Source organism: Cervus canadensis, chromosome 1 (assembly GCF_019320065.1).
Source record: "Cervus canadensis isolate Bull #8, Minnesota chromosome 1, ASM1932006v1, whole genome shotgun sequence".
Classification (NCBI taxonomy): Eukaryota; Metazoa; Chordata; class Mammalia; order Artiodactyla; family Cervidae; genus Cervus; species Cervus canadensis.
In genome coordinates this window covers 107854075-107905957 of record NC_057386.1, presented here as the reverse complement: position 1 = coordinate 107905957, position 51883 = coordinate 107854075, and the positions used below count along the sequence as shown (strand labels likewise).

General features: G+C 58.7%; 5 protein-coding genes across 10 annotated transcripts in view; 3 read left to right on the top strand and 2 right to left on the bottom strand.

The window, feature by feature from the left end:
- The window catches only part of P2RX6 (purinergic receptor P2X 6), an 11128-nt gene extending 7741 nt beyond the window's left edge, over positions 1 to 3387 (top strand). For both annotated transcript variants that reach the window (XM_043489993.1, XM_043489984.1), the window contains exons 9-12: positions 972 to 1065; positions 1285 to 1350; positions 1480 to 1557; positions 1638 to 3387. In XM_043489993.1, coding sequence (XP_043345928.1) covers positions 972 to 1065; positions 1285 to 1350; positions 1480 to 1557; positions 1638 to 1721 — 322 coding nt within the window. In that variant the 3' untranslated portion in view covers positions 1722 to 3387. The remainder of the gene's footprint in view (positions 1 to 971; positions 1066 to 1284; positions 1351 to 1479; positions 1558 to 1637) is intronic.
- A 115-nt stretch (positions 3388 to 3502) lies between these two features.
- SLC7A4 (solute carrier family 7 member 4) lies at positions 3503 to 7288 on the bottom strand. Of its 2 annotated transcripts, none has more exons than XM_043489953.1 (5): positions 7187 to 7288; positions 5366 to 6394; positions 4313 to 4947; positions 4010 to 4118; positions 3503 to 3895 (listed from the first exon to the last, which is right to left on the bottom strand). In XM_043489953.1, exons 2-5 carry the CDS (start codon positions 6345 to 6347, stop codon positions 3732 to 3734), a joined length of 1890 nt encoding a protein of 629 aa, XP_043345888.1. In that variant the 5' UTR covers positions 6348 to 6394; positions 7187 to 7288; the 3' UTR covers positions 3503 to 3731. The 2 variants fall into 2 exon arrangements, with proteins under 2 accessions (XP_043345888.1, XP_043345896.1); XM_043489961.1 differs by lacking the exon at positions 7187 to 7288 and adding an exon at positions 6920 to 6959.
- A 10360-nt stretch (positions 7289 to 17648) lies between these two features.
- Positions 17649 to 28274, top strand: LOC122455068 (tubulin alpha-3 chain). Of its 2 annotated transcripts, XM_043489919.1 has the most exons (5): positions 17650 to 17797; positions 24487 to 24709; positions 25163 to 25311; positions 25402 to 26082; positions 27895 to 28274. In XM_043489919.1, exons 1-5 carry the CDS (start codon positions 17795 to 17797, stop codon positions 28189 to 28191), a joined length of 1353 nt encoding a protein of 450 aa, XP_043345854.1. In that variant the 5' UTR covers positions 17650 to 17794; the 3' UTR covers positions 28192 to 28274. The 2 variants fall into 2 exon arrangements, with proteins under 2 accessions (XP_043345849.1, XP_043345854.1); XM_043489914.1 differs by lacking the exon at positions 27895 to 28274 and having other exon boundaries at positions 17649 to 17797; positions 25402 to 26532.
- A 466-nt stretch (positions 28275 to 28740) lies between these two features.
- MZT2B (mitotic spindle organizing protein 2B) lies at positions 28741 to 32762 on the bottom strand. Of its 2 annotated transcripts, XM_043489901.1 has the most exons (4): positions 32495 to 32762; positions 32264 to 32412; positions 31266 to 31445; positions 28741 to 28956 (listed from the first exon to the last, which is right to left on the bottom strand). In XM_043489901.1, the coding sequence occupies exons 1-4, from the start codon at positions 32662 to 32664 to the stop codon at positions 28799 to 28801; spliced, it is 657 nt and encodes a 218-aa protein (XP_043345836.1). In that variant the 5' UTR covers positions 32665 to 32762; the 3' UTR covers positions 28741 to 28798. The 2 variants fall into 2 exon arrangements, with proteins under 2 accessions (XP_043345836.1, XP_043345827.1); XM_043489892.1 differs by lacking the exon at positions 31266 to 31445.
- Positions 32763 to 33061: 299 nt separating this feature from the next.
- On the top strand, positions 33062 to 48806 carry SMPD4 (sphingomyelin phosphodiesterase 4). Of its 2 annotated transcripts, XM_043489867.1 has the most exons (20): positions 33062 to 33206; positions 36039 to 36122; positions 36825 to 36911; positions 37321 to 37463; positions 37556 to 37631; positions 38090 to 38198; positions 38281 to 38333; positions 38643 to 38794; positions 40083 to 40215; positions 42081 to 42152; positions 43640 to 43726; positions 45067 to 45212; positions 45442 to 45532; positions 45696 to 45796; positions 46055 to 46218; positions 46314 to 46519; positions 46678 to 46911; positions 47026 to 47157; positions 47324 to 47452; positions 47570 to 48806. In XM_043489867.1, the coding sequence occupies exons 1-20, from the start codon at positions 33132 to 33134 to the stop codon at positions 47897 to 47899; spliced, it is 2604 nt and encodes an 867-aa protein (XP_043345802.1). In that variant the 5' UTR covers positions 33062 to 33131; the 3' UTR covers positions 47900 to 48806. The 2 variants fall into 2 exon arrangements, with proteins under 2 accessions (XP_043345802.1, XP_043345813.1); XM_043489878.1 differs by lacking the exon at positions 43640 to 43726.
- The last annotated feature ends 3077 nt before the right edge of the window (positions 48807 to 51883 follow it).

The following is a 51883-nucleotide window of genomic DNA, read 5'->3' as shown; positions in this document are numbered from 1 at the left end:
GCTCGCACACAGATCACATGCGCACACGTATGAGCACACACGTGCACATGCGTGCACACACGAGCACATGCTCACACGCATGAGCGCACACAGGCACACACATGTGCATGCTCGCACACAGAGCACGTGCACACACATATGAGCACACACGTGCACATGCGTGCACACACGAGCACATGCTCACACGCATGAGCGCACACAGGCACACACATGTGCATGCTCGCACACAGAGCACGTGCACACACATATGAGCACACACGGACACGTGCTAACATGCGAGCACACACGAGCACATGCTCACACGCATGAGCGCACACAGGCACGCACACATGTACATGCTCGCACACAGATCACATGCACACACGTATGAGCACACACAGACACGTGCTAACATGCGAGCACACACGAGCACATGCTCACACGCATGAGCGCACACAGGCACACACACATGTACATGCTCGCACACAGAGCACGTGCACACACACATGAGCACACACGTGCACATGCGTGCACACACGTGCACATGCTCACAGGCTCACACAGGCTCACACAGCCCCCAGGTCTGGAGGCGACAGCCTTGACTGCTACCCGGGCCTCACCTGGCCTGGCTGCCCTGAACCCCCAAGCCTATGCTTTTTGTAGAACTGCTTCTCAGCCTCTGGAAAACCAACCCGAGAGCCCCTGTAGAAAGCCTTTTCTGGTTCCCAGGGGAGAGTGAGGTCCCCCTCTGGACCCCAGAGCCCTGGGCCTGCGCCCAGCTCCCCCACTGGTGTCTGTTTAGGGACCCTTCTGCCCCATCCCCTGGGCAGGCAGGGAGCTCCTGAGAGATGGATCCCAGCTTGCATTGCCCCCGTGTCCTCGGCAGCCTCTCGGGATGCTGAGCAGGGATGGGGGTTTGTGGGGTCAGCGGGTGAGTGGGATGGAGGCTGGGGGCGGGCCGAACAGGCCACCAGCCTCTCTTCTGCCCCCAGGACAGCCACTCATTGGCGGGAGAGCTCGGGTGTGGAGGCCCGCAGCCTGCTCAAGCTCTACGGGATCCGTTTCGACATCCTGGTCACAGGGCGGGTAGGTGGGCAGGGCAGGGCGAGGGTGGGGGTGATGGTCACATCACTGGGTGGGTAGGTGGGCAGGGCTGGGGGCAAGTGATGCTCATGTCACGGGGCAGGTACCTGGGCAGGGTGGGGGTGGGGGGTGACGGTCACGTCACTGGGCGGGTGGTGGGTGGGCTGGTGGGGGGCCGGGGGGTGGGGACAGTCATGGCTCAGGGCTCACCCCGTCTCTCAGGCAGGGAAGTTCGGGCTCATCCCCACGCTTATCTCTCTGGGCACAGGAGCAGCCTGGCTGGGCGTGGTGAGTGCGGCGAGGGTGGGCAAGCACGCGCCTGGCCCACCCGACGGCTTTGCGGGCCCCCGATGTCAGGTCTGGTTGGGGGAGGCCTGGGGGGTGGGCCCGGGGCACAGCTCAGCCCTGTGCCCCCAGATCACCTTCCTGTGTGACCTGCTGCTTCTGTACGTGGATGGAGAAGCGCACTTCTACTGGAGGACCAAGTATGAGGAGGTATGCTGTGCACGCCGGGGCCTGGGCACTGCCTGTCTGGGGCCTCAGCCCGAGCCCCGACCCTCTGCCATCGTCCTCAGGCAAAGGCTCCAAAGAGGACCGCCCGCCCCGAGCAGACGGAGCTGGCACCCGCACCCCCACGCCCGGCTGTCCAGGGGCCTTAGAGGGGGTCCAGCGCCTGTCCTGACGGCCACGGCTGCTTCCGGGAGCTGGACACCGAGGCTGTGGCCCCACTGGATGGCCCGTTCCTGAGGCCTGCTCCTGCTGGTGGGGGCTGGGGCTGGGAAGGCGGGGCCTCGCCTTGGGACCCTCGTGGGTGGAGTCCGCAGGACTAGGACAGGGTGGAAGGACAACTCCTCCCGGGGCGGGGAGCGGTCCAGAGCCGCCTACGCAGAGACCTGCGGCAGGGTGCCGTCCTGGGGCTCCAGCTGCGTCTGTGCGGAAAACCCTCTCCCAGCTCTTCACCAGGATGCCCAGCGCGGCCCCCGCACTAGTGGTCCACACAGCCCCTCCTCTGGCTGTACAGACCCCAGCCCTCCCCTTGGTCAGCACCCCCATTTTGAGCCCCCATCTCAGAGCCCCAGGGTCTGAGGCAGAGTGTCTCTGCTGCTGGGATCCGCTGCTGGGATCCTCTCCTGGAATTCAGACTGGGCCGGGCAGACGGCCCAGCCCTTCCCCGTGGCAGCCCTCAGGCTCTGGGGGGCTGGGACTGACAGAAGACCAAGGACAAGCTGCTCCGGTGATGGGCTAAGCCCCCTGGAGACACCCAGCCCACCCCCTGGAACTGTGCGGGTGGGGAGGAGTGGTGGGAGAGGAATTCTCCACTGCCCAGGGTCACCCCCGGGGCCAGCCTGCAGCAGCAGCTCTCTGGAGGCCCTGTCCTCCGGGAGCGGAGCCCCAAAGCTAGAAGGAATGTCCCAGACAAGCCCCAGAGGCCACGGCAGTCTGGCCAGGGTCTGGTGTACAGTCCTCATGGGGTCTGGGTCTGGGTCCCGCCTGCTGGACTCCTGGCAGAGGTTCGGGGGTGCCCGCGTGGGAGGCCTGGGGCTCTTTCTCACGGGGCCCGGCGACCAGGCGTGCTGCCCGCGGCCGGGGCACTGATGCGGGCCGGCTGTGGAGGGCCAGCTCTGGGCTCAGGCTGGGCGCGAGCTGCCTCTTGATCCCCAGAGCAGTGTCCCAGGGGGCAGGGGGTGGGGGACGCCCTCAGGGCCAGGGCAAGGGGTGTGAGTCCGTGCATGGGCCCAGACAATGCTGATGGACGGCTGCAAGGTAGGGGAGTAAAGCCTGCTGAAGCCACAGCTTCCCGCGTGCTCCTTACAGGCAGGGTCGGGGCAGGTGGTGTCTGCGGGGGCACAGCATCGCCCAGGAGACCGGCGGGCCATGCGGGCTGGGCCTGGGCCCTTCCCAAGGACCAGAGGTGGGGGGAGAGCCGGAGGGCACTTGGGGCGGATTCTGGCACTCGGGCACCTAGCCTGGGGAGGCACCAGGGTCTGAGCCTGGAGGCCTGGGGCCTCAGTCTGCACATGCCGCGCCCATGGGTACGTGTCCGGAGGTGCGTGTGCTCATGCGGGCATGCCTCTGCCTCCCTGGGGCGACCTCAGGCACACGCCACGCTCTCGGGGAGCCAGGGAGACAAGGACACCCCGGAACTCCTCTGCCCTTCTAGGCGGCCTCCCCGGGGCCCGGGCACCTGTGTCGGGCCCGTCCCCCAGGGGAGGGAAGCCTGACTCTGCCCCTCTGTGCTGGCGTGGCGGGGTGCTGTGGCATCCTCAGAGGGGCAGAGGGCACTGGCCTGAGTGTGCTCAGCCCAGGGCTGTCCGGAGCCGGCACCTCCCCCGTGCGGAACCCCAGCACCCCTGCTCCACCCTGACAATCGAGCGAGCCCTTCCCGGGAGCCGGTGAGGACCCGGTGCCTCAAGATCCACGGACATGACACGGCCACACGGCTGGTTGAATGGTTCCTATTGTGGGTCCCCGAGACAGGGCGTCCTCCCCACTCGCCCAGTAGCTGGAAGGGGTCGCAGAGTCCACCGCCCCAGAGCTGGCCATGCCCACTCCAACAGCGATGTGCAGCAACGACCCCTAAACTAGAGTCTGCAGGTCCCAGGGGCCCCCCCTCAAGATGGCAGGCCCACAAGCCTGCCGAGCTGCCCTGAATGGAGGGTGGGCAGCTCTCACGGACTGCCAGGGCCCTGGGCCAGCGCCCGGCCTGGGTCCTGCGCCGTCTCCTCCAGCCTGCCGTCGGGGAAAGCCACGTAGTGGGCAGTGACCAGCCCCGGCGGCTCCCGCCAGTTCTCCTTGCTGTGCCAGATGCCATAGCCAAAATACACCAAGAGTCCTGCCGGGGCGGTGCGAGCGTGAGCAACAGGCCCCGGCCCTGCTCACCCTCCGGACCACTGCCCCCCGCCCCCGGAAGCAGGCCCCCGGTGCCCCAGCCCAGCCCCCGACTCACCCATCAGCAGCCAGATGGTGAAGCGCACCCAGGTCAGGTAGCTCAGTTTCAGCATCAGGCAGAAGTTGAGGACGATGCTCAGGGCTGGAATCAGGGGGACCAGGGGCATCTGGGGGGGCAAGGGCAGGGCTGGGCTGGCTGCAGGGGCCCACCGGCCCAGGGCCCGCTTCTGCAGGCCTCTGAGCCTGTTTCTGCCTCTGGAGACTGTGGAGCTTGGGGCCCACCCGCAGACACGGGGACATGCCCGACGGAGGACGCTGGGTGGTGGGCTGACGGCGGGTACGGGGGGCGGCTGGGGGTTACCTGGAAGGTGTCCTTCAGGCGTTGCTGCTGGTGGGCCCCCAGAACGAGGAGACTGAGCAGAAACGCGACACCACTGCACAGCAGCAGCAGGAGGTAGGCCCAGAGCGGGAGGCGCAGGACCGAGTTCCCCAGCATCAGCCCGCAGCTCAGGGCTATCGCGGAGACCACCAGCCCGCAGATGGCCCAGCGCGCGGCCGCGCCGGGGCTGGCCCTGTCTAGGAAGCCCAGGTAGGGCCTCAGGGCTGGCCGCAGCCGCCCTGGCTGGGGGCCCTGCCCCGTGCGCACCAGCTCCAAGTGGTCAGAGAAGGAGTTGTACTCCATGGCCTTCGGGCCGGAGCCGGCCAGGCTGGGCGAGCTGGACTGAGAGGCCGTCTGGAATCGCAACACGAGCACGCTGATGGCCACAAAGGTGTAGGCCAGCAGGGTGCCGATGGACAGGAACTGCACCAGGGCTTCGAGGTCCAGCAGCAGCGTCACCAGAGCCGTGAGGGCCCCGAATACCAGGATGCCCAGCAGAGGCACCTGCGTCCGGGGGTGCACGTAGGCAAACGCCTTGAAGAAGAGCCCATCGACGGCCATGGCATAGACGATGCGTGGCAGGCAGAAGAGGCAGTTGATCTGGACGGTGGTCATGGCTGCGGCAGAGGGTGAGGGCTGGTCAGCGCGGCCAGCATGCAGGCACCCCAGAGGCTGTGGCAGGGGCCCCTGGGAGCCTGTGCCTGAGTTTATCTGGGTTCTCGGAGTGAGGCTGAGTGCCTGCAAGGTGCAGGGCGGTCACCCCTCCTCCAGCCCAGGAATGGGACACCTCAGTCTAGGTTGCGGGCCGGGGGCGGGGGCGGCAATCTGGTGAGGGCTGAGTCCCTGTGAAGAGGAAGCACGTGCCCAGGCCAACATCCCCATTATAAGGGGGCCAGCGGGTCCCTGCCCACAAGCCTGGGTGGAGTCTTAATAGTCAGCACCTCCCTGGGTTACAGCTGGTAAAACTGAAGCCCAGACAGAGATGTGTGTCCCCCCTCAACCTGCCCCAGGAGACCAGGGCAGGACCCCACTCACCACAGATGGAGCCAGTCGCCACGAGGTAGCCGGCCCAGCCGTAGCCCCGCTGGTAGAAGGCGTCAGCGAGTGCAGAGTTAGGGTTCAAACTGTGCCAGGGGGTCATGAGGGTGAGCACGGTGGAGACCAGGATGTAGGCAGTGGCCGCCAGCCCAAGCGACAGGGCAATGGCCAGGGGTACGGCACGCTTCGGGTCCCGGGCCTCCTCGTTGGAGGCGGCAATGACATCGAAGCCCGCAAAGGCGTAGAAGCAGGTCGCCGTGCCAGACATGATGCCGGAGAAGCCAAAGGGTGCAAAGCCGCCCTCCCCCTCACCCCAGTTGCTGGACCGGGCGAGGATGAAGCCCAGGACGACAATGAAGAGGATGACGACCATGCTGACGGTCGATAGGGTGTGGTTGAGCCAGGAAGAGACGCGGGCCCCGCAGGAGACGAAGGCGGAGGCCAGAAGGATGATGCCGGCAGCCAGCCAGTCTGGACTTCTGGCCAGAAAGGGCACCTGCCAGACACCCAGGTGGGCCTCGGTGAAGTTCTGGATACGGTGGTCGAACATGGCGTCCAGGTAGCCGCTCCAGGCGCGGGCCACAGCAGCACCAGCGATGAGGTACTCGAGCACAAGGTTCCAGCCGATGAGGAAGGCCCACAGCTCGCCCACGGACACGTAGGTGAACAGGTAGGCAGAGCCCGTGCGGGGCACACGGGCCCCGAACTCCGCGTAGCACAGGGCTGCCATCAGGGAGGCCGCGGCGGCCACGGCGAAGGACACGATCACGGCAGGGCCGGTGATCTCCTTGGCCACGGTGCCCGTGAGCACGTAGAGGCCGGAGCCCACTATGGAGCCCACCCCCAGCAGGGTCAAGTCCAGCGTGGACAGGCAGCGCTGCAGCGACGTCTCCATGGTGCTCTCCTCCAGCGGCTTCTGTCGCTTCAGCTTCTGGCAGAAGCGCACCAGGCCAGCAGCGCAGGGCCGTCCCGGGGCCATGGTGGGCAGAGAGGAGCAGAGCAGAGCCCTGAGCCAGCTGCAGGCACCTACCAGGGCCAGAGGGGAGTGACAGGCTGCCCCGCCTGCCGTGTGATCACACCCTGGGTCCCAAGTGCCCTTAACAGTGGGCTGCCAGAGGGCTGGGCTAGGCTGCGGGTGGGCGGGAGAGCCTTCTGCCTCCAGGGCAGGGCAGGGAACCTAGTGGAGCTGAACCCAGGCGTGTTGTGGGAGGGGGAAGGGTGGACTCGAGGGCGCAGAGAGGCAGCCCCAGGGAGCCAGACTGGGAGCCCAGAGCCAGGTGGAAACCCGAGACTTCCTGGGAGCTGGGCCAGGCCTCCAGCACCCGGAACAGGCGCTGGGCGTCACCTGGGTCCCCCTCCCCCGCCCCTCAGGCCGGAGGAGCCACGCAGCGGCCCGAAGGAAGGAACGGGGATCCCAGGCTCCTGGCTGCGCCCCTGCCCCCGACTTGCCGCCGCCACCCCTGGCGACATCCCTGCCGCCTCACTGCCCCATCCTCAGGTACTCCAGCCTTCGCCTCCTCCCAGCCCGAACCCGTCCCCTCTGCCACCCACCTGCTGCCGCCGCCGCAGCGCCACTCTGGCGCCCCGCCCGCGGTGCCGTCCTTCCGCGCGCAGAGCCCGCCCCCACCCCTGGGCGCCTGAGCCAGCGCGGCTGCACCTCAGTGACACACAGCCGGGCAGCCCTCCCCTTCCTCACCCTGGCTCCAGGGACGCCCCATCCCTGGGCCTGGTTCACAGACGAGGAAGCCCAGGCCAAGGCGAGCGGGGTGCCCCTGAGCGGGTGCAGTTCTGGTGGCAGGGAGCGGGTCTGGAGCCCACCTGCATCCCGCTGGAGCAGACTCCCTCCTCGATCCCGCCACCCCCAGTGCTGGGGCTCTGGGACCTCAGGAGTCAGGCTGGCCCCGGTGAGCTGAGGCTGCAGGGCTGGCTGAGTGGCCGGCTGGGGCGGCGGGCAGCCACTACATACACAGCCGAGAGGGCCTGTGAGTTGACAGGAGGCCCTGCTGGCTGTTCTGAGCCTCTGGTTGCAGAGAGAGTCCCAAAGGAGCAAGCAGTCTGCCAGGCGCCACCTGCAGCCCACCGGCACCCAGCGCCCCCAGGCCCCTCAGATGCCACCGGCCGCCGCTCCTAGCCGAGGGGCACCTGTGTCAGGCCAGGGGGACCCTGGGGGACCCCAGGGCAGCCCCCACTGGTGATGTCAGTGAGAGGCGCAACATCCTGAGTGCCCACACCATGGCCAGTCCCACGTCCCATCACGTGACAGGCGTGTTTGTTTCTGGGTTGGAGGGGGGTCTTTGTCCTGCCCCTCCCATTTCTTTGAAAGTGAAAACATCGGTGTGACAGTGTTCACTCCTTCGTGGAAGAATGGTGACGATCCATCCGAGCAAAGCCAAGCCAAAACAGTAGCCACTTCCTCCAGTTCTCGTTTTCAGGCTCCTATGTGGCTTGTGGAATCAGGGTCTCAGGGGCCCTGCAGTCTGTCTGGCTCAGTGGGCTCCTGACGGGATGGTGGGCTCCGGGCAACCTGATACCACTTGGGACGTTGCCTTAGCCAGCCCCCTTGCTCCCTTCTGTTTTTTGGCTGATTTTTTTTTTTTTAATGATAATGGTAGCAATTGTTATTTTTATTTACTTTTGGCTGTGCCTTGTAGCGTGGAGATCTTAGTTCCCAACCACAGATCAAACACCCGGGCCCCCTGCATTGGGAGCGTAGAGTCTTAACCACTGGACCACCAGGGAAGTCCCGGGCTGATAATGTCTTAAGGAGCTTCTCAGATGGGCTCCCACTTCCTGCAGGAAAGACGTCCGCCTTAATTTGCTCCCGTGTGGCCAGAACTGAGCGGGTATTTTTTGTTCTGAAGTGCCTCCACAGAAACGCAGAAAAATGCATTTCAAACCCAGAGGGCTGGGCAGTTTTATAACAGGAGGTCCCGAGAGGCTTTACTGATGCCCCTGAGAGAGCTGGTACACGTGCCTCAGGGCACTGACTTCTGTGCCCAGAGAAGTGCTCTTACCATAGGCACTAGCGTTCAGTGGAGTCAAGGCCACGCATGATTGATACAGTAGACTAGCCTGCCAAGGGCATGGCAGGGACCCGTGTGAACAGACGCACACCATGAAGATGCAGCAAGAATACAGCACCAACAAAGGACTACCCTGAGACCAAGCCCAACAAAGACACCACAAGAGAAGTACAGATCAACATCCCTTAGGAATGTAGACGGGACTTCTTCAGTGATCTGGTGGTTAGGACTCTGAGCTTCCACTGCAGGGGCACAGGTTCAATCCCTGATCGGGGAACTAAGGTCTTGTGGCAAAAAAAAAAAAAGAAAATATAGACACAAAATTGATCAACAAAATACTAGCAAATCAAATCCAGGAATGTATAAAAAAGGAGCAAGTGAGGTTTATCTCAGGAATGCAAGATTGATTTAATATATGAAAATCAATCGGTGTAGTACACTATACTAATAACGGACAACAACCACATGATCATCTCAACAAACAAAAGAACGTTCAAGGAACTAGGAATCGAAGGACTGGCCTCAACCTGATGAAGACCATCTGTGAAAATCCCTGGGCTCCTGTGTTCGGCGGTGAAAGACTGCAAGCCTCCCCTTCCTGGTAGGAGCATAAAGATGTCCACTCCTGCCTCTTGTTTTCAGCATCTTACTGGAGGATCTAATCACGGCAGTTCGGTGAGAAAATGATATAAAAGGAATCCAGATAGGAAGGAGGAAAACTGTGTGTAGTCACAGATGACATGACTCTATGTACTAGAAAATCCCTAAGAATACCCACACACGTAAATATTAGAACTAATAAGCAGGTTCAGCAAAGGCACAGAAGATGTATGTTAAAAAAAATCAATTGCGTTACTACACACTAGCAATGAGCTATCCAGAAATGAAATTGAGAAAACAATTCTCCTTACATAGCACCAGAAAGAATAAATGTATTTATAAACATGCTCAGAGTAAATTTAACAGAAGAAATGCAAGACTTATACATGGAAATCTACCAAATGTGATTGAAACGAGGAAGACCTAAATAAGTGGAAGGACAGCCCATGTTCCTGGATTGAAGACTTAACGCGTTCAAGATGCCAGCACTCTCCAGAGCGGCCTGCAGACGCAGTGTGATCCCTATTCAGAGCCCAGTTGCCTGTTGTGCAGAAAGCATCAGTCTGATCCTAAAATTCATATGGAGATGCAGGGGCCTAGAATAGCCAACACAGGGCTGAAAAAGAACAGAACTTGAGGGCTTATACTTCCTTTATTTCTAAACTGAATATAAAGCTACGTCATCAGGACTGTGCTACTGAAATCAGGATAGACATGTTTTTTAGGTTAACCACTGATATTTTTACTAGTTCCACATGACCTTTTCCCAAACGTCATGTAGTTGGAATCATACAGTATGTAACCTTTTCAGATTGGCTTGTTTCGCTTAGCAATATGTGTTTAAAGATCTTATGTCTTTTTTTGGGGGGTGCCTAATGTCTTTTCATGGCTTGATAGCCCATTTCTTTTAGTGCTGCATTGTATTTCTTGTCTGGATGTACAACAGGGTATCCATTCACCTACTGAAGAACATTTTGGTTGCTTCCAAGCTTTGGTAAGTATGAATAAAGCTGCTATAAACATCCATGGGCAGCTTTTTCTGCGGACGTAAGTTTTCAGCTCTTTTGGGTAAATATCAAGGAGTGTGACTGATTGCTCAGTCACGTGGTAAGAGTAAGTTTAGTTTTATGAGGAACCACCAGACTGTGTTTCAGAGTGGCCATACTCTCTGCGGCCCCGGCAGCACAGAACAGGAGCCCCTGGGCTCCACGCGTCTCCAGCACTTGGTGTTATCAGCGCATCGGATTTTGGCTGTTGTAGTAAGTGCGTCATGGTTCAGATGATAAAGAATCTGCCCACAAGGCAGGAGATGCGGGTTCATCCTGGGTCAGGAAGGTTCCCTGGAGAAGGGAATGGCTGCCCACTCCAGTATTCTTGCCTGAAGAATTCCATGGACAGAGGAGCCTGGCGGGCTACAGTCCATGGGGTCGCAGAGAGGCGGACACGCCTGAGTGATTAAGCCCATACACACAGTAAGTGTTAGTGGCATCTCCCTGTTGTTTTAATTTGCACTTCCTTCGTGACATATGATGTAGGGCATCTCGATTTTCTTATTTGCCACCTGTGTATCTTCTTTGGTGAGGTGTCTGTTCAGATCTTCTGCCCATTTTAAATTGGGTTGTTGGTGTTCTTATTGTTGAGTTTTAAGGGTTCTTTGTACATTTTGGGCAGCAGTCCTTTACGTCTTTTGCAGATTCTTCCTCCTAATCTGTGGCTTGTCTTCTCATTCTCCTGATGGCCAGTCGACTTTTGACAAGGGTGCCAAAACGACTCAGTGGGGCAAAGAATAGCCTGGAACAACTGGATATCCTCACGTAGATAAATGAAGTTGAACCCCTACCTCACACAGGATACAAAACTTAACTCAAAATGGACCAAAGACCTAAATGTAAGAGATGAAATGCGAAACACACTTTGTTAAATTTTTCTGAAGTGGAGCACTGAAGGTGCTGGGTAACGAATCTGCGATCAACAAGATACCATGAAGGAATGGAGAAAGAAGTTTGGTCCTCACGGGTCCTGGAGGAGGTACCCAGCACGCTGCCAGGCCGCACCAGGCAGCTGAGGCACAGTGCGGGCAGAGAGCGTGGCAGGACCCGAGGGATGCTTTCACTGGGGTCTGCAGGTGGAGGGTGGTGCTAGTGGTTAAAAAAAAAAAAGACAGAAAAAACCTGCTTGCCATGCAAGAGGCATAAGAGACAGGGGTTTGATCCCTAAGTCGGAAAGATCCCCTGGAAGAGGGCCTGGCAATCCATTCGCGTATTCTTGCCTGGAGAATCCCATGGACAGAGGAACCTGGCGGGCTACAGTCCATGGGGTCGCACGAGGTTGGACACGACTTAAGTAAGTTAGCACACGGGTGGAGGGCTTTGGGCTTTCCGGACTGGGTCTAGATTGATCAGTCCAAAGCAGAAAGACTGCGGCTTTGGCAAGCTTATCTGAGGATCACACGGGGTGGAGGGTCTGTTTCTGGGAGGTGGGAGAGAATGCTTATTCTCTCAGGAATTCAGATTACTTAGCTATGAGTCTGTTATCTGGGGCATGCCCTCCTGGGAGGGGCTGATACCTGTCCAAGATCCCTGCAGGCTTCATGACCATACAAATTGAAGACACGAGACAACAGTGTCGTAAACTCTCAACAAACTTTTATAGGAAAACATAGTAGTAACTCTTCATGAATGTGGGTTAGGCAATGATTTTGTACAGATAGGTCCCTGAAGGAGGTATAGGAAGCCCCTGAAGGAAGAGAACCCAATATAATTTCTTAACATAACCAGATTAACTGGAACCTAAGGAATGATGGTCTTCACACTGTTGACCCTCGTGATCGAATCAACCAGGGTTAGGCTTTGTCAGCATTCTATGCTGAATTCCCTGCTCAAGCCCGTTTGTAAATACTCACATACCCTTACCTTACGTCTGCCTCGATTTTGCTGATGGGAGAGACACCGCTCTGGGAGATAACCTTGGAGCTGTCCTCACTTGCTGCAAGTAACATGCCTTCCTTCCCTAGCTCTTTGACTCAGTTATATCTTTTGGTTAGACACCCACCAAGGGGCCACCTGATGTGAACAGCTGACTCATTGGAAAAGACCCTGATGCTGGGAAAGATTGAAGGCGGGAGGAGAAGAGGGTGACAGGGAATGAGCTGGTTGGATGGCATCACCGATTCAGTGGACATGAACTTGGGCAAACTCTAGGACCTGGTAAGGGGCAGGGAGGCCCGGCACGCTGCAGTCCGTGGGGTCAGACACAACTTGGTGACTGAACAACAATAACAAGGGGCCAGTGAAGTTTCCAGGGATGTGAATGAATGAACATGAATGAATGAAGTTTCCCAAATGTGACACCAGAAATTCAAGCGACCCAAGAAAAATGTAGATGAGCTGAAATTCATCAGAGTTGAAAACTTTTGTGTTGACAGGATATCATCAAAAAGAAAGGAAAAAAAAAGGTTAAAAGATAAATAAATAAACAAATGCTATCATCAAGAAAGTGGAGAGGGAATTCCTTGGCAGCCGGGTCATTAGGACCTGGTGCTTTCACTGGGTGGTGGGGGCTCACTCCCTGCAAGTTGGCAGCACGGCCCCCCCAAAAAGTGAAAAAGATAGAAATCCACAAAATGCGAAAGACTTTTGCAAATCCTATATCCGATGAGGAGATTGTATCCAGAATATGTAAAGAACTTTCACAACTCAATTTAAAAACATGCAAAGAATCTAAATAGATATTTCCTTCTTTTTTTATTTCAAATTTTTTGGCTGCTCTGGGTCTTTGTTGTGACCCAAGGGATTTGCGCTGCGGCTTGCAGGATCTTTACTTGGGGGCATGTGAACTCTTAGTTGCAGCCTGTGGGATCTAGTTCCCTGATCAGGGGTCCAACCTGGGCCCCCTGCATCAGGAGCACTGAATCTTAACCACTGGGCCACCCAGGAAAGTCCCAAAACATTTCTTCAAAGAAGATACACAGATGTCCAACAAGCACATGGAAACACTCTTAACATCATTCATTATTAGGGAAAGGCACACCACAGTGCGTGGCACCCCTAGGATGGCTGTCATCAAAAGTCAGATAATAGTGTTGAAGATCATGTGGGGTCACTGGGACCCGCGTGCGCTGCTGGTGGGAATGGTAAGTTGGGGCAAATGCTTTGGAAAAACCACTGGGCAATTCCTTAAAATGCTAAACATGATGTTACTGTGTTGTAGCCACGCGTTCCAGGAAACAGACTCACTCAGAAAGACAATGCAGATAGTGGAGTGCAGTTTATTATATTACACCGGTGGTCCCAAGGCAGAGTCTCCTCTTAGCCAAGGACCCTGACCAGTTTTTGTGAAAACCTTATATACCCTAAGTGTATGTGCCCAAACCCACCTCCCCAAATTCCCTGAAACTAGTCTGAACAAAGGAAAAGATACAATCAAACTTAACCCGTGATTCATATGCCTTAAGCCTAAGTAGTTAACAGTGGACAATTATCAATAGGCCTGTGGTCATACCCCAATAAACAGAATTTATGATTCTATTCGGTTACACAGATAATTAGGGTATTCTTTTAGGTGGAGAGTCTAGGTACGAGCCCTGGGGCTCTTCCACCCAGGGGGCCTGGTTTTCCAGTTGGTATGCCGTTTCCACAGATACTGGGCGTATAGCTCAAAGCCCACAGTCTGGCCCAAGATGGAGTCCTGCTTTCAGGATGGAGCCTGTTCCGTTTCCTCCTCCTTCAGTTGTATCATCCAGACAAGCTCAGTTGGTAAAGAATCCGCCTGCAATGCGTGCAACCCCCATTTGATTCCTGGGTTGGGAAGATCTGCTGGAGAAGGGATAGGCTACCCACTCCAGTATTCTTGGGCTTCCTTTGTGGCTCAGCCGGTAACGAATCCACCAGCAATGCAGGACACCTGGGCTTGATCCCTGGGTTGGGAAGGTCCCCTGGAGAAGCGAAAGGTTACCCACTCCAGTATCCTGGCCTGGAGAATTATACGGACTGTATAGTCCATGGGGTCACAAAGAGTGGGACACGACTGAGCGACTTTCACTGTCACTTAGATATCCTGCTCCTACGTGTATACCCAAGAAATGAAAACATGCATCCATGCAAAGACTTGGAGGTAAGTTTTCACAGCAGCATTACTCAGAAGTGCCGAAAAGCAGAAGCAGTACAAACATCCAACTGACGACAGATCAGTAAAATATGAAATATCCATATAATGGAATATGACTTGTCTATGAGGATCAAGTAAGTGGTGGGACTCCTGCAGTGGTCCAGTGGCTAAGACTCCATGCTCCCAGTGCAGGCGGTGTGGGTTCAATCCCTGGCTGGGAAACGAGAATTAGGTGTGCTGTGACGTGTGGCCAAAAAAAGAAGAAGTGGTGATACCACATAGATAAATCTTAAAAGCATTATGCTAAGTGAAAAAAACCAGTTACAAAAGACCACATAGTGTATCATTTTATTTATGTGACTAGGCAATCCATAGAGATGGAGAGTAGATTAACGGTTTCCATGGGGGTTTGGGGGTAGGGGGTGGGAAGTGACTGCTATCAGGTACAGCGTTTCTTTCTGGGGTGATTGAAATGTTCTGAAATTAGATAGTGGCGATGGTTGCACAGTTCCATGGATATAAAAAAATGGAACTGTACATTTTAAGCTGGGGAGTATTATTTGTTCATTCACTAAGTTGTGTCCGACTCTTTGTGACCCCATGGACTGCAGCACAACAGGCTTCCCTGTCGTTCACCAAGTCCCGGAGTTTACTCAAACTCATCTCCATTGATTTGGTGATGCCATCCAAACATCTCATCCTCTGTTGCTCCCTTCTCCTCCTGCTTTCAATCTTTCCCAGCATAAGGGTCTTTTCCAGTGAGTTGGCTCTTCACATCAGGTGGCCAAAATATTGGAGCTTCAGCTATCAGCATCAGTCCTTCCAGTGATTATTCTGGGTTGATTTCCTTTAGGACTGACTGGTTTGATCTCCTTGCAGTCCAAGGGACTCTCAAGGGTCTTCAGTTCTTTGGTGCTCCACCTTCTTTATGGTCCAATTCTCGAATCTGTACGTGACTACTGGAAAAACCATAGCTTTGACTAAATGGACTTTTGTCGACAAAGTGATGTGCCTGCATTTTAATACACTGTCTAGGTTTGTCATAGCTCTTCTTCCAAGGGGCAAGTGTCTTTTAATTTCATGGCTGCAGTCAGCTTTAAGCCAGCTTTTTCACTCTCATCAAGTGGCTCTTTAGTTCCTCTTTGCTTTCTGCCATTAGAGTGGTATTATCTGCATATCTGAGGTTGTTGATATTTCTCTTGGCAGTCTCAATTTCAGCTTGTGATTTATCCATCCCGGCATTTTGAATGATGGAGTGTGCATATATTATGGTATGTGAATAAAGTTGTTATAAAAAAAAATAAAGTATCAGTTTTGTTTTTTTTTTTACTTTTTTGTCCCCCCCCCCCCACCAGGTTGTTTGTAAGAAAGAACACCAGGGACAGGAAGGGCTGAGTGGCCAGAGAACCAGATGAAGCCTCTAGTTGCTCAACAGAGATGTTCCTCTGGTAAACAGCGGGACAAAGGAGTTGGGGCCAAAGAAATCTTACATTTTCCCATGTCATTGCTATCTTTTTCTCCACTTTTGTCTGTCTGCTGCAGCTTCTGTCCTCTTTTTTCTAATGCTGGACACCCTGAGTCTGCTATTCTCCCCTGGGCCACATTTAGCCCAGAGTCCACCATTCAAAGCCCATCAACGTGTTGTGTCATGTTCTCTCTCCAAACTGACCCTCATGACTCCTCCCCATGAACTGGTTTCCCAGCTCTTCCTTCTTCCTTTTTGTTTTTCCTTTTGGAATAAGCCTCGAGGCTTGCACAATCTTAGTTTCCCATCAGGGAAGTCCCTCTTTCTTGTTTTTGTCCCCTGCTGTTGGCACCGGCACCTGTTCCAGCCCTTACCAGGGCTGAACACTCTCCCTCATTTCCGGTCAGCCCCTCTGCCCACAGCTGGCCCAAGTTCCTGGCACCAATCCTGTTGGACCTCCCTGAGAAGAGGAGGGCTTCTGGTTTTCTCTGGCTAGCTGCCCCACCCTTCTAACCCCCAGGCCACAGTCTCTGAAATCTTTCAAAGTAAGGGAGAAATGGCTGAAATTAGTCACACTGAATCCATGGTGGTGATGAATGTGGCTCAAACCCAGATCATTTGATCTGCCACTGTGAACATTACTCCAGCCTCTATTGACCTAGCAGTAGTAGGCAGGGTAAGAAATCTGCATTTTTCCCCTACTTTAAAAAAATTTTGGCCACCAGGTCTTCGTTGTAGCACGCTGGCTCTTTGCTGTAGCACGCTGGCGCTTCAGTTGTGGCCAGAGGGCTCAGTAGTTGCCCTGCAGCCTATGGGATCTTAATTCCCTGACCAGGGATCTAACTTGGATCCCCTGCATTGGAAGGTGGATTCTTAACCACTGGACCATCAAGGAAGTCCTTCATCTATGCTTTTAACCTTGTTTTCTTTTTGTGTGGTCAGTCACTCAGTCGTGTCTGACTCTTTGCTACCCTTTGGATTGTAGACCACAGAGCTCCTCTGTCCATGGGATTCCCCAGGCAAGAATACTGGAATGGGTCGTCATTTCCTTCTCCAGAGGATCTTCCCCACCCAGAGATCAAACCGTCTCCTGCGTCCCCTGCATTGGCAGGTGAATTTTTTGCCACTCCAACACCTGGCTTAGTATATGATTTATGTCTATAGATTATTATATATAATTTATATTTACTTATATTCGCTTGACTTAACTCCCTTTTGGACCTGCCTTCTCAAAGATTTCAGCTTATTCCAGTTGTGCTTAAAAGAGCAGAGAAAAGGCTCTTCTCTTCTGTAGGGTAAACACAGATTCTCCCACGGACCAGCAGCAGGAACGGGGGATTTGGGGAGGGTGGTGAACTGAGGGTATCCAGCCCCCCTTCCAGGAAGCTGGGAAATTCCATGTGTCCTTCGGCCAAGGTCTGTGGGTGGGGTAGTTCTCTGGCCTCCTGCAATCACCACCTGTGAGGTCTCCTGTCCCACCCTCCCAGTAAAAAATGGCCAAGCTAACCCGCCTCAGCTGCCAGCTGATATACCCGCCCCCACGGACAGGTACTCAGGCCCACTGGCCTGGCTGCCGTCAGCCCTTCTTCACTGCAACTTTCCGACGTCCCTGTCCCCCTGCCCAGCCTAGCCTCACCCTCCCACCCACCTGCCCTGATTTGTTCCTTGGGAAACTCGCGATACTTGGAGACCTGCGCTTAAGTCCCGTCCCTGAAGGCGGAAGTGCCCTCCCCAGCTTCGCGTCACCGCCTTCCGGGAGCCTGTCACGTGGTCGGCAGCACGGGCCACCAGCAACAGACTGCCCCCTGAAGAGGGTTTCCACGTGTCTGCCAGGCCCGCAAACCCCCTCTAGGGACCAGCCCTGCTTCTTCTCGTGCCCGGCGCAGCTCCGCAGGTTACGGATGAACCACCGGGGCCTCTATTGTCTTCCAGTCTCTGCCCTCCGCGGTGGCCCAGGAGGCACCAGCACGCAGCTTCCAGAACAAGACCTGGTCACCGCTTCCCGCCCAAAGTGAGGACCAATGAAAAGCGAGTTCGCCCGCCGGAACTGGCCAATCACCATTGCTGTCCTGGCCAGGGTGGGTCTGGCCCAGTGAGTGGTCGGAGCCAATGGCCATCTTGCGGCCGGGGAGCCAATCAGGACACGCAGTGCGGGGAAGCGCGTCGGCAGTTGGGCGCGTGGCGTCGGACTGAGAAGAGGTTGAAGAGGCCTGTGGCCCGGGGGTGACCACCATGGTAGGGGCCGGAGGGGCCTAGGGGGCAGGCCTGGGCCCGCTGAGGCGGTGGGGAACAGGACTGGAGGGCGGCGGGGCCTGGGGGCCAGGCCTGGACCGTCTGAGGGGCCTGGGGAACAGGACTGGATGGGTGGCGGGGCCGGGAGACAGGCTCAGGTGGCGGGATGGTGTCTGGAGCGTGACTTCGCAGGTGCAGTAAATGGCTCCCAGCCTCGCCGTTCCAGACTCGTCCTTCTCGAAGCAAAAGCCAGGGGTCTGTGCCTGAGCGCTCTTATTGGTCTGTGTGTGAGCTCAGGGGGGCAGTCACGGAAAGAGGCCTTGAGATAGTGAGTCACAGAAGACGGTATGTGCTGAAAAGAAGCGGCTCCCTCAATTAGATAGCATTGTGAGGTGTTCTTTTTATTTAAAGCAAAACCAAGCAAACAGGAATAGACGTGCTTACATTCCCTTTTTCTCACGTCTGGGTTTTTCATTGTTCAGACAGCCCGGCTCCCTCGTGTCAGTGTGCGAAGACCTGCGTCCTAGTTTATCATTGCCTAGTGTTCTAAGGGTGGCTGCGTGTCTTGAGCCTGTTTTGAATCGCTGGATGTTTGGGGGTTTTCCAGTCTTTTACGCGTGGAGTTGCGGGGAGGAATCTGTGCCTGCAGTGTTTCTCACTGGTGTACGTGGGACCCCAGAAGTGAATGAGAGATAGTTTCAGATTCCCTTTCATCACCAACACATATACGAGAATTCCTGTTTTCCGGCAGCAGGGTTAGGCTTCTGCCTTCGATTTATTCATATTTGTGTTCTCAAGTCATAGGTTTCTAGTTAATTGTTGAATTATTAACGACATTAATAGTTTGCACACGGGTGGAAGGCAACCAACACCTCTGTCACTACGTGTTCTAGACCAGTCACCCTTACGTGGAGAGAGGCTGGAATGATCCCTGACAGGGCTTCACCTGGCCCAGCTCACATCTCCTTTGTTCCGGATTAACTGAGACTGATGTCACCCTCCTCTCCTCATCCCTGTGGTAGCTTTCAAACTCTGAATAAAGTTCATAACTGGATTAATAGCTCACACTACCCTCTGCACTCTCCCTTTGCAATACTTGGTTTTGAGGTTTCTCTTCTTGGTTATTGAACGCCATAACATCTAGCTGCTCAAAAATATTTTCTTCGAGCAGTGAATTATTCCAAGTATAAAGTAAAGGTATCCTGTGTTACCTGACAGGTAAAAGAATGCTTCAGGATTAGGAGTCTGTGCATTAGGAGCTGTTATTTTTAGCAAAGGTGTTGTCTTGAATAAGAAAAACACAATGGTTAACACTTTTAGAAGAGCTATTCAGCCATTGTTTGTTGGTGTAACAGGGTTTTTGCAAGTTGAAATGCCAAGTTCACAGTACTTAGTTTAGCCAACAAAATTTGGAAACGTGTGGTGAGGGGGAGGTGGTGATGAGTTGGTGTGAATACAGCCTGAAATAAATTACACTGAACTCTGATAAAGCGTCAGCCATTGCAGATACCTTCCCTTTGTGTTAGAAGGGTTTATGTCTCAAGAATAATTTAATGGGAATTACAGCAGCAGAAATTTTTGTAAAATCCTATTTTCTGCATCCTAGAGGCTCATCACAACATTGAGTACCTTCTGGAGAACCTGCCTGGCCTCAGAGGGTAATGTGTTTCTGGTTCAGCATTGCAGTTTGGTTGGAATCAGAAAGAACTAGAAAATCAGCTAGGATTTGGCCCTTTTTCTTTCACTTACTAAGGACAAGACCAGAAGCTGAATTTCTAGCCTTCCAGACCTTCACTCTTAAGAGCTTGGAGTTTAAAAATCTGGGGTATGATCATGATTGTATGATGGGAAAATAATACCTGTGTTTAAAATCACCTGTCTCATGATGTGGCCATTTTGATGGCCCATTTTCTCTTCACTCGGGCTTTTTTTTTTTTCAACGTTGCTGCACTGCTTTTAGGATCCTAGTTTTTTAACCAGGAATTGAACCTGTGCCCCCTGCAGTGGAAACTTGGAGTCCTAACCCCTGGATGGCCAGAATTCCCCAGATTATCTTCTTTTGAATGAGCTTTAGTAGTGTGTGTAAGGAATTTGTCCATCTCATCTGTATCAGTAGTGAAATCCTCTTTTTCCTTCCTGATACTGGTAATTACTCTTGTCTTTTTCTGGATAAATTTGGCCAGGGGCTTTTCAGTTTGATTGTTCAGCTCCAACTAGGTGTTGGTTTCATTGACTCTTCTCTGGGTTTTTTCCCCTTCTTTTCTGTTCAGTTTCTTTTCTTTATTATACTTGCTTGTTTTGTCTGCACAACTTGGATATTTGCTCCTGTTCTAGTTGATTAAAGTAGAAGCTTGTGTGCATGCTAAGTTGCTTCAGACGTGTCCGACTTTGTGTGACCCCATAGACGGTAGCCTGCCAGGCTCCTCTGTCCATGAGATAGATTCTCCAGGCAGGAATACTGGAGTGGGTTGCCATGCCCTCCTCCGGGGGATCTTTACAACCCAGGGGTGGAATCTGAGTCTCTTGTGTCTCCTGCATTGGGCGGGCAGGCGGGTTCTTTACCACTAGCGCCACCTAGGAAGCCCCAGAAGAGTTTGTAAGGCAGGAAAAATTTTCCTCTCTGGGTTCTTCTTGGTCTAATGATCAGGTTGACAGAAGACAGATTAGCATGAGAAAATCAAATTTCACTTTATATATGTGGAAGTTCTGTCAGTATAGGACCTGAGAAGTGACAAAAGCAGGCTCTTTATATATCTTTTTAGACAAAGAATCAGTTATTTATGAAGATTTGAAGAAAGAAAGGGGTGTTTGCTAGGGGTAGCAAGTTAATGAAGAAGTAACAAAGTTTGCTTATGCAACTTTCTCAGCCTTAAACTCCCAAGATCACAGTACCCTTAGTCCTGTCCCCCTCCCTTAGTCCCTGCGGGGGCTTTGTTACCTGCTTTCAGGGGGACAGAAGAGGATCAGAGTTTTCTTCTACTGTTTGGTTATCAAGTAATTTTAATTAGAACTAATTAGTATGCCACCAGCATATTTTGGGGTGGTCTGCCCTGAGCTCCGTCAGGTTTTTTCTGTTTTAAATATTTATTTATTTGACTGCACTGGTCTTAGTTGTGGCACTTGGGATCTTTAGTTGAAGCATGTGGGATATAGTGCCTTGACCAGGGATTGAACCTGGGACCCCTGCTTTCGCAGGGCCGAGTCTTAGCCACTGGGCCAGCAGGGAAGTCTCTCCATCAGATTTTACAGGTCACTGATTTTACACACACACACACACACACACACACACACACACACCCTGCTTCTCAGTGGTAAACAATCTGACTGCCAGTGCAGGAGGTGCAGAAGATGTGGGTTCAGTTCCTGGGTTGGGAAGATCCTCTGGAGAAGGAAATGGCAACCCACTCCAGTATTCTTGCCTGGAGAATCCCATGGACAGAGGAGCCTGGTGGGCTGCAGTCCATGGGGTTGCAGAGTTGGACATGACTGAACACGTGCATGCCTGCACACACACACAGATGCAAAATACATAAATATACACACATTTCCCTTCGAGTACTGTTCTAGGTGTAGCCCACAAATTTTGTATGTCATGTTTTCATTTTTATTCCTTTCAAAATACTTTCTCATTTTCCTTGTTATCCATTCCCAAATATTTGGGGATTTCACAGACATCTTTGTGTTACTTGATTTGTAATTTAATACTAGTACAGAAAATATATTTTGTATTATTTCAATTTTTTAAAATTAAGACCTGTATTAAGAAGTGCTTGAGGACTTCCTTGGCAGTCCAGTAATTAGGACTCTGTGCTTCCAATGCAGGAGGTCTGAGAGATCCCTGGTTAGGGAACTAAGATCCCACATGGCACTGGCATGGCCCCCCCCCCCAAAAAAAAAAGGTGCTTGCAGTTTGTTGAGTTTTTAATTTTATTTTATTTTTGTTGAGTTTTTTAAAATACCAAGTTGCAGGCTTTTTTTTGATACTTATTTAGCTGAGTCAGGTCTTAGATGCAGCATGAGTGATCTCTGACCTTCACTGGGGCTTTTTGTGGGGTCTTTTTTTTTTTTTAGTTTGGCATGCAAGATCTTTATTTGCAAGTGTGTAATTTGACAAAGTTTAATATCAATATTAACATGTTGATCATCCATGAAACCATCACCTCAATCAAGATAATGACCATATCCATCACCCCCCAGTTACCTGGTGAAGAAGTGGTGAAGTTGCTCGGTCATGTCCATGGACTGTAGCTCGCCAGGCCTCTCCATCCATGGGATTTTCCAGGCAAAAAATACTGGAGTGGGTTGCTATGGCCTCCTCCAGGGGATCTTTCCAACCCAGGGATCAAACCTGGTCTCCCGCATTGCATGCAGACTCCTTACCTCTGAGCCACCAGGGACGTTACCTGGTGCCCCTTTGTAAATCCTCACTTCAGCCTCACCCCCTCTGTCTCCCCTGCCTAACCACGCCTGTGTGTTTTCTAGGATTTTATATAATGATTTTTGGATTGTTGAGTTAATTTGTTATTGTTGTTTGGATTCTTTCACTCATTTTTATGAGATTTACCCATGTTGTTGCAACACAGTTCCTTTTTATTGCTGAGTATTTCTTTTTTGTGTGTATATAAAATACACATGACAGCAGTTACCATTTTAACCATTTTAACTGTTAAGTACATTCACTTGTGGTATAACCACTATTTCCAGAACTGTTTCATCATTTCAGATCTTCTTAGTGTATAATCTGCTGGAAATTTTTTGTTGTTTTATTTTTTATATAGTCTTTAAAGGTTACTTTCCATTTATAATTATTAAAATATATAGAGTCTGTTATTAATCTCATCCAGTGTGTTTCTCATTTCAGACTCTTTCATAATTGGCAATTTGATTTAGGGTCTTTTTTTATGTATCAGATGTGTTTCTCCTTATCATGCTCATTTTTCCTGTACCTTCCTGAGGCATATAATTCTAATTCTGTCATTAATCTACTAATCATCTGTCATTTCTGGATCTTTTTCTTAAGGTTTTTATTTTGTTTTGGGGTGTACCCGATTTACAGCGTTGTGCTAGTTTTGGTGGACAGCAGAGGGACTCAGCCACACACCTGCCTGTCTCCGCTCACCCTCAGACTCCCCGCCCACCGGGCCGCCACGTGACACCGAGCAGAGTGTTCCTGCTGAGCGGTGGTTCCGCGTTACCCACATGCAGTGCACCAGTGGAGAGCAGGCATGATGAGTTGTACATTATTGGATGTCAGACTCTTGGATTTTCTTTTAGCCGTTTCTCAGCTTTCTGCTGGGATGCTATTAATATACCTGGGAAGACTTTGATCCTTCTGCGTCCTGCTCTTAAGCTTTCTCGGGTGGGTTCAGGGCAGTCTTTAGGGTCGGCCTCACTCGGCCCCACTGCTGAGGGACCTCCCCGCCCGGAGCTCTCTGCCTCAGGACGTCTTCCTGCCGTGCTGCGGCAGGCGTGGGCTCAGCCCGTCCCTCCCTGGGCCGAGCAGCCACAGTGAGGACCTGGGGCCTCCCTGCTGCCCCAGGCCCCCAGGCGCAGCTGTCTCTCCTCCAGCACCAGACTTTCCAGCTGCCTTGGCCTCTCCACACAGGACTCCCCCACTCAACCCTGGGCGATCCCGGGGCTTTGCTTGGGTCTCCTTTCTCAGCTGCAGCCTGGACATGCTGGGGCCTCTGCCGGGCTTGCCTTGTTTCCCTGCTCGGAGGACTCACTCACTGTTGTGCACTGCCTGTTGTCTAAAGACTGAGACGTGTCTGATTTTCTGAGCCATTGTTTACATCAGGTTGGTAAATCCAGCCTTGGGTGGAAACAGAATGGCTCGATGCTGATTTTGTGTAAGTTTTTACTGTTTTTTATTGAGTGTTGGAAAGACGTTTATAATGACTATATTCTTGTTTACAATTCAGGTGTGTCTCCATGCTGCATAGGCAGGTGCTCAGACAGAACATGACTTCCTCCTTTTGCATTCCAGTTCCCTATAATGAAAACGACATCTTTTTTGGGTGTTAGTTCTAGAAGGTCTTGTAGGTCTTCATAGAACCGTTCAACTTCAATTTCTTTGGCGTTCTTGATTAGGGCATACATTGGGATTACTGTGATATTGAATAGTTTGCCTTGGAAACGAACAGAGATCATTCTATCATTTTTGAGATTGCATCCAAGTACTGCATTTCGGAATCTTTTATTGACTCTGAGGGCTATTTCATTGGTTCTAAGGGATTCTTGCCCACAGTAGTAGATATAATAGTCATCTGAATTAAACTCACCCATTCCCATTCATTTTAGTTTACTGATTCCTAAAATGTCGATGTTTACTCTTGCAAATCCTGCTTTGACCTCTTCCAATGTACCTTGATTAGTGGACCTAACACTCCAGGTTCCTTGGCCATGTTGTTCTTACAGCATCGGACTTTCCTTTCACCACCAGACACGTCCACAACGGGGCGTTGTTTCTGCTTTGGCTCAGCCTTTTCTTTCCCTCTGGAGCTATTTCTCTGCTCTTCTCCAGTAGCATGTTGGGCTCCTATCGACCTGGGAAGCTTGTGAGAAAAAGTCTGAAAAGACCTTAAAAAAACCAAAAGATATTAGATCTATTAATTTAAGAAGTCAGGTACATCTGCATGCCACGCAGAGACCCCTGCCGTGTTGCTGGGCCTCACTTGTTGCTCTGCTTCCAGCGTGAGTGCATCTCCATCCACGTGGGGCAGGCGGGCGTCCAGATCGGCAACGCCTGCTGGGAGCTGTACTGCCTGGAGCATGGCATTCAGCCCGACGGCCAGATGCCCAGCGACAAGACCATCGGCGGCGGGGATGACTCCTTCAACACGTTCTTCAGCGAGACGGGGGCCGGCAAGCACGTGCCCAGGGCCGTGTTCGTGGACCTGGAGCCCACCGTGGTCGGTAGGTCCGCCCCCACTTGGCAAGGGAAGCCCAGCACCTTCGCCGGGCAGACACAGGTCAGAAGCACGAGGTAGTTTCCGAGGGGAGCGGCCACCCAGGAGACGACGGACAGTCACCCCGGAGCCCGGGAGACCCAGGCCACGGGGGTGCCCGGGGCAGTCAGGCTGGCATCGTGCAGGGTGCAGGGCCATCCCAGTGACGTCGGGGTGGGCGAGGCGCACACAGCCGCCTGGGCGCTCCCGTCCTTCGGGAACCGGCCACACTGGTGCTTGTTCCGGGTTGATGGACCCCCTGGAGCCGTGAATGGCAGATGGGCCTGTCTGTATCGGAGACTCTCCTGGGAGACCTGACCCCCGGCCTGGGAGGAGCGGCGCAGGCCTGCAGATAGGCGGGTCCCGGAGCCGCCGCGGGGGTGAGGTGGCGTCCTCCAAGCCCGGCCGCTGTCCCCCGCAGACGAGGTGCGCACGGGGACCTACAGGCAGCTCTTCCACCCGGAGCAGCTGATCACCGGGAAGGAAGATGCGGCCAACAACTATGCCCGCGGCCACTATACCATCGGCAAGGAGATCGTCGACCTGGTCCTGGACCGCATCCGCAAGCTGGTGAGAAGGGCCCGGGGGGCTCCCGGCCGGGACGGGGGCCCGGATTCTCGGCGGCGCATGCGGTCCGGCTCACGCCTCTCCCTCCCACAGGCGGACCTGTGCACGGGGCTGCAGGGCTTCCTCATCTTCCACAGCTTCGGGGGCGGCACCGGCTCGGGCTTCGCGTCGCTGCTCATGGAGCGGCTCTCGGTGGACTACGGCAAGAAGTCCAAGCTGGAGTTCGCCATCTACCCGGCGCCCCAGGTCTCCACGGCCGTGGTGGAGCCCTACAACTCCATCCTGACCACGCACACCACCCTGGAGCACTCGGACTGCGCCTTCATGGTGGACAACGAGGCCATCTACGACATCTGCCGGCGCAACCTGGACATCGAGCGGCCCACCTACACCAACCTCAACCGGCTCATCGGGCAGATCGTGTCCTCCATCACGGCCTCCCTGCGCTTCGACGGCGCCCTCAACGTGGACCTGACCGAGTTCCAGACCAACCTGGTGCCCTACCCCCGCATCCACTTCCCCCTGGCCACGTACGCCCCGGTCATCTCGGCCGAGAAGGCCTACCACGAGCAGCTGTCTGTGGCCGAGATCACCAACGCCTGCTTCGAGCCGGCCAACCAGATGGTCAAGTGTGACCCTCGCCACGGCAAGTACATGGCCTGCTGCATGCTGTACCGGGGGGACGTGGTCCCCAAAGACGTCAACGCGGCCATCGCCACCATCAAGACCAAGCGCACCATCCAGTTTGTGGACTGGTGCCCGACCGGCTTCAAGGTAGGCTGGGCGGCAGCACGTGTGCAGCTTTCTGCCCGTGGCCGGCCCCGGGGCGGGGTGCTGACCCGCCGCGGAGGGTCCCCTGTTGCCGGGCGGCTGGGCTGCTGGGACAGCAAGGTCGGTAATCAGTGTGCTGGATGCCTGGATCGTGATCAGTACTTCATGGACCTTTACTTCTTACAACCAGCCCATAGCGCCATGGGCCGATATTACCAACACCTTACACTTCAGAGACAGACGCTGAGACAGCTTTTAGAACCTCGTAGGCTCAGGGTCAGCGATGGAGGAGGGAGCTTTCAGAGACTTCTGACTGCAGGCCTGTACTCAGGTTTCCCCACTGCGCACCCAAGAACCTTGTCAGAGTCTGGTATCATTCTGTGACTGGGCTTAGATTTCACATTACTTCAGTCACCAGTTGTCACTGAATCTTAGGCAACAGTTATGCTTTTGTAAAGAGGCTCTTGTATTCATTATGTAATATTTTCTGTGGGACCAAGAGTGGTTCACTGCTGTTTCTCCAAGCCAGACTTGGAATGCCGCCTCCCACACAAAACCACACTCAGAAGTGGCTCCTCCAACTGTGTTTAGTGTCACAGTAAAACGTCTGCCCAGAGAAGAGCATCCTGAATTTGGAGCCAAGTCCCAGAAGGTCCCACTTTAGACCCGTGACCAGCAGGCTAAGTGCCTGGCCACGCCTGGGCTTGTTAACCCTGCGCCCTCTTCCTCGTTGAGTTTTTTTTCACAAGTGATCTTCATTAGATAAAGCGCTGGATCCTGCATCTGAGCCCTGATGCATCCCTTCGGTGTGCTGGGAGTTGCCATCCCCAGGGTCTTTGCAGACAAAGTGAGGACAAGTAGCAGCGATGCGTGGGTCATCGTTTTCCCATTTAAATACCGAGCTTGCCTCTGACCAGCCCACGTTGTTGCACCCACCTGGCCTCTGTCAGCCTCACTGCCAGACCCCTTGACACGGACCACCTGAGGGTGTTCGACTCACACGTGTAAATGACTCACAGGGGTAAAGTGTGTATATAACAGGTTTCACCAATTAGAAATATCCACGAAATTAAACCTTCCGTAGATGTTTGCAGGCCTTTGAGGTTAGGTCACAGGTTGGGGTTGGAAGCTTTTCTTTGCCATGCCACACGGCATGGGGGATCTTAGTCCCTGGGCCAGACGTCAGCCCTTGGCCCCTGCAGGAAACCGCAGCGTCTGGACCACCAGGGAAGTCTTTTTCTTCTTCCATTGTTCTTGGTTTGAGGACGTTTCCTTTCAGCCCTTGCTTTTGACCTTTGGAAGGCACTGCTGCCATCCACGGCCGCCTCAGCTGGGCAGCGCTGTGTGGGGTGCCGGGCCTGTGCCCAGGCTTCCCATCCTGGCCGAGTCTGTGAGCCAGAGGGGAGGCCAGTCTGGAGGGAGGTTAGGAGGTCACACTGCTGTCCCCACGCAAGACAGTTCACCCCCGATGGACGGTGTTGAATCCTCACTCGTCAGTCTGAGTGACTACGTGTTGACAGGTGTTTGCTCAGGGGTGCACCATTTTCGTGGAACCTTTTTCCATGTTTGTATCAGGTTTTCTCATTATGAAAATGTGTATGTGGCAAGATTATTTTAGTCATGCAGAAGGCTGAAAAGCTTAAGTCCTCTTCTAAAAGTGAAAATGTAGGATAATAAACACTGGCAAATACTGCCAAAAATACAGCACCCGTTCCTACATGGCATCATCTAAAGTGGGTCCACAGCCCACATTTTAAAAAACAAGCTCCCATTTCCGAGGCCACACTCCGGGTTCACTATGTTCTCCTCCGGCAGGTGGGCATCAACTACCAGCCCCCCACGGTGGTCCCGGGGGGGGACCTGGCCAAGGTGCAGCGGGCCGTGTGCATGCTGAGCAACACCACGGCCATCGCCGAGGCCTGGGCCCGCCTGGACCACAAGTTCGACCTCATGTACGCCAAGCGCGCCTTCGTGCACTGGTACGTGGGGGAGGGCATGGAGGAGGGGGAGTTCTCGGAGGCCCGGGAGGACCTGGCGGCGCTGGAGAAGGATTACGAGGAGGTGGGCGTGGACTCGGTGGAGGCGGAGGCCGAGGAAGGGGAGGAGTACTGAAGGCGGCGCGGCCGCAGCCCCGCACCCGTTTCCCCGACGGCCCCGTCACAGATGTGTTTCCCTATTAAAGTTTCTCAGGTAAACCTGTGCCTGAACAAGCTCATCTGTCTGCAGGAGTGTGGAGGACGCCCCGCTGGCTTTCAGTTCAATTTGCCATTTCCCAGGCTTCTCTGCTGGGATAGGCGGCCTAAGGCATAAGGGCCTAGAGGTGGAGTGTGGAAACCTCAGGTCTGCAGGGTCCACAGTCAGTGGACCTGCGGGTAGGATGTGGCCGCTCGGGACCCCGGGAGGAAGGGTCTTACTGCTTCTCGTGGCATGCAGGACCCACGGAGGGGTAACAGCTGTGGCCACAGCCCCTCTGTGCTCACACCAGCACCTGCGTGCTGGGGAGGGCCTCGGTGAAAGTGCGAGAGGCCCGGGGAGACCATGTTTCTTGCAGGCTCAAAAGAGGCCCAGGAGGCGGGTGGTGAAGACAGCACCCAGAGTTAAGTCTAAACGCTTGTGCCTGAACTTGGCCAACAGGTGACAGAACAGACCTGGAATGGACACTTGGCACTTCAGAGGTTTATTAGCCACAAGATGGGGGAGCCGCCTGCCCGGGGGGTGCTCAGCTGCCGCTCCTCGGGGGGCTCCTCCCCGGCCCGCCCCCCTTGGGCAGCCTGGAGGCGCTGGGCTGGCGGGGCATCCTCTGGCTGGGTCCGTCCCGGCCGCTGCGTTCTGCCAGGGCCGGGCCTCCGCCCAGGGCACCGCCGCCCTTGTTTCTCCCTGGAGGACACAGAGCACAGGCATCAGCAGCCGGGCAGAGCCCCGGGGACAGCGTAGGGAAGCTGGGCGAGTTTACCCCGCGACCGGCTCCCGCCAGGCCGGCTTCTGGACCTGGTCGTGGAAGCGCTGCTTCTTGGTGGTCTCCCTCTCCCCGCTGTGTCCCACAGACATCCAGAACCACTGGCCCCGAGACTGGACTCCCCTGAGGCTCCACGGGGCAGCCACGCTCAGCTACAGGGCACGGCTCCGACCGCTCCCCCACAGGCCATCGGCCGGCAAGGCCTGCAGCCGTGGCTGGGCTGCCCTGGTTCCGGCAGTGCCATCGGCGAGATGGGGAGGACCTGGGGGGCCGGTGTGCTTGGCCCGGCCCACCCCACTGACCCACCTCAGCCCGGGTTCTCCCCTGGCCACGGCTGGGGCAGGGGCGTGCCCCCTGCGGGACCCCAGGCTCCACACTGGTTCCTGGCCTCACAGCCTGCAGTGGGGAGCAGGGGCCGTGGACAGCACCAGCTCTGATCCTGACACTGGCATGCCTGCAGGGACAAGGCCGCCCTGCCTGGAGTCTCTGGCAAGTTCTCCCTCAGACAGCAGGAGGTCTGAGCCTCCTGGCACAGGGTTGGGCATTTGCAACGGCCCCAGCTTGGAAGCCTGACAGCTGGTCTCCCTGTGAGAACTCGATTGGAATAAGGTGCAGCCACAGGTCACCCAGTGCTGAGCGGGAGCAGACTGGAGGGTGTGGTGGGGTGACGCGGGGCCAGCTGTGCCCAGGGGCCACCAAAACAAGCCAACAGGGCTGTCCCTGCCCTTCTCCCCAGGACAGATGCCAGCCTTCTGGTCCTGTGAGTGCATGGCCCCCACCCCACAGGGTCACCCAGTTGGAGAGGCCACACTACCGTCCCCAGGTTGGGCCAGGCCGAGTCAGGTCTGGGAGCTCGTGGGTTCGCCCTGGGGCCTGAGCGCCGCTGAAGCGCGGTGCAGGGGCGGCTCCCCAAGGCAGCTCTGCTTCCGGGGCCTGCGCAGTGTGCCTCCTGACCCCCACCAGAGAGGACCAGGGCCCCAGACACTCAAGGATGAGAGGGAAGTGAAAGAGCCAAAGTAATGTTCACCTTTAAATCTGGTGAGGCTGATAAACCCGGAAATAAGAAACTGATGCCACCCTTAAGTCATGGAAGGTGTCAGGGAAACCACCTCAGGACGGAAGCAGGCCCTTCATCCAGCTCAGGGTGGTTCTTGGCACCTAAAGGAGCCGCACAGCCGTGGGGCTCGTGGGGAGACCCACTCAGGCCTTGGGCCCGCTGGACCCAGCAAGGCACGTTTGGGAGCTCGGAGCTCGTCACCCCTGCTCACCTTCCTCTGATGTGGCTATTAGGTCAGATGGAATGGACTTAAACGAGGATTGAGGCTGAGCCCAGGGTAAAGCCTGGTTCCCGTGGGGCCCTCTTAAGGGTCAAGACAGACAGCGGTTTGTCATCGTCGTCACTAAGTCGTGACCCTACAGACTGCAGCCCGCCAGGCTTCCCTGTCCTTCACCGTCTCGGGGTTTGCTCAAGCTCATGTCCATGGAGTCTGCGATGCTAGTGAACCATGTCATCCTTGTTGAATGAATCACTGCCGGCTTACTCCCCTAATGAAGTGAACCCCCCAAACAGCGGCCCATTGCCAGTCGTGACTTGGGGGCCCCTGAAGCTGGGGAGCACCTAACCCCCGCTGCGGGCTCTGCAGGGCGCTGAGTGGGAACTAGAACCAGAAAAGCCCAGAGCTTTCTCCTGGGTGGTGAGAGCGCCCCTTGTGGAGTCGGCCAGCTGCCAAGGCCAGGTTATCAGTGACAGGATGTGTGACGAGGGGTGAGAGATGTCAGGCAGGAACCACCGCAGCCCCACCTCCTGCTGGGCCCGCTGGCGGGGTCTGGTGGCCAGCACCGGCGGGCGGCAGGGGCGTGGGGAGCACCCAGCAGGGGCTTGACCCGTGCTGCAGACCAGACTCTGAACGCCGGTGCACAAGGCGGGCTGCACACGTGCCCTTACCCTTGGCCCACACTCCTGGGGGACGGTCCCGCGCGGACGTGCCTGTGACCCTGCCGGACACACGGCGGGTGCTGCTGGAGAGGAGCACGTCCGCGGGCAGGAGTGGCCACACCCCCAGCTCAGGAACCAGGCAAGGGGGGACCCCGGGGGCTGATCCTCCAGACGGCTAGTCCAGGGGCTGACAGCACCGCAGCGCCCTTGCAGCTCAGAGCTGCTCGTTCTGGAGGCCATGGCAGTTTCCATGGAAACAGTACCAACCCCCAGAGATAAACTAATAAACGCAACCTGCAAAAGGAGAGAACAGGCAGCAAGAGAACCGGAGGGAACCGGGGGGCCCCGGAGAGAGAGGCGAGTGCGCGGCAGCTGGGCCGTGGAGCAGAACTGGAGAGGCCGCAGGCTGCGGGGCGCAGGAAAAGGAGGGCCTTGCGGGGGGGCTACGGCTCCGGACAGAGAGAAAGGAGGCCTCTGGAGGTCAGAGAGAGACAAAGAGAGCAGACGGAGCATCAGTGGGGAGGCCCGCACCGCAGCGCTCAGGAGGGGGCCTCTCAGGACAGGGACACAGGCGCCCAGGGCCCTGGCGCTCCCATCCAGGGGCCCAGCTGCCCTCTGCCCCGAAAGCCCCTTCTCAATGTTTCTAGCCCAGGAGCCGGCCTGGACATTCAGCTGCGTCTCAAGTGTGTCTGGAATACAGAGAAAGGACATGCCAAGTGGATTAGAGCTCCACTGTGACACCCCTGCATCTGTCGGAGCATCTGTCACCAGCCCCTGCTCACCCCAGCCACGACCTCCAGACTGAGCAGCGCCCCAGGCCCTCTGCACCCTGCCAGCCAGGAGCTGCCCACAGAGGGAAGCTTCACTATCCAGACTCAGCAGGACCTGGGCCAGGTAGGGGGCCAAGAAGCGAGCACAGGAAAGCCTCTGGCCGCCCTGCTCACTAAGGACTTAAGTACAGGCTACAGCTGCAGGGAGGAAGGAACCAATGCCGCCTGTTCCCAGCTTCGTGGGAAAACGACCTGAGTGCAGAGCTGGGGAGAAACGGGTTGCAGAGTCCCGATAAGGTCTAACTGGCTTTGGGGCTCCCACCCTGCACCCTCCCCATGTGGACGGGCACCCTCCAGGGTGGTAGATAGCAAAGTCCAAGCTGGGGATTGGAGTCCAAGGGGCCAGCCATCGGATGTGCCCACCGAGTTCTGGGACAAAAACAACAGAAAGGCCTGGCCACTCGGGACCAAAGGCGCCCAGTGCCAGGCGCTGCCCACCCGCCGCCCCGGCCCGGCTCTGACCTCGGGTCTCAGGCACGCTGGGCGCGGGCAGGGGCACGGCCGTGGGGTCCTGGGAGTCGCTCGCCACCCTCTGCCCAGCGCACATGGACTTGAGCATCTGGAAGACGGCGAGGGGCGCCACGTTCAGCTTCAGCAGGTCCACCAGGATCCTGGCAGGAACACGCGGCGGCAGTGAGCTCTCCTCGCCCGGGCCGGCCGCCCCGGGGGACCCCGACTCCCCTGGGCGCTCACTTGAACACGTCGGGGTCCATGGCGCCGCCCGCAGCCTGCGCCAGCTCGAACAGCTCCATCTCCTCGGCGCTCAGCACCTTTTTCCGCCGCAGCGCCAGCTTTTGTAAGGCCGCCTCCAGTCCCGGGGGCGCCCCCGGCCCGGGGCCCGGCCCCGCGCCCGCGGCAGCCATCTGCGGAACCGCGGAGGGTGCGCGCCGCCCGGTCGCCGCCGCGCCCCCTACCGGCCCGCCACTCGCCCTGCTCCCCGCAGCGGCCCCGCCGTCCGGTGCTCGGGCCCGGGCGGCGGCGGGAGTGCGGAGCACCCACCCCTTAGCGACTGGGCTCCCGCGCGCGCTCAGCAGGAAGCCCGCACGCAGAGCCCCGCGGTCGCCGAATAAACGCCAGCCAGGCCCGGCGCGCGGCTGTTCCGCGCCGCCCCCAGATAGGGGGCGCGCCTGTAGGCCCTAACCTTAACGCGAGGCCGCGTCTCTTATGCACGCGCGGTCCTTGCCGCTAGGCCCCCCGCTGGGCGCGCGCGCGCGTGCGTTCCGAGGCGGGCCTCCCGTAAACCCGCGGAGGGGGTGGGGTGGGGTGGGGCTTGGCTTTGCGCACGCGCTTTTCACCGCGTCCGCCCGGGGGACGCGACGCGCGCAGCTTGATGACGACATTTCGGCGCCGAGTCGCCGAATGGCTGCCTCCGTCCCTGAAGTGGGCGACGCTGCGGGTTCCTCAGGTGAGTGGTGGGAGTAGCGCGCGGTCGGGACCAGTGTCCCGGCGGCCGCCCCAAACCTCTGCAGAAGTCGGCTCCGCGCGAGCCCCGGGCATCGGACCGGGGCGTCGAGTGCCGCGCCGCGCCGCGCCCTCCCGCCGCCTTCCCGCGCGCCTCACGAGCCTCGCTCAGGCGGGCGCCGGGTTAACGTTCCTGCGCGCGGTGGGGGACCGACAGCCTGGGACTCCCCGGCGAGCGCTGTGGGGGGCGCGGGGGGTGGGTCTCGTCCTGACGCCCACCCCCGCCCCGGGTGTGCTGGCCTTGCGGAGCCGCGGCTTCCGAGGGTCGCCGGGTAGTGGCGAGCCGCAGACGGGAGGGCTTGCTCGTTGCGCGGCCGGAGGAACGCCCCGACGAGATGGGCGCCGCCAGGGCTGCGGCTCCAGGAAAGACCCCGAAGCCGGGTCGGAAGGCACTCCTGAAGGCAGCGGGTGTGGAGGTGGCGGGGTGAAGTGGAGGGGGGCGCCCAGAGCAGGCGGCGCGGCGGAAGAACCGGGACGCTGCCCTCTCCCCGAAATTCCCCGGTTGGGTGCCTCGGGCTCACTCAGCCGCTAACTCTACCAACTTTCTCCGAGGAAGGAGCAGCTTTCACCTCCTCATCTCTGAAGCTCTGCCCTTGGCCCGCAGTACAGGGTTTTATGCCGCTTTGATCGTTTCTGAGTAGTGCGCGGTGTTCTCTGGACCGCTTGGTTCAGGACTGGAGCATTTTAAGTCATCCTTAAAACTGAAACGAATGTTTAGTTTAATTAGGAGTTGAGCAGACTCAGTGTTGCTGGACCCAAGATTTGACTATTCACAGCTCGATAGCTGGTACTCCAAAGGCAAGTGTCAAGAGAAAAGAAAGGTTGTTTTAATCAGAAAGCTGGAGCAGCCAGACCGGTATTCCAGAGCCGACTCTGAAGATTATGCGCCACAGTGACAGATTTTAAAGGGATAAGGGGAAAGAATCTCAGAGTCATTGCGGCAGGACGTCAGGCTCTGTGTCACCTTCTGTCTCGTCCAGGCTGGCGGTCTCCTCCTGGTCGTTCTTCAGGTGTTGTCTTGCCTGCTAATCTGCAGGATTGCCAGGAGGGATCCTGGGGGCAGAGAGCTGGTCATTCTTTTTCATTCCTACCTTTTTTTTAATCTAGGAAAAGAATCAACAAGTTAGGCAGGGTTTTGTGGGCATTCAGTAGACCCTGAGTCAGGAGTTAGGTTAAATGCCACCAGGTCACCTCATTTCTACAAGGGGTTTGAGCAGGACAGAAATTGGCAGACAGGAAAGGGTGAAGGACCTGCTTACAGATCCCCCGGCCAATACTCCATTTCTGTGGGACTGGGGGCAAAAGCCTGTCTTCTGAAACTTCTTCCTGTGGACATAGGGCACGGCATTCTTTGAGTGGAAGGTGTGGGCGTGACTCTGTAGCATCTTCTTGCTGACAGTTTTAGCCTGTTTACATATACGGGCAGAGCAAGCTACAATTACTTTGATGGCCGCAGAGACAGGTTATTATGAAGAGCAGCATCGGTCCCCCGTCTCAAGGCCGGTTCTCAGAACCGCTGGCTGCGGATGGAGCGCCTTATGTCGCGGCTGCGGTCCGGTCATCGCGCAGCTGGCTCTTTTCCTCTGCTGGCAGTTGTAGCGTCTATAAACAACTCAGAAGTGTGCATCAGAGTTTCCTGACCATCAGCTGCTTGTTCTGGCTGTTTTGTGCTGTGGGGGGGCCGGGCAGACTTCAGGTTTTCTACAGACAGGGGTGGGGGACATCTGCTGGGGATGGAGGTGTCCAGCACCCTTGGTCTCACAGGGAGGTGTTCGTAATGTCTAGGGGCAGAGATGCCCACCCAGCCTCTCCATCCACGTAGTCTGCCTGCCAGCTGCCCCCTCAGCGTTGTTCCTTGGCTGTGGGCAGAGCTGTGCCAGGAGAGCGGTCAAGGGCCGCAGAGGCTCTGACTCTGCTCAGTCTGGGTGTTTTCGGGTTCTGCCCCGCAGGCACAGGGAGTGGGAGTCTGGAGAGCTGCCCCTGATTTTCTAGTGGCTGTTCAGAGGCTCTGCTGGTGAAGCGTGCTCGTCCCCTCCCTGCTCCTTCCTCAGAGGGCGCAAGTAGGACAGAGGCAGTGCGCCCGCCTTTCTCTAGAGAGCGGTGAGGAGGCGTGTGGGTCTGAGTCCTGTCTGCGCCTCCGTTTCCCTCAGCACTGACCTCGTACCACCGGTCGTCGTGAGGATGCGCCTTCTGTTCTTGTTCAGCAGGCTTTGCAGCTTAAAACTGCACTCATTGGCACCTCATGGTTGTGTGTGAAGACACAGGGCCTGGCTGGCTCTCAGCGGAGGGCGTCTCAAGGCTGACCTCAAGGTGCTGACCGGCTCTGCTCTCATCTGGGGCGCAGGAGGAACCTGCTTCTAGGGTTACGCAGGTTGCCAGTAGGTCTGGCTCTTCGCAGGTTGGAACCAAGGCCCCCATTTCCTTGCTGCCTGTTTGCCAGGACTCCTCTGAATCTTACGGTTTTAACGCTTGAGACTTCAGTCTGTAAAACCCCTTTCAAAGAGCGTTTGAACAACCAGAGCGGGGACTCTGGCAGGGCTTCCTTAGAACCCTTCCTGCCTGGCCCTGAGGAGTAAGTGAGGCGCGGATGGCGAGCCGCTGGAAGTAGGCCCGGTGCGGGGCGGGTGCGCCGCTTTACCACAGGCTCCCCCGCGGTCCTGGCTCTGTGGCTGCCGGTGGCCTGCACGTGCGCAGCACTTGTGCAGAACGTGGGCCTGGGTTGCGCTTTGTGAAGTGCTGCGATGCCTTGTTGTTGAGATTCCATCTCTGTCTGCAGTGGTCCCCTAAGACGGTCGCTCCGGACCCTGCGAGGCAGGCTGCCATGGCGTTCCCCCACCTGCAGCAGCCCAGCTTCCTGCTGGTAAGTGTCCGCTGCCCCCCGAGGGCCCACGGGACAGGACTTCGTAGCAGGGGGACTGGAGAGCTGCAGCGCGTGCTTTTTGGGGTGATGTGCTGGAAAGCGCGGGCTCCTGTTAGGATCCTCAGGCTCGAGTCTGCCCTCTTCTGGTGTGTGCTGGGTTTTTATGCAGCCACTGAGCCCCAGTTTTCTCATTTACAAGAAGAAGTCATAGAAATGTCAGTTCCCCAGTCTCCCTGGCTGGGGGAGGGGCAAGGGAGGAGAATGGATACCTGTGTCTTCAAGTCTCCTAAATCCTTACACGAAAGCGAGGTGTTCTAATGACCTTAACTGCCATTGGTGAAAACCGGAAGGTCCCTGCTCTGCTGGGGCGCCAGGCCTGCACTTTCCTGTGGACGTGGCTCTGGGCGGAGGGTCTTCCTGGTGCCCCCCGAAAGCCAGCAGATCCAGCCCCAGCCTGCACAGCGGAGTCTTGCATCTGACAGAGACGCTGTGGGCCGCACCCTCATGGAGATGGCCAGGGCCTTGCATTCCCTGGGTGAAGCCTTGTCTTGCCTGCTGACCTTCATCCGTGCGCACAGGGCCCTTCTTTTCTCTGCTCGGGATGATGCGAGCCTTCCGTGTCTGACTCCCGCCTGTCACTTGGACTTCCGGTCTGACTTCCAGCAGGGTGCTCACCATGTTCTGGTTGGCTCTGTCTCCTAGGCCAGCCTGAAAGCTGACTCTATAAACAAGCCTTTTGCACAGCGCTGCCAAGACTTAGTTAAAGTCATCGAGGATTTTCCAGCAAAGGTAAGGCTGTGCTGTCTGTTTTCTATGGGGGTGTGTCCCACATGCTCCCAGAGGAGGGTCTATAAGCCCCTCTCCCACCTCCGAGCGCTGCCTGCGGAGGCCTGACTCGGGGTGTGACTCAGGTCAGTGGCGTGTAAATGAGAGCACGTAGGTTGGGGTTTCTCAGCTGTGGGCCCACGGGGCTGTTGGCAGTGTCTGGAGGCGGTTATAGTTGTCACACGGGCGTCCCTCCCCACACCTGCCCATGCCGTGTCTAGCACAGAGGTCGGCCGTGCCTGGTTGAGCCAGACATGCAGCAGCCACGTCACCATGGCTGCCCAAGACGGGGCAGCAGGTCCTGGGCGCAGGCCCGGCTGGGAGGCGGGCAGGTCCCCTGGAGAACCTGCTCTGAGCGCCCATGCCACTGCAGGAGCTGCATGCTGTCTTCCCGTGGCTGGTCGAGAGCATTTTCGGCAGCCTGGACGGCATCCTGCCCGGCTGGAACCTGCGCTGCCTGCAGGGCCGCGTGAGCCCCGTGGAGCACAGCGTCGCCTTGGAGTTCCTGGACCCTGGGTAGGTCGTCTTCGCCCACGCGGGGCCGGGCGTTCTCGGGGAGTCCCGTCTGGTTTGCCATTCACTTCCCTGTTATTGTCGTTCACGTTCAGAGGCCCGATGATGAAACTGGTGTATAAACTTCAGGCCGAAGACTATAAGTTTGATTTTCCTGTCTCCTACCTGCCCGTAAGTAAGCCACGGCGGTGAAGGTGGGCTCATGGCCATGGTGCTGGCAGCGGACAGGGGCCCGAAGGGTTGGGACAGTGGCCAGAGCACCCTGGTGTCTGGCCCAGGAGGCATCACCCATTGAAACTTCACCAGTTCCTTCTTTCCCAGAGGTGATCTGAACCCTGCCGGTGGGAAGGCCCAGTGGCCTCCGGCTGAGTGGCAGGGCACGTGCCTAGAGGCTTTGTTTTACTGAGTCTGCAATTCTGTGGGGCGAGTTAAAGGCAGGCTAGCTCACGGGGCTCAGAAGCACAGCAGATGGGATCCATCGCATGCCTGGCTGGGCCAAGATGCGCCCTGCTGCAGCGGACCTGGTGGGGACGCGGGGAGAGCGCGTGACAGGCAGGGGAGAGCACAGTCCCCCGCTGGGGTCGGGGCGGGCTCCGCCACAGCCTCCTCAGGCTGCCCCGTGTCTGCAGGGGCCCGTGAAGGCATCTATCCAGGAGCGCGTGCTCCCCGACAGCCCCCTGTACCACAACAAGGTGCAGCTGCCGCCCGCCGGGGGCCTCGGCCTGTACCTGGCCCTCAGTATCCTTTGTCGGCCGTGGGTGGGGAGGCAGCCAGCACGGGGGGGGGGGCCCTGCTGTTTGTCCCCTGACGCGGCCTTCAGATCCCTTCGAGTACTACATGTTCTTCTTTGCTTTGAGCCTCATCACTCAGAAGGTAAGGAGGGCTGAAGCCCCCTGGGGGTGGGGCGGGGGTGCCCAGGGCTCCTGTCCAGGTAGGCTGGGCTGGCCGCCTCCTGTTCCCCCTTGCGCCCGCAGCCTTTGCCCTTCAGGCCACCCTCACTGAGCCAGGGTGACGGGCTGGGGCGGCCGGGCGCCCCAAGTGCTGGTCTGGGGGGCTTCCTGCAGGGGGTGCCTTCTGGGCAGGGGCAGGGAGGGCCCCGCCCTGGGTGGTTGGGACCCTCGGGGGCAGGGTCAGCCCCCGGGGGTGGGGTCCGCAGCCACGCTCACGGGGCTCTGCTTCCAGCCGCCCCCTGGGGCCCTCCACGTCCGCACCTCCGACTGCGCCTACTTCATCCTGGTGGACAGGTACCTGGCCTGGTTCCTGCCCACGGAAGGCAGCGTGCTGCCCCCGCTCTCCTCCAGCCCAGGGGGGCCCAGCCCCGCGCCAGCTCCCAGGTGAGGCTCCCAGCCAGGGCCCGAGGTGCCCGCACGCACCGCCAGGTGCGGGTGGCCCTTTCTCCTGGCAGAGCGTTGCCCTCGGGACGGCGGTGGTGCCCTGCAGGGCGCTCAGCTTTGTCTGCGGCCTGAGGCTCTGCGACCCAGCTGCCCTGGTGCGGGCTGGAGGGCTGGGGGGGTCTTCCCTCAAGTGTCAGGTTCTTTGGCCTCGGTAAAGGGCCCGGGCCGTGTTTTGCGTGTGGCCACCCTCTCCCCACAAGGCACCCGAGCCCAGGCTGGGCCGAGAGCAGCTGGCAAGGGACTTGGAGCTGGGGATGGCCGACAGTCCCGGCTGTGGAGGACGGGGGCGCTGGGCTGCGCCCTCTGTGAGCCGGGTGCTGGGGCAGAGCCCTGGGCCTCGCCAGCCCACCTCCTTCCCTGGAGGCTGCAGGCTGTCTCCTGCAGAGCCCCCACCCTCTGGCACGTGCTGGGTCACCCGGCACTTGAGTGGCAGGGCCCCCGAGGACGGGACAGGACAAGTAGGGGGCGCGGAGCGGGGGCTGGAGGGGCATTCACCCCCCCAGAGAGGCTTCAGCTGCCAGGTGGACTTCTGGGCCAGATTTGGCTCGCTCCTTCTAAGGTATGATTTCAGGCTTAAAAAGTTGCTACATGTAACGGAACTTTCACAGGCCCTTCACCTGCCTGATTTCCGAGTTGTCTTATTCTGCTAATCTGTGTGTTTTCTTGAGCTGTTTGAACAAAGTTACAGACATGTGGCTATCACGTCTTAACTCATGAGTGTTTTCAGAAACCTGTGGTCTCTTCGACCTTCCTGCAGAGTGGGGCCCACCAGCCCAGCCCCACACGCCCCTTGGGCTTTAGCAGCCTCCTGCCTCCCGCTCGCAGCTGTCTCTCCGTCGTCCGGAGGGTCCCAACCCCAATGGCGGTGTGCACCGCGCCCTTGCCCCTCAGGTGTACCCCACGGTCAGACGCTGGCCTGGCTGAGGGATGACGCGGCCCTCCTCCGGGGAAGGTGGATAAGTGCCTGGGTCTCAGGTAACGAACCTGGGGGACCTAATGGGCAGCATCTGTGTCCCTTGCAGTCCTCGGCCGAGCCTGTTGTGGACGAGCAGTGCCAGCTGACACTCCTCCGGTCTTCCCCCCTCACTCCTTGGGCCAGCCCTGAAGGCAGCCTCCTCCCCTGTGTTCACACACGGCAGCTTGGCTGGACCTGCCCCTGCCGTCCCGGGTGGCCCGTCCCCCCCTGCAGCCGTCCCGACACTCTCTGTGTCTGTCTGTCTGTCCCCAGGACACCGGCCGTGCCCTTTGCCTCCTACGGCCTGCACCACACCAGCCTCTTGAAGCGGCATGTCTCCCACCAGACGTCGGTGAACGCGGACCCCGCCTCCCATGAGATCTGGCGGTCGGAGACGCTGCTCCAGGTGAGTGCGGGCCCGTCTGCGGGAGCCAGTCTGGTGCCGGGCGCTGCCCGCCCTGCGGGCAGGGCTGAGAGGCTGCGCCTGCAGGGGGCGTGTTACAGATGGGAAGGCGCTTGCCCACGGTCACCGGTGTCACTGGTAGTGTTTCCCCCGGGCTCCGTCCGTGGAGCTTTAGTCTTTCTCTCCTGGCGACGCAATGGCTCTGCAGCCCCTCCGTTTCGTGGCTGGGCTCACCCTCCCCGGCCACCAGCGTGTCTCGGGCACTGAGGCACAGGGCCTCCCCTTAGTCAGCAGGCCTGTCCCTCCCCCGCGTGGGTGGCAGGCAGCCCCGCGCCTGTCCCCTGAGCCGTCCCCGGAGAGCCTGCTGGCTCTGTGGCTGGACTCCAGGGCTGCGGGCATTACCACAGCCGGCTTGTTCAGAACCTGGAGTGTGGCTGGGATGGGGTTCTGCGGTTTTTTGGAACCGTGGTAAAATACACATAACATAGAACGTAAGTCTGAAATGTTTTAAGGCAATAGTCACGTAGTGTTAGAGTGTTTGCAGTGTCGTAACAAGTTTCCAGAACCTTCCATCCGTGAGACCCAGCGTCTGTCATCAGACAGCAGCCCCTCCACGTGCCGCCAGCCCTGCACCCACGTCCCGCTTGGTTCCGTGACGGACCCCCCCACCCCGTGCCTCTGTCGGGGGGCGTCGGCGGCGCCTCTGTGACTCACTGACTGCGCTTCCCTCAGCGGTGCCGCGGGCTCGTCTGCGTGGCGGGTGAGCGCCCTGCCCGCTGAAGCCGCGCGCAGTCCTGCTGCGCGTGTGGTCCCGTGTCGTGTGTCAGCCCTCTGACGGGCACGTGGGCCGCTTCTGGTCTTGGCTGCTGGGATTGTCCTCCTGAGCCTTGCCCTCTGCAGGGTTTCTGAGGCCCTGCTGCGCTGTTGTCCACGGTGGGGGAGCCATTTCTTGTCACCCTCGGCGGGGCGCGGGCTCCGGTTTCTCCGTGTCCTCGGGACGCTCGCTGTGCCCTGGGCTTTGACTGCGGTGTCCTAGTCGTGGTGAGCGGCCTGTTCCGCCTTTCTTGTCCTCATTGGCCACGTGTGTGTCTTTGGAGAAGTGTCTCCTTGAGTCCTTTGCCTGGTTTTGAGCTGACATTTTTGTTGTGACTGAGTTCTCAGCGATCTCTGTGTAGGCTGGGTGTTAATCCTTCCTCAGAAACACGGTTGGCGAGCCTTTGCCCTGTTCTGTGAGCTGCTGTTTTACTCTATGCATTGTATCTTTTGATGCACAAAAGATAGTTTTTTAAGTCAGTTTACTGAAGTCTTCCTTACTTGGCTGTGCTGGGTCCTCGGTGCTGGGCGGGTTTTCTCTGGTGTCCGCGGGGCCATTGTCTGGCTGTGGTGCGCGGGCCTGTTGCTGCCCTGGCTTCTCTCGCGGGGGAGCCGGCTCTAGGCGCACGGGCTCAGTGCTGTGGCTCAGGTGCCCCGCAGTGTGTGGGACCTTCCCGGACCAGGGATTGAGCCTGTCCCTCACATTGGCAGGTGGGTTCTTAACCACAGGGCCCCAAGGAAGTCCCACCAAAGCTTTTAATTTTTGTGCTGTCCAGTATTTCCGTTTGTTGCCTCAGCTGTTGGAGTCACACGTAGGAAGTCACTGTCAGGTCGAGCGTTGTGAAGTGCTGATTTTACAATTTTACCTCCTGTTCTAGGTCTTCGATCCACGGTGAGTTGTTTTTCGTTTACGGTGTTGAGTGAGGGTCTGACTGCGTCCGTGTGCAGTTGGGTCCTGTCTTCCCAGCAGCCTCGGTGGAAAGCCTGCTCGTTCCGCCGCCGAGCGGTCCGGAGCCCTCGCCGGGACCTGTTGACCCGCCCGCGCTCTCTTGCAGGTGTTCGTGGAAATGTGGCTCCATCATTACTCTCTGGAGATGTACCAAAAGATGCAGTCCCCTCACGCCAAGGTATGTGGCTGCTGCCATCCTCTTCTCCTGCCGCTGCGTGCGCTGCATTTCGGCCTCAGAGCTGGCTGTAGGCTCGCCTCCCCGGGCGCTGGGCAGCGGGTGGCTTGTGCTGTGCGCCGGGCTTGCACCCGCCCTCCCCGGGCACCCCGGCTGCTCCCCGCCCGTCTTGGCGGCCCCGCCGCGTGTCCTCCGAGTGCACAGGTGGGCCTCCAGGGGCGGCCGGGGTCTGCTGGCCCCTCCCTTGCCTGGCCGCTCATGGTGTGCGGAGGCCTGGGGTCCATGACCCCCACTGTGGCCCCCGGGCTAGTCGGGATGGGCTCACCACCATAGACCCCGCCCTTGCTGCAGGCACGGTCCTCCCGGCATCCTTGGGGCTGGGGGCCCACGGCCTCTGCCATCCCAGGGGTTTGCTCTGCAGGACACCCCAGGTGTGGGAGGGCCGAGCAGGGCCGGGCTCCACCCTGGGCCTCCCGAACACCGCCCGCCCCGCCCCGCCCCACCCACTTCTGCCCGGTGCCGAGCCCGGCCCAAGAACCTGCCCGCCTCAGTCTTAGACATGGCTCCAGGCCGCCGGTCACCTCGGGGGCCTAGCCCTCCTCCTGGTGACTGCGAAGGTCCCGGCAGCTACCCAGAAACCTTCTGCCCTTTGCTGTCTGTTGGGGCAGGAAAATAACACGTGAGGAGGCAGGTTGTGTGGAAAGCCGGCTACAGGGGGCCCTGGAGTCACTGTTTTGGAGCTCCTACAGGCTGTGGGCCCGCGGGGTCCCTGGGGTCCCCAGGCTCCCCAGCTCCTTGCTGAGCGTGTGGCCAGGCCATCTCCCGGCGTCTGGCATGTCCCTGGGTGAAGCATGGCACCCAGCACGCGGGCAGGCCATGTGCGAGCGGCTCTGACTGCCGCAGTGGGTAGGCAGGGGCCCGGGGCGGGGGCAGACAGTGGGCCAGCCTCGCTGCCCCCGCCAGGATCCAGGCCTCTGGGTGTGTGTGGCCACGGCCAGCCTGTCAGGGGCCCCGGCCGTGGGCCTGACCGGAGGTTGTCTGCGGTCCTGGCGAGGTGGGGGCTGGTCATGAGGGAGTCCAGGGCGGGCCTGGTGGGCAGGTGCCACCTGGAGCCTCTGTGGGAACCAGCCACGCGTGTCCCAACACCTGGGAGTTGACCGGGCGTTGATCAGGTTATGTGCCGAGGAATTTCTCTTCCAAACAGCCCAGGAAGTCCCGTCAGTTGCTCTGGGCGAGAGGCCTCGGTCTAGAATCGGCTTCTCACGTTTGCGTTTCGTTCCTGGGCCACAGACACATGAGCTGCTGCGGCGCGGGGGGCGGGCGGACCGCGGAGCCCCGGGGACCCTCGGGCCTTCCTCTGCCCCAGCACGGGGGACGGCTGCGTGGCGCGGGCTCTCCCGGACACGTGCTCTTGCTGGTGTGTGTTGGGGCTCCAGGGCTCCTTCTCACTGCCTCTTTCTCTCCCTCCCCGCCCGCCGGCTTCTGCCCAGCTGGAGGTCCTGCACTACCGGCTCAGCGTCTGCAGCGCCCTCCACAGCCCCGCCCACCCCAGCCTCCAGGCCCTCCACGCCCACCAAGTACTGGCCGCGCGTGTTCTGTCCGCTCCCCCCGCCCCGTGGCATAAGCCCCGGAGCTCACGTCTGTGCAGCAGTGAAGCCTGGGGCCTCCTGGGGTGATGCACAGGCCCCTTCCAAGCAGAGCCAGGCCCTCCTGCTGGGGTTCGGGGTGCAGCCAGGTGGCCGGGAGTGATGCCAGGACCTGCTGGCTGTGCTGGGGTCACCGGGCTGCCTGGCCCAGCTCTAGGCCAGCCCAGGTGTCCAGCCCTGGGGCCACTGTGCTGCGCGCTCAGCCCTGGTTTGTGGGGGGAAGCCGTGCGGCCTTTGGAGCACAGGCCTGGTGCTGGGGCTGACCGAGGACAGGCGGCCCCGCGGCTCGTGGGTGGCGACCTTGTGGAGGCTACAGTCTGCTTAGGCAGGAGTGCCAGGGACGGAGTGCAGTCCGTGGGATGGCGTGGGGCCAGCAGGCTCCTGAGGTTCGCTGCTCCCCAATGTGACCTCCGGGGAGTTTGGGCCTCGCTTACGGTCAGGGCTCTGTCCGCGTTGCCCTCAGTGGGACCTTGCAGCCCTGAACTTGAATTTGAGCACAGATGAGATGCCACGCTTCATTCCTGCCTGGCTCCTGCACAGAGCAGGGAGAGAAGGTTCCAGACGGGCCGCTGTGGGCGGGGGAGGGCCTTCCCAGGCAGCAGCGGGGTCATCCACAGTGGGAGGCCAGCCCATGGGGGTCTTGAAGGCAGAGGGTGTGGGCAACAGCGACAGGCTCCTGCGGGCACTGTCTCAGGCCCGGAGGTGCTGGAGAAGGCAGTGTGCCTGAGGAGCAGCAAGGAGGTGGCCCGCGGGCTGGGTGCGGGTGCTGGCCGAGGGTGGGAGCAGGCCCAGGAACGCTGGGGGTTGAGATGCGCGGAGGGCAGGCCCCGGGGCTCTTGGAGCAGGGCCAGCTCGGAGGGGCCCTGAGCTTTTCATTCCCGTCACGGCATCCCCTTCCCTCTGGTACGCCACAAGTGCACCCCGTAGAGACCCAAAGGTAGACAAGGCAGAAGGGATACCGGCCTGGGGGTCGCCGGGGCCTGCGTGGCCGTTTCCACGCCGGGGCGGCCCACAGGACCATGCCTTGGGCCTGGGGCTTTTGCGCGCCTTTCGGCGCTGCTCACTGCGGGCAAGCCCGTGGCTGGGGTTGGGCTGGGGAGCAGCCAGCTGGTCTCAGACCCTTCCACACTTGTGGACCGGAAGCCCAGCTCGAGGGATGGGGTGGGGGGTCCTTGTGGCGGAAGCTCCGCCGGAACTCCAAGTGCAGGGAGCCCCTGGGCATGGGTGGAGCAGCCTGCGGGGTGTCCCTGACGCCCCCACCTGGCCCCCAGGAGTCCTTCATGCCCACGGAGGAGCACGTGCTGGTCGTGCGGCTGCTGCTGAAGCACCTGCACGCCTTCGCCAACAGCCTGCGGCCGGAGCAGGCCTCGCCTTCGGCCCACTCGCACGCTGCCAGCCCCCTGGAGGAGTTCAAGAGGTGGGTGTGGGTGGGGGCGGTCCCCTGGTCCCTCCTGGCGCAGAGGTAGGGGCAGCAGGGAGACCCGTCTCACTGCCCTCCCCCCCACCAAAGCAGGGGAGCCCAGCCTCTCAGCTCTGCGCCCCGCCCCCCACTCCCCACACAGGCAGGGGAGGGCCGAGGCCTGGTGCCCAGGAAGGGGCTGCCGGGTGGCCCGGGCTCTGTGGGGTGACACCCCCGCCCCCCACAGGGCCGCCATCCCGAGGTTCGTCCAGCAGAAGCTGTACCTCTTCCTGCAGCACTGCTTTGGCCACTGGCCCCTGGACGCGTCCTTCAGAGCTGTGAGTGCTGCCCCGCGCGTGGAGAGGGAGGGGGTCGTTCCACCAGCCCCGACCTGAACCCAGCTGCCCACCTGGGTGGGCTCCCAGCCTCAGCCCCACCAGGTGGTCTGTTCTGAGGGGCCCCCTTCCTCCCCTCCCTCAGCCCTGGCCTCCGTCTCATCAGGTGCTGGAGATGTGGTTGAGCTACCTGCAGCCCTGGAGGTACGCGCCCGAAAGACAGGCCCCGGGCAGTGACTGCCAGGCCCGCAGTGTGTCGGAGAGATGGTGAGCCTGCCCCAGCTGCTGTAAGGGGGGTCCCCATCCCCTCCCCCACTGTCTTTGGGGGGGGGTCCCCGTCCCCTGTCACGTGCACTCAGGCAGAGCCCCTCAGCCCTGCACCGCGCCCGCCCCGCCCCGCCCCGTCCCGGGGAAGGGCCTTTTCCGCGAGGACCCCGCCCCCAGCCCTCTGTGCTGCCCCCTCCCGTCACCCCGCTGGAGGTGCGGGAGGCCGAGCCTGGAGGAGCCCTGACTCGCCCCCCGCAGGGCGCCCTTCGTGCAGGAGAACCTGCTCGTCTACACCAAGCTCTTCCTGGGCTTCCTGAGCCGCGCGCTGCGCACGGACCTCGTCAGCCCCAAGAACGCGCTCATGGTGTTCCGCGTGGCCAAGGTCTTCGCACAGCCCAACCTGGCCGAGATGATCCAGCGGGGTGAGGCCCCAAACAGAGGGCACCAGCGCTCTGGGGCCCCCGGGGGGACCGCCTGCGCCTCGGGGCTGCAGCCAGGCTGGCGTCCTGCCTTCCAGGCGAGCAGCTGTTCCTGGAGCCCGAGCTCGGCATCCCGCAGCGGCAGCACCGGCTCTTCACGGCGCCCCCCTTCACCGGCAGCTTCCTGTCGTCGTGGCCGCCGGCCGTCACCGACGCCTCCTTCAAGGTCAAGAGTCACGTGTACAGCCTGGAGGGCCAGGACTGCAAGTACACCCCGATGTTCGGGCCCGAGGTCCGGGCGCTGGTGAGTGGTCGGCGGGCACGCCCCTCCGTCTGGCTGGGGGAGTCTAGTGTTTGCTGATGACAAACTCGGCGTCTGTTGGAAGGTGCGCCTTAGCCGTTAACACGCACTGTGTGGGCGCCAGGAGGCAGCCGAGCCCGCTGACCCCCGCCCGCCCACAGGTCCTGCGTCTGGCGCAGCTCATCACGCAGGCCAAGCAGACGGCCAAGTCCCTCTCGGACCAGTGCGGGGAGAGCGCGGCCGGCCGCCCCTTCCTGTCCTGGCTGGGCTTCTATTCCGCGGACACCAACGGCTCCTACACGGGCAACGACCTGGACGAGATGGGGCAGGACAGCGTCCGCAAGACGGACGAGTACCTGGAGAAGGCGCTGGAGTACCTGTGCCAGGCGTTCCGGGTGCGCGCCAGCCGCCCTCCGCCCCGCCCACCCCCGCCCTTGCGGCGATGACGAGTTGGGGTTGGGGGCGCTCCCCGTGCTCTATCGTGACCCTCCGTCCGACCCTCCCCGCAGCTCAGCGAGGCGCAGCTCGCCCAGCTGACGCTGGCCCTGGGGACAACGCAGGACGAGAACGGGAAGAAGCAGCTCCCGGACTGCATCGTGGGCGAGGACGGGCTCATCCTCACGCCCCTGGGTCGCTACCAGGTGAGGGCGGGGCGGGGGGCGGGCACCAGGGGCAGGGCCGGTACCGCGGAGGGGCGGGGCGATGGGCGGGGCGGTACCGGGTGGGGGCTGGTACCGCGGAGGGGCGGGACGATGGGCGGGGCGGTACCGGGTGAGGGCGCGGCGTTGCTCAGTGTCCTGTTCCCAGATCATCAGCGGGCTGCGGCGCTTTGACATCGAGTACCAGGGCGACTGGGAGCTGCAGCCCATCCGGAGTTATGAGATCGCCAGCCTGGTCCGCGCGCTCTTCCAGCTGTCTTCCACCATCAACCGCAGGGTGAGTGTGGGGAGGGCCTCCCGCCAGCCGCCGCCAGCCAGCCCCCAACCGCAGGGTGAGTGTGGGGAAGGCCCCGCCAGCCCGCCCCCCGCCCGCTGAGCCTGCCGTCTGCTCCAGTTCGCAGGCCAGATGGTGGCGCTGTGCTCGCGGGCCGACTTCCTGGGCAGCTTTTGCCGCTACCACCTCTTGGAGCCCGGGCTGTCGGGCCGGCGCCTGCTGAGCCCTGTGGGGCGGGGCCACGCCGCCAACCGCGCTCGGGGCCCGCGGCTCAGCCTACGCTTCCTGGGCAGCTACCGGACGCTGCTGTCGCTGCTGCTGGCCTTCTCCGTGGCCTCGCTCTTCTGCGTGGGGCCCCTGCTCTGCGCCCTGCTCATCGTGCTGGCCTACGTCCTCTACGCCGTGGCCATGACGCTGCTGACCGAGCGCGGCAAGCTGCACCAGCTCTGAGCGCGGCCACCGGCCGCCCCTGGGCTCCCAGGCCGCCCCACGCCCCGCCGCCCCGCCTCAGTCACCTCCCTATTTCTCCGGCTGGTTTCCCGCGGCCCGGCAGGCAGGACAAGAGCCTGCTGGGCAGGGCCCGGGCCTCCTCGAGGGGCAGGGCAGTGCGGTGGGCTCCCTGCCTCAGCCGGAGGCCCCGCAGGGAGGTGCCTTTCTCTTCACTAGGTGAAGCTCAGGAGTCAGGCCTCCCCGGAGGGCTCACAGTCTCTGCCCTCAACGACCCCGGAGGAGGGCAGTGAGACCCCAGGACAGGAACCCAGCCTCTGGCTCCCAAGAAGAATCAGGCTCCAAAAGGCAGTCCTGAGAAAATTAGATGGTGGTTCTCCTCTGGTTCAGGATTTTAAAGCTAATTTTGCTGCCAAGCCCGGGCTGCACACCTGCATCTGAGGAGAGGAGGCACTCGGGAGCGCAGGGGGCCCCAGGCCACGGGCCAGCTGGCCTCGTGTGCACGCCTTGTCCTTGCAGGCGGGCGGGCTGCACTGCTCCCGCCCCAGCCCAGTCCACAACCAGAGGAGGTCGGAAGCACTGTTTGTGTCCTCGCTCAGAGCAGGTGCTTGGACAGTGTTTGGGAAGGTTCAAACATTCCACGTGCACGAAGGCCATGTGTTCACAGACCCTCACAGCCTTCCACGCCCTTTGTCCTGCAGATGACATACGGGGCGGGGGGGTGGGGGCGCGCACTTGCCAACCCAGATTTTTAAAAGCCTTTGGTGTCTGTCTTTTTAAGTTTTCAAACTGTAAGTGTTGGGCTTTGTGTTTTAATGTAAACTCAGAACAGTGGCCATTGGGGCCTGTGACCAAAAACCAAACCTGTAACTGACCCTGGATCTGAATAAACCTGGTTTTGGTCCCAAGACCCACGGTGCCGTCAGTCAAGTTCTGTGGACAAAGGAAGTTCGAGTTTCCGCCGGTTCCCGCAGACACCAATTCTGTGACCAACCTCTGAGATATCTGGGGGTCCCATGTCCACGGCACCGGCTCCTGACAACACCCCTGTGAGGCTTCCTCTGATGGACATGGGCCCACCTGCAAGGGTGGGGACCCCCATTTCTCAGGATTCAGAAGTCAAAGCAGACGCTGAGGTTGAGCGGCCTGGAGGGCGGGGTGGGGAGGGTAGCCAGGGCCCACAGTGCTTGGCGGCTTCGCCCAGGGGGCCTGGCAGGTGGGGCGGTGGGGAACCCCCCTTCACACAGACCCTAAGGTGGCGTGGGGGCTCTGGCTGCAGCATGGAGACGGGACGGGAAGGAGTGGGCCCAGGAGGCTGAGGTCCCGGGGAGAAAGGCCGCCGTGTGGGCCGGGGAGGCGCGGGGAGGTGGGTAGCAGCCCCGGTTTTGAAGAGGCCCAGGTGTAAACCGAGTGCTGGGGCGAGTTTACAGTTGAGCTCTTGATCCCGCCCGGCCCTGCTCCAGCTCGGGGAGGAGCAGCAGCCGGACGCCTGGAGTCACAGCTTCCTGACAGGTATCCGAGTCGTCTTCCAGGGCAGCCCACCCGTGCGGGCTACAGCCCCCACCCAGGGCACCGGCCTTTCGGGGCTGAGCCCCGCCCCTCCACTTCCCCTTCCAAGGCCACTAACTTCGGCTTCCCTGGTGGCTCAGTGCTGAAGAACATGCCTGCCGCTTTGGGAGTCAGGGTTCCATCCCTGGTCTGGGGAGATCCCACGTGCCGTGGGAGTCAGGGTTCCATCCCTGGTCTGGGGAGATCCCACGTGCCGTGGGAGTCAGGGTTCCATCCCTGGTCTGGGGAGATCCCACGTGCGTGGGAGTCAGGGTTCCATCCCTGGTCTGGGGAGATCCCACGTGCGTGGGAGTCAGGGTTCCATCCCTGGTCTGGGGAGATCCCACGTGCCGTGGGAGTCAGGGTTCCATCCCTGGTCTGGGGAGATCCCACGTGCCGTGGGAGTCAGGGTTCCATCCCTGGTCTGGGGAGATCCCACGTGCGTGGAGCAGCTGAACCCGAGCACCACGACTGCTGAGCCCGAGCTCCGCAGTGGGAGAAGCCTGCTCGCGACTGGAGAAGGGCCCCCGGCGCAGTGAAGACCCAGCACAAATAAATCACAGAAACACCACCAACTCAGCGGGCCTGAGGCTCCCCTCCCTGGCACGGCGCCCTGCAAATCACAGCCTCACTTCGCTGCGAACACCGCGCCTGGTGCTCGGGCTCAGCTGGTGGGTCAGCTCGGCTCCACGGACACGGGTGCCACCACGCTCCCAAAGCCACAACCTGAGCACACGTCCTACCTTGTGGCTCTGAGCCGCTCGGAGAACACACAGGCTTCTGTAGAAACCAGTGGAGTGAGCCGGTGGGGGAGGCTGCTCACAGGCGCCGCGGATCTAGCTGAGCTGCAGGAGGGGGCGGGGCGGGCGCAGCGAGGTGAGACCCCCGAGGAGGGGCTGCTGGCCCGGCTCAGCCCCACCCAGAGCCTCAGGTGGTTTATGCCAGCTGCCCACGCCCTCAAGCCCCAACACCCTGACTGACCTTGAGGCCGTCACTCAAGTGCTGTCCAAGGGCCACAGCAGTCGCCTCTCAGCGCCCCCGGACCTCCCAGCCCCACAGCCAAGGCTGGACTCACTGTCCTTCATGAACTGTTTTCCACAAACCTGCCCGTCTGTTCCAAGCTTCCATGTCCTACAGAACGTCCCCAGGAAGCTCAGAGTCCGTGCGTCTGAAATCTCCCAGCGAGAGCCCCCTGCTCGGCCAGCCCCGCCACCACCCTCCTCTCTGGGAGCCCGGGGGTGCTGCTGGGCCCTCAGGTGAGTCTCTGAGGGCCTGCACCCCCTCCCTCCCACCCAGGGAGCCCCGCGCTCCTGCCCCCAGTCTGTCCTCCCCGCCTCTGCCTCCCCGGCTGGATGAAGGGCCCCCTCTGGACTCACCACTGTCCACAGATAAAAGCAAAGAGGTACTTGTCATTTGTGTGGTGCTGGGCACTTGGAGATGCTGAATAAATAAATAAATATTCATGACTGACCATCCATCCAATGAGGACGTTTGTTCTCTGTGGACGAGTATTGTAGTCTTTTCTCTCCAGAGCTGAGCAAGTATACAAGAGCTGCCCGATAAATACATTTGTTTGACAACTTACTATACCTATTATATACACATCCAGGAATCAAAATATGAACTATTGGATAAATTAGTTTTTCCATGACCAGAAAAGGACTAGGACAGGGTCCTGCAACCTAATGTTGAACAATTGAAGGGACCTGACCAAGGCTCAGATCACAGACTGATGTAGAAGAAATCAGCTAAAGGGACCTCCCTGGTGGCCCAGTGGTTTTAAGAATCCGCCTTGCAATGCCGGGGATGTGGGTTCGATCCCTGGTTGGGGAACTCAGATCGCACAAGCCGGACGCTGCGATCAGCGTGGTTCCCTCATGACGCAAGTGACAACTGACTCAGCCTAATTACTTTTTTTAAAAGGAAAAGCTAAAACTAGGGCCATTAGGAGGAAACACAGGAGCAAATATTCAAGTGAACTTACTGGTTTTTCAGATATGACAACAAAAGTGCACATGACAAGAAAAAACTTCAGAGAAATGAAAATCTTCACAATCCATGTCTTCCCATTCGATAGCTTAAAATAGCGCCGACGACTTCTGTTGCTCTCCCTGTTCAGTGAACTGGAACTGCGCTCACACTGGCCCCGAGGAAGGACAAAGCGAGGTCACACACAGGACCTCTGGGCGCTCGTGTGACTGGAGGGGTGGAGAGTAAGAAAGCGGCCTCCGTGCCACTGCCCTTAGAAAAGACCGTGATCATTTCCCATTTGACAGTTATTTAAATCAGCAGGTAATTCCAATTCTAAACATATTCCCCACAAGAGTCGTGAGGATGATGAACGGAAGCAAAGTCCGTCTTCCTGGCCGGCCCCAAGCAAACACATTCTCTTAACCGAAGCTCGGCTCGCGGGGCTGCGGCGGGCGCAGCGGCAGGCGC

Bases quoted from the DNA above. Each gene is read 5' to 3' on its own strand.
- SMPD4 (XM_043489867.1), top strand. From the start codon at position 33,132: ATGACGACATTTCGGCGCCGAGTCGCCGAATGGCTGCCTCCGTCCCTG. The intron at 33,207-36,038 runs GTGAGTGGTGGG...CTCTGTCTGCAG, and splicing joins CGACGCTGCGGGTTCCTCAG to TGGTCCCCTAAGACGGTCGC. The intron at 38,795-40,082 runs GTGAGGCTCCCA...GTCTGTCCCCAG, and splicing joins AGCCCCGCGCCAGCTCCCAG to GACACCGGCCGTGCCCTTTG.
- SLC7A4 (XM_043489953.1), bottom strand. From the start codon at position 6,347: ATGGCCCCGGGACGGCCCTGCGCTGCTGGCCTGGTGCGCTTCTGCCAG. The intron at 4,948-5,365 runs GTGAGTGGGGTC...CCTCTGCCGCAG, and splicing joins GGCGACTGGCTCCATCTGTG to CCATGACCACCGTCCAGATC. The intron at 4,119-4,312 runs GTAACCCCCAGC...TTGCCCCCCCAG, and splicing joins GCCTGAAGGACACCTTCCAG to ATGCCCCTGGTCCCCCTGAT.
- MZT2B (XM_043489901.1), bottom strand. From the start codon at position 32,664: ATGGCTGCCGCGGGCGCGGGGCCGGGCCCCGGGCCGGGGGCGCCCCCG. The intron at 32,413-32,494 runs GTGAGCGCCCAG...TGTTCCTGCCAG, and splicing joins ATGGACCCCGACGTGTTCAA to GATCCTGGTGGACCTGCTGA. The intron at 31,446-32,263 runs GTCAGAGCCGGG...TCTGACCTCCAG, and splicing joins CAGCGTGCCTGAGACCCGAG to AGGCCTCCTTTCTCTCTGTC.
- LOC122455068 (XM_043489914.1), top strand. The intron at 24,710-25,162 runs GTAGGTCCGCCC...TGTCCCCCGCAG, and splicing joins CCTGGAGCCCACCGTGGTCG to ACGAGGTGCGCACGGGGACC. The intron at 25,312-25,401 runs GTGAGAAGGGCC...TCCCTCCCACAG, and splicing joins TGGACCGCATCCGCAAGCTG to GCGGACCTGTGCACGGGGCT.